This window comes from Polypterus senegalus, chromosome 10 (genome assembly GCF_016835505.1).
Source record: "Polypterus senegalus isolate Bchr_013 chromosome 10, ASM1683550v1, whole genome shotgun sequence".
Classification (NCBI taxonomy): Eukaryota; Metazoa; Chordata; class Cladistia; order Polypteriformes; family Polypteridae; genus Polypterus; species Polypterus senegalus.
Window position 1 is genome coordinate 8,563,601 of NC_053163.1, and position 67,369 is coordinate 8,630,969.

Genomic DNA, 67,369 nt, shown 5'->3' on the forward strand with positions numbered 1-67,369 from the left:
AAAATGAAGCTGGCTTGTTCAAATGTGCTTGAGCAGACCTCAAGCGGCTCTGTTTGTGCTTCCTCTGCATCACTCTCGCATACAGCATCTCCTTGTGTAAAGTGCGCCCAATGGTTGAACGATGCACAGTGACTCCATCTGCTGCAAGATGATGTTGTAGGTCTTTGGTGCTGGTCTGTGGGTTGACTCTGACTGTTCTCACCATTCGCTTCTGTCTATCCGAAATCTTTCTTGGTCTGCCACTTCGAGCCTTAACTTGAACTGAGCCTGTGGTCTTCCATTTCCTCAATATGTTCCTAACTGTGGAAACAGACAGCTTCAATCTCTGGGACAGCTTTCTGTATCCTTCCCCTAAACCATGATGGTGAACAATCTTTGTCTTCAGGTCATTTGAGAGTTGTTTTGTAACCCCCATGTTGCTACTCTTCAGAGAAAATTAAAGGAGGAGGGAAACTTACAATTGACCCCCTTAAATACTTGGATTCACCTTTTGTATGTAGGTCAGGGGTCACTGAGCTTACCAAGCCAATTGGAGTTCCAATAATTAGTTCTAAAAGTTTTGGAATCAATAAAATGACAACAGTGCCCAAATTTATGCACCTGCCTGATTTTGTTTGAACAATTATTGCACACTTTCTGTAAATCCAATAAACTTCATTTCACTTCTCAAATATCACTGTGTGTGTCTCCTATATGATATATTTAACTGACATTTTTTATCGTAACAACCAACGACTTATACAGGAAAATAATGACTATTAATAAGGTTGCCCAAACTTTTGCATCCCACTGTATATAATAATTAAGTCCATGTAGATTTACTGTGGCCAAACCCAGATTTAATATATAACATTTGATAGAGTCCAATGTTTGTTTGCTTTTTTTTCAGAATCCAAGGGTATTAAGGATTCTGCAAATGAGTATATTAGACAAAAAAAAACACTTTGAAGTTTGGAGACTCGAGTGTCTGTGTTTAATAAATCCAACTCGCTATTGGGATATTGCTGAAGGAAGCACTTTCTCAATTCTTACAGTTAAGACCTTTGCTAGAATCTCAACATCATTCTTCAGCAGTACAATTAGTCTTTATGATGCACATTATATAAAGTCCTTATTTTTTCATAGAAAAGACAAGTACTTGAGGCTTACCACAGTGTCTTGGGTTGAATTTTATTTTCTCTAGCTTCTGTAAATATAGCTAAAATTAAAGGGGCCAACTCAGTTGAAAACGTCTTGTGAAATTCCATCTGAAAGAGACCAGTTTTTCCACTCAACTATGAGTTTTTGCAATCCTGAAGCTCTGAAAGACTCTGAGGTTTATCAAGCTCTTTTGTATTGAGCTGTGCTATTTGTATTTTATCAATAAAAGCTTGATCCTTGATTTCTTTACACTGAGAGAAATTATAAGGACATCCTTGTGTTAGTAATTGCTTTCTGCTTCCTTATTTTATGTCCATTTGCATTGTTAATCTCTGTTATTGAGAACTGAGAACTTCCTCTTTATGGGTTTGTTGAGCTAAAATCTTATTGGACTCGTCTCCATGTTTATAATAATGATGACATGAGTTGAAAATAAGTTGTTCAGTTTCTTTTGTTGTCAGATGAGTTCTGATTGTAGAGCTGACCGTTCTCTATGAACTACCTGATTAGTTGATCTCGCGTATTCCCGGTCAGTTCTGAAAATACCCGTAGTGAGTTGGGGTAACTCTTTAGTCTCCACTATTAGTTTTTCTAATGAATTCTTAGCTTGGTTATTATTATATGTTCAAATTAAAACAGAGTGATCCCATAATATTATATAATTTAATTATCTTTTTACTATCATTTTTATATCATATTTTCTTCAAAAACTTCCATTGTGCCATGATTTTCCATTTTCTACCTTTTTACATTTCTTAGGTTTCCTATTGCTGTGTTTTATTTGACTTTTTTTCCCCCCCATGTAGGTGTTTGTTGTATCATGGTGTAGCCCTGATGTTCTACTCCTGGATACTTAACTTGAAGGAAACTCCTGCCTCGCTGGACCTCCATACACCTCAGAGCTCTGAGTGTAAACTGTGACGTAATTAAGAGACAGTTTGATTCTTCACCGGTCTGTGAATGTGCCACACTTTTAGTTTTCTGCTTGCCAGGTCTTTTTAAGTCTATTATCCTAAGAGGTTGTGTACAATAATGAAATAAGGATCATGTACTGTATGTTCAATGTTCTGTGACGACTACTTGGCAACTTAACATTTCATTCCTAACAAAAAAAGACATTTCTGATTATATCATCAACATTTCCTTGCTCTATTTTTAAAAAGAAAAGATTTTATTTTGTTTTCTATTTGTTAATGTTAGGGATTGAAAATACAGTAATCCCCCGCTCTATCGCGGTTCAGCTATCATGTCCCGCTATGTTGCGGATTTATTAATACTATTATTATTACTAGAGGGCTCCGCCCCCTGCTCTCTTCGCTAGCCCACCCCCTCGTTTGGTTTACCGGATAAACAATTTAAAGAGATTATTTTCATGGGAATTGTTACATATGCATTATTTTCATTCTTACTTTTAAACTTTTGTAAAAACAATATTTGTCCTTTATTTCCTGCCCCGGGCGTGGTTAAATCTCTTTCTAACGGCACTTATTACGCTGCTCGCGTTGTAAAGGGGGATCTGAACACATGCCAAAGAGATGCGATTTGTTCAGATGGTGTCTTGCTGCTGCTGTTGGCAAGCTGTGTGTTGTGCTTGTCGCGCTTTGCGTCAATCACTTAAAAGTCTGTACAGCAGCTCTTATCTTGCCTCACTGCCTTGTCTTGCGTGAAGTTAAAATGTTTTATAATAGAGAGATGTTACTCATATCCTTAGCCCGACATCCACATATCATATGTGTTTACAAATACGGCTTAGTGAATTGGGGAGGGGTAGGGGGTTGTCATAACTTCACCCACGATGACGGCTGTTAGCAGACAAGCGAAAAGGAAATGTATTCTTACCTGAAGAAAAATAGGACCACGAATCTGTGATAAAATAATCATTTCTAGCTTCCTTTTGTTACACAAGAATGCCTCATAAACACCAAAGGCATATTTTTTTTTAAATCGATATCTTCTGCTGCTTCAAAGTAGACGTATTTAGTACATTTTAAGGTTTTTTCATTCATCTGTGGACTTGTGTACCCTCCAGCTATATTGTAAGCTTCAAGAAAGGGCAACATATTTTTAAAACTTAGATATTAAAAAGAAGCCACCTCACTTTAGAACACAATTTTATGTGGAAAATGAATACGTGAATACCATGATTGTGAAATGCCTTCAATGAGAAAAATACCAAACTTATGTTTTAATTCAAATATTGCTGCCTCTTTATCTCAAAAGTCAAAAGCTCTTAAATATCTGCTCACATAACATTTGTAAATATATTTTTCTTTATCTCAGTGTACATTTAAGAGCCATTCACTCAGTATATTTTATGCCTTTGCAGTATTTTTTAAATTTTTTGATCAAATCAGCATCTCAAACACTGGTTTGCTATACTGGAAAATGTTTGTTTTTCTAAACTGAAATTTTAGATAAAACCATTCTGTCCAATATTTTTAAAACTCATTTAACAGAATTAACAGAACTTTAATTAACTGAACGTTAATGTAAAGTATAATAATCAATTGAAGGTTAATAATACTCTTAATTTGAATACTGTATATAAGTTGTGTATAGCTAATTAGACTCATTGTATGTTTGTCTTTGTGCAAAACACTTTAGCACTAACTGAGTGACCTTAACTTACACTACTTTGTAGAAGTCCATTATCTGGTCCACACAGTCCTTCGTGGAATTCTTTTTTGTTTTTTTTTTATTCATTGTATAATAGGACCACTCTTCCAAATGGATTATTGTTCAATTCTATTTGTAAAAGTCAAACCATTTCAAGTCTTGTGTAGCAGATAAAGCCACAAAGCTACATCAGTGTACTGTTACAGTATAAGAGGTGTATTTTCCCTACAATTCAGGGCATTTTTCAAAAATTCTAAGCATATTTTTTTATAAAAGTATAGCTAACAAAATTACTGGAAAAATGAATGCAATTTTAATTAGGGTACCATCTAGTTTAATGAACTTGAAAATATATTTTCTTGATTTTTCATATTAAAATCGTGTAAACTGAAGTATTTGATCACATACACATACTCCTTCAATAACACCCCCTTCTATTCATTCAAGCAGAAAAAAAAAGAAGTTAAAGATTGAAATCAATGCCAGAAACACTTCCGATCATGTACTACCTCTATTAGTCGCTGTAAATGTATTATTATTATTATAAATGTAACAAACCCTTTAACAAAGGCTTTGTTTGTTAATCATCTCTGTGTAATATGGCACTCAAAATAACTTCACTTTAGTGACTTAAGTGGTAAATACCGACTGTGAGGATTACACACTTCAGTACAAAGCTTATACACCATTAATTAATACTTAATAAGACCAAATGAAGCTCTCATATTCACAAGTCATTTATCAGCTCTTAATATGCCACACTTTTCTGAGATGAACAATCACTTGACTGATTCTTTGTAAATATTATTAAGGTTGTCAGAGTCCTTTTGTTACAGTTTTCTTACACAGAGTATCAGACTAATAGATGCACTGATAGCTCATAATAAATCTAAAGTTTTACCAAAGTGCCTTATTGTAATATTGCAGCAGGAACATATTTATGTCTAACCAAAGTACAGTTTGGCTTCAATCTTTTGGTGTAGTAAAACATACATTTCTAGAATAGTTTGTGAGATTATGCACTCTTTGTCATTTATTCTGTACTTCTATCTATATAAGTTTACCAAGTGAAGGCAATGACCGTGTGTTTGTGTGTTCAACAGCTTCACCACTGCTTGAGGTTGGGTTTATTTTAAAGACCTGAAAAAAAAAATCATGAAGCATTCTAAGTAATTGAAATTGAGACCCTGCCATTAAAAATTAACATTTCAAGTACTACTATATTACTGTGAAATCAGATTTGTTCTCTTGATGCGTATTTGTTAAATCCCTAAAGTGTGAACTGAGCTCTAATGAGTGAGAGTCACAGTTAAGGGAAAACTTTCTGGTCTTAGTCTGCCCTCTAGTGGTCATTTTTATTTGCCAGTAGCAGAACAACTAAATACAGTAAACCCTCCTCGATCGCGGGGGTTGCGTTCCAGACCCCCCCGCGATAGGTGAAAATCAGCGAAGTAGAAACCATATGTTTGTATGGTTATTTTTATATATTTTAAGCTATATAAACTCTCCCGCACCGTTTATAAATATTCCCCGCAGAGTTATACAGCATAATCCCTTTGTATTCTCTTAGATATTAGGTAAGATTCATTGAAATTATGTATATAAACACACTGTTTATATACAGTAAAACCTAAATATTATTTTAAAGATATTGAGTGTCTCCGATATCACATATGTTACAGCCATTACGATAGACAGGCCGCCAGCAATAAATATGTACAATGCAAGAAAAATAGTATACAGTAAATGTGTGTGTAAAGTGACACTAAATGTACGTACATGTACTAAGTACTGTAAGTAGAAAATTAATTATGGTTACTCACCAACAATGACACGATGACTTGTCCGATAACAATGAGTTTTATTTTACTGCACAACAAAGGAGAGCGTTACAGCCAGACTACTGCCTTATTACATCCACTTACAACTTGTTTTGCACCCTGGTTAAAAGGACACTGCGGCCATAGATCTTATATTCCTTTCCTACTTTTTAAATAAAAAGAATCGTAGCCTTCTACAAATCCAAAACGTTTACCTTTTCGGCAATCGTTAACATCTTCCGTTTGCGCTTGGGCACAGCCCCTGACGCAGTAGCAGATCGTTTTGGAGCCATAATGAAGGGCTTGACTATGCACAAAGATAAACACAAAAGAGCACAACTCTTTACACAGCGAAACACGTTGATGCTGAATGAGCGAGACGAGACTTCCTGGTTAACACTGCATTCAGCACACAGGAACTTAACTGCGTGCTCTGATTGGTTAGCTTCTCAGTCATCCGCCAATAGCGTCCCTTGTATGAAATCAACTGGGCAAACCAACTGAGGAAGCATGTACAGGAAGTAAAAAGACACATTGTCCACAGAACCCGCGAAGCAGCGAAAAATCTGCGTTATATATTTAGTTATGCTTTCATATAAAATCCGCGATAGAGTGAAACCGTGAAAGTCAAAGCGCGATATAGCTAGGGATTACTGTAATGCTGACCATCTTACTTTGAGTATTAACAAAATTCATACTCTTACTTATATTGTTCACTTTGTTATGTTTAAAAGGAACTCGTTTGTTGAGATGCTAGTAATGTAAATGGGAATGTTTTTAACATAGACTTTGTTTTTTTCTGTGTTCATTTTTTTGTCTTAGTATTATTATTAGTGTTTTTTATTTGAAAGTGTTATCATAAGAACATTTTTTACAGTTAAAACAGATCAAAATTAGGAACTTTTTCTAAAATATACATTAAGACATATCAATTTTTATTCAAAATATGTTTTAAATTGTTGAACTAAGCCAAACTATTCATTCTTTTAGGGTGTTTGCCAAGACTTTGTAACCATTAAGAGATGATGACATTCATAATAATCAGGTGATGGCCTACCCTGAAAGTTTGTTTTGTTTTATTGTATAGTCATGAAAAGGGAAATCACTCTGTTTAGCAAAGCATAGAATCAAGTTTTAATTCAGAAAATTGTAAGTGCTGGTAATTTCTTCATTGGTCTCTTTGGACTTTTACAAGATGATTCTTTTTTTTATATATTTATACAGTATATACTTTGTTTGTATACTCCGAAGGAAAAATGGTATTTTATGTGAGCTTTTGTATAAATAAACCAAAAAAGCAGAGTTATGTCTTCCTGTCCTTGCTGTCACTCTGTGTCATGCACTCCCACTGGGTGACGCTGGATTAGGCAAAGCTGACAAAGGTGAAAATCACCAGCCAGTGTTGTCTACAATATGTGGAGAGCTGGTATCAAAGCTCAGCCATGATGATGATACTTCTAATGTTGGTTAAATATATGGCGTGTGTGTGTGCGTGCAATATTTGCTTGGAAATATTTGTATATGGATAGTAATTTCTGTTGATTTTTGTTTTGCAGAGGTTTTTAAGCAAGAATTATTTGTATAAAAGAATGTGAAATAAAAGTGTTATTATGCTGACTTGTTCCTTAATTGTAACTTGAATAACCCTTTACATACTTCAAATATGCATCTGTTGCTCATCTAATCTTATATATATGTTTTTTTTAATCAGAAAGCTTTATATAAATATATGGCCAATATTTTTGTTTTGACATAATCAGATATTTTTGAATACATTTTTAAAGAACTATTTTCTTGCTCATTTTTCTTTTGTATTTAAACTCTTTAATGTCCTTGGTCACTCCTCATTGTGCTCAGTGTGTTTTGTTCATCACAGAACGTTTTAATGCTCATTAATGTTCAGAATTTGAACTTGATATCATTCTGTTAGTTCGCCATTACTGGGCTGTGCATTCAAGTCACATTTTAAGGAATACCCGAGTGAAATCCTGGGACAGTTCAGCTATTAGCTAACCAAATGAGTTTAATGGCCTGAAAGGTCTTCTTGTTTGCAAACTTTAATTTGTTTTCTTTCAATCAAAGTTTCATCACAATTTGGACAATTAAGACGGCCATTGCCTTATCACAATGATCTGTCAGTTCACTATTCATTCTTCTAATTAAAAAAAATAAAGAATAAAAATTGGTTGAAGTGGTTTGTTTCAATTGGAAAATGATGTCATATCTGAATTTCTTTCATGCCTTAAGAATGTTACCACAATCTAAATAAAATTCATGGTGCTGGGCTCAGAACAATATCTGAAGTCAGTGTTTAGAAGACAATCAGCTCATTTGGTGGAATGTTAGTGAATAGAAAAAAAGGAACACTTTGGTTATAATCTTTAAAAAAACACGAAACTAAGTCATCCTGAACCTTGTTTTGGTGTAAATTTGATATTTAAACTGGAATGTCATTGTCATCCTCAAACCTGTTTAATCCACATCAGGGTTGGTGGGGCGGAAGGTCAGATAATAGTTGAGGTAATCAGTGATCAGGATGGGACTACCTTGTCAATTATTCTGTTTACATTGAATAGAAATTAGGATTAGTGGTCAGCTCCAGCCGACCCCCGTGACCCTGTTTAGGATATAGCGGGTTGGATAATGGATGGATGGATGGTCAGCATGACCACTAAGAGGTGAACAGCAGTGCGTTTCAAGCGTGCTAGCTGGTCCATAGTGTCTCCTAGGAATGGTCGCTGCTGTTCTCAAGGTTAGCCTCAACCCAGAGGTTCTTTCTATCAGAGCAGGGGTCCAGTCAGACGTGCTTCAGTGGGGAGGCTAATAAGGCCCTCTTTTGCTTCATATAGGAAGTTACAGTAGGAACTTGGAATGGAGCAGAAGAAAAGCTCTCCTGACTGCCATGATTGGGCTTCATATTTCATTTTTCTCTCTTTTATTATATGACTTTTTCTACTAGGGATTTTGAATCCTCCTGCCACTTTGCTCCTCAACTCTATGCTACTGCACCTTCACCTTTTAGTTATGGCCAGCCCCTCCCCTTTTAGCTTTTCATTGGCCCTTCAAGTCAGGTGGTCCTGTCCAGGTAAGTCATTGGTTTCTAATCTCCATTTAGATTATTTACTGTAATGATGAAAAGGTACAAGCAGACAATGACACTAAACACACATTGTTATAACACGTGAAAACGACATTTTAGAGCAGATCCATGTTCTAGGATGATGAAGGACATGCTGCATACTGTCTCACAAAGATGATTTCACGCAGTGCAATTTCCAGTGCAATGCTTTCCAACAGCCAGCTATTGTGTTGTGGTGATCAAGTCACAAAATGGTGGCAACCATTAGAAAACAAGATGGTATTGTGGTATTTTCAAAACCTAACAATTAATAAATAATATATCCAAATTGAACAAGTTCCATTTTCATTCACAATAATGTTTTCCAGAAGTGACTTCTTTCAGATGCTCCCGTTAGGGGTGGCCACAGCGGATCACCTTCTTCCATATCTTCCTGTCCTCTTCTCTTGCTTGGTCACACTCATTATCTGCATGTCTTCTCTGACCACATCCATAAACCTCCTCTTAGTCCTTCCTCTTCTCCCCTTCCCTGTCAGCTCTATCCTTAGCATCCTTCTCCCAATATACTCAGCATCTCTCCTCTGCACATGTCCACACCAACACAATCTCACCTCTGACTTTGTCTCCCATCTGTCCAACTTGAGCTGACCCTCTAATGCCCTCATTTCTAATCCTTTCTAGAAGTGATTTATTTAACAAAATTTTAGAAAAAATACACGTGATTGGGATATTATAAGCATACAACAGGATGAAATGACGTGGATTATTTAACACAAGAGGTTTTTTCATTTGACTTTTCGATATTGTGTGCTGTTGTCCAGCATTGGTCTCCAGAGACATCCATTCTACCAGACTCTGTTTTATCTGTTCTGAATGAAAACATGAAATTAACATTTTTTCCCTGCCTTTTTTCCCTTATATGAGATAAATAATGCACAAAAAAAATAAAATTTTGGTTGAAGTGTTCCTTTAAGTGTATTCTGCGAGAAAACAAATTGCTGTGCTTGAGACTTGGCCTTCTTTTTATTTTGCTAAAAGTGGCATTTACTGCTCCCATAGTCCCCTCCTACCCATGTTAACTGTCGCCATTTTTATTTTCTTTACTTTTTTTTTACAGCAGTTTGGTCTTTATTGTCCTTATTTTTGTAAGAAAGTTGAAAAGTAAATGAGATGTTAGAAAAGGACCTTACAACAAATTGTTTTAAAAAAGAGCAAGGAACTCCTCCCTAAATATGAAGTTAGTCTTAAATACGTGAAATAATCAACACCACATTTCTCTTCAGCCCTTAAGCCCACTTCATTCTCAGACACCTGCTCACTTTTAAGTTTTTATTTTTAACCTTTTCCGCTAAAGACAACTGGCCTTCTGACTTTAGGATGCGTTCACTCAGGAAGTGGAAAGCAGGTGTCAAAAAAGTCGTCTTTGTTGTCTTTCTCAGTGTTTAATGTATTGTGTATCAATGTCAGCGCCATAAGCAGGAGGGTTTCTAGTAAGCAGTCAGCACATTTCTGACTCAAAGTTGTGTGCATTAAAAGAGTTAAAGGGGCACTGGAGCCACACAGCAAAGTGTGTTCACAGCATATAAAGATGTCTGGTAAATTCTGTGCAAATTTAACTCCGATGTTCTGCTGTTTCCGTTATCCACTGGGAAGCTCAGATGTTGCAGACTCGGAGGTCTCACTTGACAAGAGTGCACCTCAAGCTGACCATGTAGCGTTGCACTGGCTTCCTGTTCATTTCACCTACAAAGCTCTGCAAGTGTCCCATCCACAATTGTATTGCAGACTCGTGTTATCCCAATCAAACAGCTGCTTCTCATGAGGTAACATACAATTAGGGGTCACTCCTGTTTGGCTGCATTTGATCCTTGTATGTCAGAAACTCCTGGGTATCACAGCGACCTGCCACAGACATTTCACTTCTCTGTAGAATCTTCTAGAGAGACAGTTCAGCTGAGGACAAGTCCTTGTGCTGTCAACCTGCTACCACTTTGCAAAGATTGCACTGACTGCAGCCGTTAAAATATTTAAAAACTAGCTGTGTAAGCCTGTGCTGTAAAAAACTGAACTGGAGAGTCGGCCATTTTGTTTTGTGGATGTGCTCGCCTCCCTTGTCTATCAGCGGCAAAGTAAGTTTCTCTCGTTTCTCTTTCCTCAGCGGTCTCACTTTGGCAATGGAGTCGCTTTCTTTCAGCTTCATGCTGTAGCCTCGTACTTCTTTCTTCTTCCAACTCGTTAACTTGGGGCCACATTGCCAGCTCTTTGAGCTTCATGCTGTAGTTTCGCACTTCCAGGCTGGACAGACACACACACTTCCACATGTAGACATTTATATAAAAGATAACAAAGTGTTTTTATAGCCACAGTTCCCCACTACTATTATAATTATGATATTATTTTATGTGGCACACCATATCATACATGTGTTTCAGTTTATAAGAACATTTAGATAGATAGATAGATAGATAGACACTTTATTAATCCCAAGGGGAAATTCACATAATCCAGCAGCAGCATAATGATACAAAAAAAACAATATTAAATTAAAGAGTAATAAAAATGCAGGTAAAAACAAAAAATAACTTTGAATAATGTTAACGTTTACAACCCCCAAACCCCGGGTGGAATTGAAGAGTTGCATAGTGTGTGGGAGGAACGATCTCCTCAGTCTGTCGGTGGAGCAGGACATTTCCTGCTCTGCTTAATCCAAATCAGACCACCAGTTCCATCACAGGGCCCATTTACTCACATGGGAGCCATTTTAGAATCACCAGTGTACCTAACGTGCCAATTTCTGAAAATGTCTTTCTTGTCTTCTTGGACCAGGGCCTGTTAAAGCCCATTGAGGTATTCCTTGTGTGGTTTTGGGCAATACAAGAAATACAGTACATTGTTGTTGTTGTTTGTTGACTTAGCAAAAAAAACCAAAGTATCCAAAGTAAAATCAATGCAGATGCAAGACAAACATGCACGATTCCAACCCAGAACACGGCGTCTGTGAAGGAGCTCAGTCAGACTCTGCACTGAATTTGAAGGAAAGAAACTTTTTTTTTTTAAACAATCCTCACCAGTAAGCACTAATGTACGCCACTTGCTCACAGTGTATTGGCATAAATAGTAATAATTAACACAAAGCCACATTTCTAGAACTTTTATTTCTCTTATTCATTGTTAAGATTTGGCATTCTAGACATGCAGGAAAGGATATCAGGCTTCTAAAAGATCCATAAAACAGACCACAGCATAGAACACCACACTGGCTACCATGGACTGGTAGAACATTTCTAGAAGCTTATTGCACACATCTTAAGACCTGAGTCTCCTTAGGAAGTCCAGTCTGCTCTGGCCCTTCTTGTCCAGCACCACTGTGTTGTCAGACCAGTTCAGTTTGTTGTTTATGTGAACCCAGGTGTTTGTAGCTCTGCACCACTGAATGGTGACTTATCTCCATCAGTGACTTCTTGGCACTCTGAAAGTCCACCACCATTTCTTTGGTCTTGCTGATGTTGAGTTCTAGGTTGTTGTCTGTGCACCACAAAATGAAGCCACCATAATCTTCATGTACTCTGACTCATCTCCATTATTAACGCGGCCTATGATGGATGAGTCATCTGAAACTTTCTGTAGATGACAAGCGCTGGTATTGTACTGGAAGTCTGTTGTGTGGAGTGTAAACAGGAAGGGAGACAGGACAGTTAACTGAGGTGCTCCAGTATTACACACCACCACTTCTACAACACTGTCTCTCAGCCTCAGAAGCTGCTGTCTGTTGGTCAGGTAGTCCATGAGATTGTGCAGCATCAAGATCAGTCAATGATGGTGAATGAACTTAAAAGCACAGGAAAAAGTCAAAGAACATGAGCCTGACTGTGGCGCCAGCATTGTCCAAGTGGCAGTAGGCTCTGTGGAACATGTAGATCACAGCATCCTCCACACCTATCTGTGTTTGGTAGGCAAACTGCAGAGGATACAGACCTTCTGAGACCAGGGATTGTAGTTGTTTCAGGACCAGCCTCATAAAGATTTTCATTCTGTATGAAGTAGGAATAACTGGTCTGAAGTCCTTGGGATCACTGGAATATCTTTCTTTAGCACTGGGACCACACAGGATGTTTTCCACAGCTGGGGATACTTCTGCAAATTCAGGGAAAAGTAGAAGAGTTGCTGACGGACCCTGCAGGGCTGGCTGGCACATGTTTTCAGCACCATGAAGATGATTCTACCCAGCCCTGAAGCCTTTGTTCATGAAGAGTTTTCCCAGCTCTCTCCTCACTTGATCAGCAGAGACACACAGTCCAGGGAGTGGAGGGGGGCTGAAGACCACAAGTGTAATGTCATTGTAGGTTGTGTACGGTGCAGATGGCAGTTGGGATTGTTAAGGGTACAAACATTATGCAATTTGTCTTTACACAGAGAACAAGAGACACATGGAATAAGTGACCACATAGTGTGGTAGATAGTAGAACTTTAGGGACTTTCAAAACTCCATGTAATGCTAATTTGGAGGAATTAAGTGGATAGGACTGGCGAGCTCTGCTGGGCTGAATAGCCTTTTCTCGTCCAGATTGTTCTAATGTTCTAATCACAGGGGCCTGCAGAGTACGTGGGTCAATACTTTTATTTGCTGCCCTTTGGAGAAATGGGGACCTGATTGCACAGTGTGTGGATTGTTCCCGCTGCTGTCCCTGCGTCCTGAACTGAAGGCTATATCTTTGCTTTAAGGTGAAGCACAGACTCCATTTATCCTGTTCTAGGACCTGGGCCACCTATATCTTGGCTTGTGGATTACAGAAGAAGCAAGCTTTACACAGTCTAGTGTGCTGGAGTGTCCACTGAGCCCCTCTTGTTCCAGGACAAATCCCTAGGTCAAGCTAATTGACTCTTGAATGTTTCTGCTCTTCCTTTTGTAGTTTTTAATGTATCAGTTTCTAAATTTATCTGCAGACCACAAACACCTTCAGGGGCTGACTAGTAGATCAGACTGCCTATATAATCTATTTTTAGATGTTTTAAGGAAACTGTTTGTGATTGTGGTTTGAGACAGTGGGGTAGTTTAAAAAAAAAAAAACAAAAAAAAAACTGTGAAGACTTAAACCAAGATGGTGAGTAACACATGAGATAGGAAGTTCAACACAGGTGGTTTCATAGCACAGAAAGATATAATTTTTAATTTTATATAGCTCCCAACACAGCCAGTACATCCTTCAAAAACTAAGGTCTGGATATTGGATAAAATACACACAGGAAGAATGATGTACTTCACTGTGTTTAACCACCAGAAGCCCAAATTAGAAAGCAAACCATCCATTGTCTTTTATCTCCTAAACACCAGTCCTGCCAAAACGTAACTTTGACACTCTTGGACTGGTGGGGTGTTATCCACTACTCCATCTTCCTAAATACTCCCATGTATATCATTCCTTACTATTACTTAGTTAGCCTGTGGACCTCCTCAACTCTTAACTCTAAAGCAGCTGGTGAGTCACACTTGACTTGGTGTGTGTGGCCGTGTGTGCCCTGAGAAGAACTGATGTCACATTCAGAATGGATTCCAGCCTTAAGCCTGCTGCCGCGGTCAAAATGAAGGTATGGGGTGGCTGTTATTCAGTAATTAAGTTATTAAAATTAAAAGGACATTTGTGTTATTACAGCAACTTTCCCATTAACTTATTGTCTATTACATTATATGCGAAAGTAGGCATCCTAGATTTTTTCATAGGAATTTCACATCCAAAAATGAAATTTTACAGAGATATTTTTGTATTTTGTTAAAGAATACAACATATTAAAAAATACTCAACCCAAAAATTATATATTTTTAAAATCATTCACAGTAAATCTTTAAATATGGTGTATAAAGCGCTTTGATTTGTTTCATGGGACTGAGGTTTTTACGGTTTTCCATCTTCCACCATTTGAGAATCTTTTTTGATTTGAACACCTTTTGACTCCTGTTAGGGTCCGTGTAGGCCGTAAAGCTGTAACTACAGTTTAGGGCTGGGGTTCCTGAGACCCACTGGTTTGGTCCAGGCCTGTGCTTGGGTTTATGGAGACCTGCACCCTTTATGTGATATTTAAGTGGCAGGGACCACAACAGTAAGAAGTCAAAAAGCCAGGAATCAAAAGAGAAATGCACAAATCGAAAATCACAGAGAAGAGCAAAATAAAATGACACTGCTGACGGTAAAATAGAAGCTTTGTATCAAGTAGCCTTGGACCGCTAGGCTCATAATACAGAATAACGGGTAGAAAATATGAAAAACAAACGCATGCATATAGAACAGCAGACATTGTTATTATCTTCAACTTTTATACTTTATTTTTTTTTTTCATATTCCTGTTGAGCTTCTGCCAATCTATACAAGGATAATAAGGTTTTATGATCCAACTGATCTGAATCTGATTTTGGTTTTTAATTTTGTACAGAAATCATTATGAATAAGTTTAATGTTTAATAATGTTTTATTGCAACAACATTTTGTTTTCCATGTGGGTGCTGCCATTTTAAGCAGTTGTTCCAGCCATCTGCATGATGGTCAATCCCAGAATTCCCCAGGGTTTAAGACATCACTTTAGCAGCAATGTAAGAGTCACACCAAGTGTTTCTGTGGTATCCAAGCCTGATGGACAAATCCCTTGTCATGCTGTGTTTAAAAGTATGTGTATTTTGTCCTCCCTGGTTATTATTATCCATCCATCTATTATCCAACCCACTATATCCTAACTACAGGGTCACGGGGGTCTGCTGGAGCCAATCCCATCCAACACAGGTTGCAAGGCAGGAAACAAACCCTGGGCAGGGCACCAGCCCACCACAGGGTTATTATTATTATTATTATTATAATATTTTTAATTATTTTGAATTTTCAATTATATTTTGGTTTTGATGATCTGTCCCTTTGACTCCCAGTTTTGACCTTTCACTTCTGAATCTCCCAGTCCTTTTATTTTTCTTATGCATTAGTTCAAGAAATAATAAACAGAAAACACATATTCAATAAGTAACACCCAAAACAATAAAAACAAAATAATAATCATTATTATCTTCATACAAAATAGTATTTAAACCCCTTATCATTCGGGGTCATTTTTGCTAAATCGCTTGTAATTCGACCTCTCCAAATTAGAATCATTGCTGTTATTGAACTATCTGGAGTATAAACACATGTCTGGTCTCTTTGTAAAGGTCACATTCTCTAGTTTCACCCTTAGTAGTCAGAATCACTGTAGGTGTGACTGATCAAAAGTTATGCACATTAGAACTCACAAAAAAAAAATTTTTTTTGTTCTCGTCTAAGTTTTTTTGTGAAAATAAAGGAAAATAAAGCTGCAGTAGGTAGGTGGGGACAGAAACACACTATTTACCAACAGAATAACTTGTTGACTACTCAAATTTCATTATTTTGAAAAGAATACCTGTAAAAATGACATTTTTTACACCAGTTTTTATGTGGGCATGCCCAGGGGCTTTTTAGAGGGACCATTATCCACATTTTGGAACATATGGAAAAAGTGTAATAACTTTTGAATGCTTCAACCCACAGATATCAATGAGGGCTCTACTGAAAGCTTACACCTAAAGGAATCTATATTTACATACAGTGTCACTCTATTAGTTATAAAAATAATAAAAACAATAAAAAATACACATTTCTATGTAAAAATAGTCAATACAAGTTATGGGCCAAAAATACATTTATATTTTTTATTTTTACTTTTTTTATAAAATGCACACAAACTATATACATTTCTTTTACAAACTGTTACAACACAGCTCAGCGTTTTTCCATGTGCCACTTGATGGCAGCAATCACTAGCAAGCAGAAAGCACAAGGGCGTGGCACGTCGCTCTCTCCCATTATACGTCCCGGTGCCGGTTGAATACTTTTGCAACGCGTACATGCATCTATTATTTAATCAAGCGTTTATTTACGTTTAAACTTCTACTTTTATTCATATTTAAACTGCGAAAAAACTTGCCGAAATCACAATAAACAACCACGCACCAACTCTGCAGACTGGCACAAATGCCACCTTCACGCAGCTCCGATCGTTTTGTTTACAAGTTAGTATAGCAAGTTACATATCAAAATGCTCAGCTGCTCATTGGCTGTAAGTTTTGAGTGTCAGTCACAGTGTCCAATCAAACTGGTAGATTCTACCAGAGTTCAGAGCTATACGTCACCCTGCAAGCTTTCTGTGACACTGGTTGGCTATATGAGGTGCCAGTCAACCCCAGACCCGTCGTAATTGGCCAACTTAGGTGTCTTTCGAAAGCTAACACTTCCGTGTTTCATGCGGTAGCATGGTTATCGCCGACAGAAACAAAATACGTCTAATATGAGCAATATAAGTGAAAAAATTACTTAGGTGGTCTCAAGTTATGAAACGTTTTCTGGAGTTTTTGTCCCTTTGAGGATATATCGTGTGTTTTGGACCTAAATCGTTTTACTGGATTATATTCGCTGGAGCCTTACGGACACAATGGGATCAATACTGCTCGGAAATATTGATGTTTGACTTGCAGGGGGTCTTCAAAGGTAGGGAAAGTCAACTCTTAAAAGTATGTACTTCTCTGTAAAAAAGGCTTTAGTGTCAGTGCTGTGGTTGTTGTGTGTCAAAATGGTTTATATCATCGGAAAGACGAGACTTTGAAGTTTCATTTGATGGGTAGTATGTCGAAATGCATGGCAGATGGGCATGCACACATTACTGTAACGTTTTTGAACCGCTGTTATGTCCCGGGACCGGTACGTGTGCGCGTTAAGGATTAAATAAGGAAAAACACACTTGAGCTAAGGAAATATAACAGAATGTGTAATAGTTGTGTAACAGTTGAGAGCTCACACTTGTAAACCCAAATTGTACTAAATAACTCTGGAGATAATGTGGTCCACCCAGGTTGGTTTGGGACAGTGACAAACATTGTAAGGGGAATGCGTAATCATAAAAAAAAGAAATTATATATATTATTCTAATATATATATAAAAAAGTAATTGGTGAGAATAAAGCCAGGATTTCTTAGCGGAAAGATAAGTGTGTTCATCACCACAACATCTTCACAACTCCCATGGTGCACTTTTCTCAAATGATAAATCAAACTGCAGTATTTTATACTGTTTAATATCAAGCTGAGTTACCCTCCAACCACCTCCACCACAGCCCATGGAGAGATGTCTAAAAATCATTCGAATTTCAAATCTGTGGGTTGAAAATCAACGTTCTGCATAAAGAATAATAAAACAGACTTGCTATATTATAATACATCATATTATGTTATACATCAACAGGTCAGTCAGAAGCATTGCAGCTCTGATGCTGGTTGTCTTCTACACACTCAGTCACATTTCCTGGACTTCAAGGTGCCTGGTTGTCATCTTTCTTCCTCATTTGCTCTTTCAGACGTCCTGAGTGCTCACAAATGACGATCCTTCATGGCCCAAAGTGTGATGTACGCTGACATAAATCTTACTGGTGGACAAAAGACTGAAAACAGACAGCAGCGTTCAGGTGAGGGATCGGTTCAGTCTTTGCTGACTTACTTAGAAAAATATTTAAGTAGAGAAATAAAATAATAAATAATGTAAAAGGAAGGGGGATGGAAAATGAGTCAGACAAAATCGTCTCGTTAGAACGTAGTTAGGCTCGTGAAATTGAAGTCCTATTTTTATTTATATTTTCCATTTTATTGTTCCTTACTGATTTTGTACTAAATAATGTAAGATAATGTTTTATGAATCAAAAGTCCTTTACAATTACCAATTTGTTACAGATTACATATCATGCATTTTAACTTTAGTGTTTTTTTATTTTTTTCAATAATATAAAAGAAAATAAAATGTGAATTTATGATGCAGTAAATTGTCAGTGAATTTTTTTAAACACACGGTAATGGTCAACATCAGATAACAATCATGTATATAAAATACAAGAAAATATTCTTTTATATACTTTATATAAAATTTTAATAGTAACCCATAACTTCAAAAACAATTAAAATAAATAATTAAGAAAAAAGTTTATGAAGTGGTATGTGCTATTAGTTGAAGAAAAAGAGAAATACATGTCTGTTGATAGTATTGACACAAGAACAGCTACTGAAATGTGTTTATCTACATTTACAAAAACAGATGAAGTCATTTGTTCCCAAATACGTAAAAATGTATGCAGTTACAAACTGATTTATTTCAAATTTCTACCCTAAGACTGCCTTTTTACTGATGTGCAGCACATTTCATTAAGATTTTAAACCTTATGAACCCGACCCTTCATCTCTGCTCTCCTATCTTCATTAACGGCAGAACCAGACCACAGAGGGGCTCAAGCCAAAGCAGTTACAAAGCCACCCTAGGATGGGCTGACAGTCCATCTCATTGCCTACTCACACCCAGACAGCCAGTCTAACTGAAGATCTGAATGTCCAGAACTATTTGTGTGATCAGAATTAGCAGGAAACTCAACAAAATCAGTTTGTGGCTGTGGTCCAAATTATTGCTGAGGTCCAAACTTATTTGTACAAAAATGAAAGTTCTGTCTTTGTTATTTAGTGAAAGATATGGTTACTCTTTAAGTGAACCTCAGAGACACATTTGTTGTTAGAAAAACAAAAAGGACTACAGCAGCACCCTTAACGGCAACCATGCAGGTTTTAATTCAGGTCGATCTGGTCAGATTCCTTCTTCTTTCCAGTCACTTTGGCTGAAGCCAGCAGGCCTCATGTGGTCCACCAGCACTGCTCTCCACACCTTCGTCATGTATCTGTTTGGTCCTCCATTCCATTCTGTTTCCACTGCACTGTGTTCATGTGGGAAAATACATAATAGAATATTTATAAAAAAATTTTGATTATTGACGTCACAGAATTTTAGGTCAACACATTGCTTTTGTGTAGAACTCCATTTAAAATGTGTGTAGTGAAAAAAATCCAAAATAATTTTGTCCGTCTTTATTATTTTATTTTCAGGTTTAATTATTTTATTGCCATAAATGTTTTACTGATATGTAATTTGTTTATTGTACTAAAGCAAACTTCCTTAGATCTAATACTCTATTGATTATTATTATAATAATTTAGCTTGTCTGCTCTATTAAACATATGTCCAAAAAAAAAAAAAATCTGAATACAATTATAACTTTAAATAACTGCAATGGAATCGTGACCTGTCTTGTGTCAGTGCTGCTAGAAGATATATATATATATATATATATATAGTGGTACCTCGGTATACATCTGCTTTGGAATAAGTCCAACTTGGTATACGTCCTGTTTGGACACGAAAAATTTTGCTTGGTATATGACCTTTGTTTGGAATACGACTCGCGTGCTAACCTTGTTTACCTCTCTCGAGACAAAGCCACGACTGCCCATGAGCGTTAGTGCGCCAGTTGCTAGCATTCAGTGAACAACCCGCGCTATAACTCTGTGAATTTTCACATGTGTGGTATAGCGGGTCCACAGCTCCTGTTAAAGTCCAGCTGTAAAATAAATAATCACCGCCGCTCGCAGCTTGGTGAAGGGGTGTGGTGGTTATGTGGCTGAAGGTTCTTGGGGCGATTCGTGATGTGGGCGTTTCTCACCAAAGTGCACAGGTGAGAGACCATCTGCATTCGTGATTGTTCCTGGGACTGCTAATCTTGATAAATAGAAGCGCGAGTCGGCTAGAAGGGGAGGAAAAAGAAAGAATGGACGGGAGGTTGAGTGAGTGAGTGAGTGAGTGAAAGAGAGAGAGAGAGAGAGAGAGAGAGCGCATATGAGCGCTGTGAGCATATGAAGTAGCTGAAGTAGGCAGAGTTAAGGTCAGCTGCAAGTAGGGTGACTCCCATGTTGGGAAACAGGGGGGCCACCAGGTGAAAAGGCACCGAGCATCTTCTTGTTTTTTTTTTTTTTTAAAGAATGCTTCCTGCTCTCGTTGTTTTTAGGAAAACTTTTTTCTATTATTTTTAACCTCCACATTTCACTTCTGATTTTATGGATTTTTTATTGAAACTTTGGAGACTGCACTTTAATTTGAACACCTTGTTTTGTTGATTGTTTTAATAAAAGCACTTTGCACTTTTTCACCATCCCCTTGCTTTGTTGTTACCGATGCGCTTAGCAGTGAGGCACATTACCGACAGTGTAAGGTTCAAGGGCTCCTCGACAGCAGATGGGAGCATACAGCAAACCCGCATCGTCACAACGTGATTTTATGTTTTTTTTCACGTAAATTTGAATTGATTGTAGAAAAGAATGAAGTTGGCATGCGTATCCGGGACATGGCTGTTGCATACCGTTTGCCAAGAACGACGGTATCTACGATTGTGAAAAACGGACGTTATTAAAAAGTAAAGCGAGGTAAATTTTTCATTTAGTTCATCTAATTGCTTTTGTATTTATGTATTTTAGTATTAAGCAGTGTTTAAATTATTTTGTACAACCCCATCAATGTATAATATGCCAATAGCAATAGGATTTTTTTTCATGGGAACAGATTAATCATTTTCCCATTATTTCTTATGGGAAAAATTAGTTTGGTATACTTCCTGTTTGGTATAAGTCAAAGGGTCTAGAACGGATTAAGGACGTATACCGAGGTACCACTGTGTATATATGTATATATATGTGTATATATGTATATGTATATATATATATATATATATATATATATATATATATATATATATATATATATACACACACACATATACTGTAGAGAGAGAGAGAGAAAGAGTACTTTACTTGCACCAAGGGAACATCGAGTTGTTGTCACAAACACCTACAGTGCTTCTCAAATACCTATAAGATTGACAAAAAAGAAGAACCATATTTGACTTGGCCAACGATAAGATGGCAGTCCCGATGAGGCACACTGCCGTAGGTATGAAGGAGCTCACTTCTGCTGCATTGTTTGTGCCTTCACACTCAGTGCTAGTGTGTCATGGAGCGGATAGGCAGCATCATGAATAATGACTGTAAGTTTTCTCTTCATTCCCTCTTCCACTACTATCTCCAGCAGGTCTAGAGAGTGTATGTAACCAAGACTTCCTTCATAAGGAGCTGCAGGGTTTTTGTTCCAATTACTTAATTATAACCCAATTCTGACCAGTAATGACATTTGCTATTGTTAGTATTTTTATTCAACCACATCAGCTCACACTTATATTGTAGATTTTCCTTTTACAATATATCCCATCCCAGTGATTTGTAGTTGAGAACAAATCAGTAATTCTAACATTTTTATCTTAGTTTTCTTTTGACATATTTTATTATAGCAGACGCTTCATGGGGAGCACACACACAAGTGTAGCTGGAAAAAGTAGTATGGGGTGCCTTTCTCGTTCCTTTGTCATTTGAATCTGATTGTTAATTGACAGTTGCTTAAGGATAAAGGAAGAAAAATTTAAAAAGAGAATGGCTGCTCAAGACTAAAAGAAATAATTAAGGGTTTGGTTTTTGTATTGTTGTGTAAGTTTGCCTTAATATAGCTGTTCTACAGCACCCCACGTGTACAGGTGTTTCTTTGTGTGGATAGCTGCTTTAAGCAAAGAGACATAGTAGCTTAACATTTCTCCTGATCCTGTTTATTTTTTGCCATCAAAGCTGCCCTTTTGTATACGCAGATCATGCACAGAGCGGCAGGCCTGTGATTAGAGAACCAATTTTAGGCCATAGGGGGTTCACAGATCTCTGAGATTCAGGAGCTCCACTGGACAGCCAATTGGATTGCATGTTTTTGTCACATGGTTTACTTGTCTTGAGTCAGATAACTCCTCCCACAGCCCTAACCTTAACCACAGTGTAACTGGGCGAATCACGTAACATCGCTGAAGTATAAAGAACAACGACAACCTCTTGAAAGGAGTGAAGCTCTGGAGGTCCGCAGCTTGACTCTGTTGTGGTTATTGCTGTTTCATGAATTGTCAAATTAGCATTGCTGAAAGTCACCTGTTGTGATGATTTTCTATTAGTGAGCAGAGAGATACAGTAACTTCAAGTCAACACCAGTTAGGAGCAGAGAAGAGAAAAAAACGAAAGCATGAAGAAGCAACTCGTGCTGCACTTGCAGGTGTGTTTCAGAAATCTTCCAGTATGTTAGCATTACGTCAGTTACCACTACACTAAAGGTAGAGGGTTACTGGAGTAATAATGGAGTAGCATTGTATGTAAAATCGCCTTGTTAGGCCTTTCTCCACTTAATTCATAACACAGATCTTCTTCTGCTGATCCCCTGAATGTCTTCAGTTTTCTCTGCTTGTAATGTGATTTCTGTTTTCCAACAGCTAAGGAAGGAAAAGGGAGATACTGGATAACTTGTGGTGTGGCTGCTTGCTTCCTGGTGGCATCCGGGATAACAATCACAATTCTGGCCATCAAAGGTACGTATAGTTGTAATTTCTAAAAAATCATTTCTTTCTGTAATACATTGAGTCTCAGACCAAGAATAAGCAAAATAAATAAATAAATAAAGAATTAAAGTATTTATAGTGTATAAATATTTATAGTAAAATTTATTTCTTCATAATCATGTTATATTTGTCACATAATATAGTGTTCTAAATTAAAGCATTTTGTTATTATAAATTTTTAAAATACTTTGTTCTTGCAGTTTACAATGGAGCTCTTTACGTTCATACATGATAGAAAAAGCCTCCAAACTTACCAAATTCATCCATTTTTCAAGCCAACAATGTTATCAATTATTGATATGCATTTGGAGATTACACACATATTGCTTTTCCATGTTGTTTTAAGAAAAAAAAAGCAAACCTTTGTGAGATTCGGCCATTTTAAAAAGAGACTGACTGTGAGTCTCACGTCTTCAGCAATTTCCTTGTTTGCCTTTCTGGTAAAACAGACTCTGCAAGTATAATGCCAGTTACTGAAGAAAAAAAGCCTCATGTGTCCCGAACATCCTGGAAAAAGTAACTACTCACCTAAAGTTACAATTGAAAACGCTCCCTTGAGGATTCGTATATAAATTCATATTTCTTCTTTCATTAGTGCTTACCGAGTACCTGTTTGTGATGCAGTGCAGAAGTGTGTTTGCAAATTTAATGTAATTATGAACGGCTCTTCAACAACCCCAACGTTACAAACATTCTCTCATTTTTATTTTTACAGTTTCTGAAGGAGATCTCACACAGCAAACTGAATCAAGTAAGCTCTTCATATTTCTCTCCATTATGAGAACGACTCTGGCAGAAAAGAATGGCTGCAGTCATTGTCTCGCTCTGGCCTTTAGGCATACATTCTGCATGTAAAAATTAATAATTTATCCTGAATTGAATCCTGTTTTATGTATCCCCACTGAGAAGTAACTCGTCACTTAAGATCTGATGTTGTCTTGTAAAGGATTTGAAAAGCCAAGACCCTGGATTTGAAGGAAGTCTTTAATCTAATCAATCCTGTCACTGGTAAGAAATTTGCTCAGATGCCACTCCTCTCAGTTGAGTGTCCTCACATGGAGTTGCTGGATGTAAAGTTGGTCCACTGGATTCAGAGTGCAGAGTCTTATCTGTCTTAACCAGCTGACGTAAAGAAGAACTGGTCACAAAAGGGGTGCTGACCAAGCAAAATTTTTAACAATGACAAGTTGTTCGCAATAATAAAATCAAACTGACTGTAGACACCGGCAGGGTGAATTTAATGTGGCCTTCAATGTGAGAGTGCCATCCTTTTGTTAGGAGGTCTAATACACCTCTCGGTGGCACAGGCTGATCTGTCTACCACTGCTGGTGACACACAACGTTCTCCTCTCTCTTCAGTTGCAGATAAATCCTACAAATGCTGTCCTGATCTGTGGATTAAATGCAGAAAGAACTGCTACTACTTCTCTGTGAATAAAACAACGTGGGACAGAAGCAGCTGGCAGTGTGACTCTCATGGAAGTCAGCTGGCTGTGGCAGAGGATGAGGAGGAGTTGGTAAGTCATGGTGGCTGACGTGAAAGTGTGCTGCGTTTTTCAGGAATTTGCCATTACTAATGTCAAAGGGTAAGTTTAGAGTACTTTTCGTAGTCCTAGAACCTGAGAGAAAAAATCCAGTTTGCTTGCTTTATGTGTTATCTTCGTTCGTCAAACCTCAGCCATTGGTTTTAGATCTTAGATCACCAATATTTGCTCCTTATTTTGGCTTGATGTCTGCTTTTGTGTCTTCTGTTTACAGATAATAGGTTTACTTGCTGCTTTTATTTTTCCATCTCTTGGTTTTCTTTCGTTATTTCTTTCTTCTCTTTCTTTGTATCGTGATAATAACAAACCATCAAGCTTGCTTTAGTCTTCAAATGACTTTAAAACCTCAAACTGTGAAGGTCATGACACACTTACTCTGCTCTGTGCTCTGCTTATCACACCTTCACACCTGAACCAAATCTTTGTCCTGGTGTTGTGAGGCAGGGTAGGCAGAGCACTTCTCTCTCCTTCTCTCTCCTGTTGTCCATGTTCTCCAGATCACAGGCCACATCTCGCTACTGACGGCCTCTTTTCTTTTTATTTTCTCCTTGCAGGATTTTCTCATTGACTATTGCAGATCTTATTTCACTTTCTGGATTGGACTCAAGAGAAACCCTGAAGACGGCTGGACTTGGATTAATGAGCAGCTTTTCAATCTCAGCTGGTAGGCGACTTTATAACAAATCCACCAAACCTCTGAACAGAGACACTACACACTTAACTGGATCTAAAACTGAGGCTGCTGTTTTGTGCTGGATCCAGGAACAATTTATAATTAGTTAGGGATTTTTTCCCTCTAATGCTCAAAATAATATAACAACAAGACAAAATTGAAAAAGTTATAAAGCAAAAACAAAAGGAAAAAATGTATTGGTACTCAGTGTATTACCTACAATGCTTAAATTTCTGTGCATTTAACACACACACCTTGCCATGCTGTACCAATAAGAGTATTCTGAACATCCGTTCACCACCGTCACCAGCTCTCGATGGCCAGGCCTGCCTCACATCCTTCCCGTCATATTCCCAGTTGGAATTTTCACATTCCATCTCATAACCTCCTCGATGTTATCCCCTTCAGGCTCTTGCTGCTTCACCCCGATTGCTCTCCTGCTTACCCAACTTAAGGTCTGTTGAAAATTCTCAGGCTCACTTAAAAGAATCTTCTTCTCTTTCCTTCCTATTTTGCTGATCAAGGATTTTATTTCATCACCCTGATCTCAGCAGTCTCACTTCTTTTATCTCTGATTGCTCACCTACACCTTAAATCCTACTCTTTCACCATCCCATCTCTTCAACACTTGATCCCTTCACTAACTGACCTCTCACTGCACTTAAAATCATTTCCATCCTCAATACTCCTACTGACCCACCTGCAGTCTGCTACTTAACAATCACCCTAACCCTTCCACTAATGATTATTCACTTTAAAGGAGACTCGAAGGCACATTGTGCTTTGAGTGTGATGAGCAGATTTTAAACACCGATACAAACTACGATATTTATGTGGCATGTGTAGTACAAACTCTCTCATCCTCAGTGCTGGGGAGACTTCACTTGGCATTACTAAGTTGTTCTGAAGGTTAGATTGGTGTCTCTAAACTGGCCTTGTTAGAGTGAGTGTGTGTGTGTCAATGTGCTCTTCAATGAATAACATCCCTTATTGATAGTATTGATAACATGTGAAAAGAGAATGATCCTGCTACAGGACCTGTGTTTAATAATGTGACAGATAATGGGGGTGCAAGGAGGCCTTATGTATTGTGTTCTTCATAGAAACGGGACTACCAGTTAACCAACACACACACACCTTTATAGAGTAGCCTAACACAAAACATTTCAAATTAATAATTGTACAGGGCATGTTAATTTTAACTCACATGTAGGTGTAATGTTTGCCTGCTTTATTCTGGGGATACTTGATGGTTATTTCTAAGGACTGGGACAATAGACGAATGTCATTCCCAGTTAACCGTTCTGTATGTCTTGGGCCAGTCTGGTATTGTGGTGCCTGTAGCCTTACTACAGGTCACGCTGACATTCATTTTTTGTGTTTCTACCCAGGAAGACCAACGTTCAAGAAGAGAGTGGAGACTGTGCCTGTGTGCTAAAGCAGTCTGTTCAAAGTAAGACCTGCAGCACAGACCTTCACTGGGTTTGTAAGAAACCATTAGAAAATTAGAACATTACAGTCCTTCCAACACCACAGGCATCTGCAGAGTGCTTGGTTCAGATGGCAGCGGCTAAAATAACCGCCATCCCAGAAAACTGGAAAAGATAACAGGGAATAGAAGAAGTTACCATTAATTTCAAATGCAAGAAGTAAATTATATTTCTGTGCAAATATAATGTATTGCTATTCCAACTAAAAAGTCAAGTTAAAAAGTAAGATTTTCAAAAAATGTTCCATGGTATTAGGCTGGTGTATCTCTGTTGGTAAGACATTTCAAGACTTTGGTATCAGTGTTTAAAAAGAAATGGGTCTGTAAAATGTATAATTAATAGGATTTTTGTATTTGTTAAGAAAACCTGATGGATATTGAATTATTCCTTAGCCACAAGTTTTTTCGATATCAATAGCATGAAGATGGTCACACAGGTGAAGAACATGAAATCTGTCCTTTATATTTGACAGTGCTCTCACTACGTCCTAGATTCAATATAACTTTTAAAACAGTTTCACTTGTAACATGCTATTCTACTATTTGGAGACCTCAGTGATGACAGCACAGAAGATTTGGTACGTTGGCCTTTGGAGAAAGGGGCCTGGCTTCCATGGTGTTGAGATAGTTCCAGCTGGTGTTCCTGCTTCCTGAACTGAAGGCTAAGTGAATTAGTAACTCCGTTTATCCTGACCAAGGATGTGGGCCACCTATACTGAGGCATTTGGATGCAAGGAGAAGCGAGTCTTACATACTGGCTGTTGGTGTGCAGGGGTGTCATTGAGCTTCCATTGTACCGGGACAAATCGCCAGGCTACTGCAGTCTACTCCTGAATTGCACTGCACTGAAGGTATTGAGTTCATGTTATTCAGTAATTCCTTAAGTTAATAAACACAAAAGAAACAGCTGTGCTATTATATGAACTTTGCAATTATTCTATTTTTAGCTATTATATTATTTTCAAAAATCTTTTATACATATATTCATGGGTCTGAATTGCAATCTGATTATTAGGGGGTTAGCTACAAGGTAACGCTTGTGGTTGGTTAGCCAGTCGGCAAACATCCACCACATCCTCTCAGATCATAAATATGTGATACAGTATCTGCGAAATGATACAAAGAGAACACAACACGTGTTTCACCCTGAATTGGGGCTCATCAGGTGTATGCACTTTTACTTCCCCTCATGGGGATTGAACCTCAGATGTAATACTCCGATCTATACCCCGTCAACTAAGTGAACAAGGTTTTTTTCCCCAAAAAATGAAACATTACAAAGAAAGTTCTGTATTTTGTTTAAAAAAAAACAACCTTACAAAATAAAAGAATACTCAACAAAAAATTATGAATTTTATTATATTACCTACCACCTATGTAGTTTGTAATGATGGCCAAGAGAGAAAAATATAATGTCATGTTTTTTATGCAGAATGAATGTAACAAGGTGTCTGATACATTGTAAGTCTATGGATACCAACACTGAACAACTGCAAACAATAGCAAAAATGTCCATGAAGAAATGTCATTTTACTTGAGAGGTCAAGTCTTTCAGTCTGTTGTTCGTAACATCTTAAACTTATGAATTTTTACCAAAACATTGTTAAATAAACCACTACTAGAAAACACTCAATTGTCATTTTCATTCATTAGAGCCCAGTCCCAAACTAAAAAGCCAGGCACCACCCCAAAAATGATGCAAAGGCTTTTTAAGTCCATGTCTCGACAAAAAAGACTTTGATCAAAACACAATTCCTTTAATACTTGTAAATATTTAATGAAAGTCTCAGAAAATATACATGTGTGGAAAAGGCAGCAAAATGGAAAAAGGAAAGCAAAGGAATTGCCTCGAAGGCATAACCCAAAAGCAACCAAATCCATTAAAGAAACCAAATACAATACCTTCTGCCATGGCACAACTTTGTTTTTTGTTCATAAAATATTTTTGTGGTTTTTCAAATTTTTTTTGTCTGTTATTTTATTATTTCTGTTTTCTTTCTCTGTATTATTTGTTTAACATTATGTCATTTATTCATTATTTTATATGTTTATGTTGTAGTAATTACATTCACCCAGTCCTGTTTATGAAGAACCTAAGGGGGCAGAACCACCTGATTGTGCCACCTGAAGTATAAATTATGAAGCAGCTATGGCATTGCTCTGTTTTTAATTACTGTGTTTTGTTGAATTGTGTCGATTTCTGGATTCCCTTTAACCCCTGATTCTTTTTTAAAAGTACAGTTTTTGATTATTGATAATTGAATGTGTTTTCTTTTAGTTTTTGCCTTTTAGGTAACACCTAGCTTTTTGCTCCTTCTTTGTGCTTGTCATTTTTTATTTTGCAATCTTTTTTGAATGAATCATTAAATATTATATGAACTTTGTTTTTGTGGTTCAAAGATTTTACAGTTTTCCCTGTTTTTTTTGGGAATCTTTTTGATTTCAAATTCGTGGACCCATTTTTGAGCCTTAGTAGGCCGTAAGCCTGCATTCTAGAGTCTGGGGGTTAGGCTTCCTCATGGAGGGAGAAGGGGTTACTCTTTTTTTCTCTTAAAACACATTTTTCTAAGCAAAAGTATTCATGGGAATATGGAATTCTATTACTCTATAAAATTTCTATGCAGTTAATGTTTGCCGTTATGTTTGTAGAACATCACAATAATTTATTTCTCGGTTCTGTAACGTTATTTTGTTTTATATATGGGGGTTGCCACGTTATAATTCTTGATACTGGGACACTGCTCCCAGTTGTCAATGTTTTAGACATTGCTGCACCTTATGTCATCAGTGTGATGCCCTGAATACAAGGATTTGGATATATACTTTATATACTTATACTTTAATCTATCATATTATATTACTAGCAAAATACCAGCGAATCGCAGTGGAGAAGTAGTGTGTTTAAGAAGTAAAGAAAAAGAAAAGGAAACATTTTGAAAATAACGTAACATGATTGTCAATGTAATTATTTTGTAACTGTTATGAGTGTTGCTGTCATATATATATATATATACTAGCAAAATACCCGCGCTTCGCAGCGGAGAAGTAGTGTGTTAAAGAAGCAATGAAAAAGAAAAGGAAACATTTTGAAAATAACGTAACATGATTGTCAATGTAATTGTTTTGTCACTGTTGTGAGTGATGAGTGTTGTTGTCATATATATATATATATATTTACACACACATACATAAACATATATATATATATATACATATCTATACATATACACATATATATATACATATATATATATATATATCTACATATATACACATACATATACACACACATAAATACATACACACACAAATACATATATATATACATACATACACACACATATATAAACATATATATACATATACATACATATCTACATATATACACACACAGCTATTTCGTATCAGTGCAATACGCTGCTTGTTAAAACGGATAACTCACGCTCTTACGTGCAAGTCTGCGTGGATATTATGAACTATCGTATTTGTTCAAGTTCTATTTAAATTTTAAATAGAAGGAATTTTTATTTAGTCGACAGAAATATCTTTGGTAGTGTATTATCGTAGTATTTCCCTCCACTTGCCCTTTTACCTGTTTCCTCAAGGGTAAGGGTTCTCGTCAAGTTCGTTATCGGGTTGGTCTACTGTTGCACTTTAAGATGAACACACACACAGATAAACACACACACAGACCCTAACCACAACTGTGCTCCATGAATGACACACACACGCTGATTAACCCTTAGCACTTTAAACCACACAAGTGCTATAGGAATAACAGCCTGTCATTCAGCACTTCAAGAGACTTACTTATTTTCGGCACGAACAACAATACGATGTTTTAGTGATATCTCAGACCTAAATATTACTTTTGGTCTACAAGAATACATTTAAACATACAAAGACTCAGCACTCTTGACTATAAGCCATTCATCAGCCAAGAATACCTTCTTTATCGTATCTGTCCCTTCTGTTGAGTATAGCGCTCTTCACTCTCAGCCATATAAACCTTGCAGCACAGAAATAATGGCAAAAATCCGGCTGTCACCAGGTGCTCAAAGAAATCTAACTTATTACTTCAATCACTCTAGACATTAAGACAAAGCACTGAAAATTAAAAGCAGCATGGTATTTATTACAAGAAATAATAATAATACCACAAGAACAAAGAATACTAGAAAATAGGTAGTGATAGGAAAGTCTGAATATATAGTCTTTAGAAAAAGCTTACGAAAAAAGTTACAGATGACAAGGATGAATGTCCCAGGGAGGCGTTTGATTTAGCAGTCGGTGTTCATGATGCCTTTCTGACGACCAGGGCCGTCTTCGTCCGTTCCTCTTCTTCTCTCTTCTTCTCCCTTTGCTTCTCTTTCTTCTCCCTTTGCTTCTCTCCTCTTCTTTCCAAACCAAGGCATATTTATTATGAAATGTCAAGCCTTGGTTTCACAACACATGCACCTGATTGGCTGGCTGTCCAAATGATTGATGAATTAATTCACTGTCTGTTTTCCCACACAACAAAACCTTTGATGTACTTTGAGGTAGCACTCCCAGGCTATAAACTAAACTTTGTTGTTCCAGATGTCCATCCATAATAGCCTGAGGTACCACCTCAGCATCCTTTCCCGGGCTATAAAACCAAATTAGCACGAAGCTATGAACAAGTGTTATAAAAGTAAGGTGTAAGGGAAGAAAACCTTCTTTAATTTGTTAATTTCATCTGTTGTCTTGTCTTGAACAAAATATAATGGAAACCGAAATGTACAGATTTTATACACCATAACAGGTAGGAATGGTAAAAACAGACAGGAATATTATTCGTGAATAAATCAACTCAAACCTTAAACAACTTATAATATTTTGCTCTCCATAAAAATTTATCCTGTCTAAATTATACAAGTTAGAAATAAAGTAAACATTAAAAGAACAAACATTCACATTTCTTTACTCTTATGTAATTTTATATAAAAAATAAACTTAGATTTTAAATATCCCAAAAGATTTTGCTCTCCATAAAAATATATCCTGTCAAAATGATACAAATTCAAATATGAACATGCTGCATAACAAAACCTAGAAATATAAATGAAATGTGTTATTTTCAGCAATAACAAATCAAATCATTCAGTTGTCTTTGCTCATATGTCATTTTAGAGCTGGACGCCTGGCATCTTTTTTTGGCCACAGGTTCGTTTCTGTTTGGTGTGAGGTTCTGTGTTGTGGAGATTCTCAGGATGGATTGCAGGTGCTCATCAGTGAGGCGACTCCTGTGTGCTGTTTTGTTAGTCTTTATCACTGAGAAGAGCTTCTCACACAGATATGTGCTACCAAACATGCACAAGGTTCGAGCCGCATGTAGACGGACTTTTTTTGTTCTTCAAAGTCACCAAAGCGCCGTGCAAACTCAGTGCGCAATAACTCTAGTAAGCGGTAAGTGTTCGGCAAGGCAGCTGAAGCGCTGCATTATGGGATCTGTAGTTTATTGTGTTACCAGCGCTTCATATACCCGGGCTTTAATAACAATAATACAGTATATAAAATGATCTCGGGGCGGATATAATTACACGCCGGGCGGATGTGGCCCGCGCCCTTGAGTTTGACACATATGGACTGAATAGAACTTGAAAAGATATATTTTTCAAATGTGATCGCGCAATTCAGATAGAGTTGGCGCGCACTACAGCCTGCATGCCTCAATAAGTCATCCTTCCCTCGCTCTTACTTTTTTACCGTTCATCTAATGAATACACTGAGTATGGCTTTACCAAAACAATCATTGATGGCGAATAAAGTATCCATTATTCGAGTATGTAGATCGGGTTATATATATATACATATATATATATATATATATATACCCGCGTATACTGGAGAAGTAGTGTGTTAAAAAAGCTATGAAAAAGAAAAGGGAACATTTTAAAAATAACGTAACATGACTGTCAATATACAGTATTTGTTTTGTGAGTCTTACTGAGTGTTGCTGTCATCAAGGATTTGATTCTCATTATTTCTTTCAATCAGGTTCGTATTTGTAGGATGTGTTGTGTTCAAGTTACATTCCGTGTATGTCAATCATTGTAAAGATGACAGGTTTCATTCATCGATTAGTTTCTTACTGCATCAATAAACAGCTCGTCTTCTTCTTTATCTGAGACCTGACACACTGCATGCACGGTTTTTTTTTACACTGTCTTCCTTTAGCGGGACATTGACTTTTTCCAACGTGTGCTTTGTTTTGGATTTAAGAATATGCTTGTATGTATCAAACGCTTCATATTTTTTGCTGCCTTTTCAATTGTGTAATTCGGTTTTTGTTCAGCGCTCTTTGGAACTGTTGCTTTTATCTGTGCACTGCGTCAGTTCACGTGAGCCACTCGGTGTACATGCATCGAAGGTTCCCAGCTGTGCTTGTGCCATCTCGTGCTATGTCCATGGCTGTATTTAATGTTACCTTAGTCCTGGCACTTAAAACTTTCTCTCGCAGTTTCGCTGAGTTTGTACCAAACACCACCCTGACCATCTCATCTTCCTCTCCATAAGCACAGTCCTTCAGCCGTGAATATTTACCCGTGGCAGTTTGCTATTGGATTGCCGCGGACGGACGGCCTTATATGGGCAGGCACTAAATTACAAACGCCAGCGGCAGCCTGTCTATGAACTTAATTTAAAGTGTAGGTTTACATCGTGCGTTGTTTCCGAAGTAGCAGAACTCATGAATATGGTTGTATATGTCACTCGCTCGCTTCTTATTGTTTCGCTGCCTTCTCAATTATATAATGCATGTTTTCTTCAGCGCTTTTTTTTAGGTCTTCCTGGTTTTCTATGTACTGCGTGATTACGTGGGAGGCGTGATGATGTCACACGAAACTCCGCCCCCACGGCGTTGAAGCCCATCTCCATTACAGTAAATGGAAAAACTGCTTCCAGTTATGACCATTACGCGTAGAATTTCGATATAAAACCTGCCCAACTTTTGTAAGGAAGCTGTAAGGAATGAACCTGCCAAATTTCAGCCTTCCACCCACATGGGAAGTTGGAGAATTAGTGATGAGTCAGTGAGTGAGTGAGTGAGTGAGTGAGTGAGGGCTATATATATATACACACACATATCTACATATATACAGACACACATTTACATACACCTATATCTATCTATCTATATATGTATATCTATATCTATATCTATCTATCTATATCTGTATATCTATATCTATATACACATATCTCCTTTGGGGTGCGAGGAGCTGTTGCTGGGGGTGCCAGAATCCACTGAGGAAGAAAAATTTAAAACATTATTTGTACAAAATCTTAATTTATCTATCCATTCCTAAATAATTAAATGGGCAGGCTATTTCGTATCAGTGCAATATGCTGCTTGTTAAAACGGATGACTCGTAATCTTACGTGCACATAGTGCTGCATGGGTATTATGAACTATCGTATTTGTTCAAGTTCTATTTAAATTTTAAATATAAGTAATTTTTATTTGGTCGACAGAAATATGTTTAGTAGGAATGAAAGTTAAATTTAATCATCATTGCATAAATTTTTCTTCACCATAGAAATTTAAAGACTAAATCCAACTTCCATTCCTACCAAAGATATTTCTGGCGACTAAATAGAACCTACTGTAGTATATCCAAATTCGAGCTATTGAGCTGTCGCCTGCCTGCCTGCGTCACCCTCGCTTCGCTCTTACTTTTTTTCCGTTCATTTAATCTTGGCTAGTCGCGGAAATATTATAACATGGAAGGAGGATTACACCGAGTATGGCTTTACCAAAACAATTATTCGAATAAAGTATCTATGATTCCTAAAGCTTAAATTGGTGATCTGGTTTTCTGCGTTAACCTCATATTTTTTCATACTTCCTTCCAAACAGGGTTGCGAGAGTAAAATGAATCATTAAGCTGATATATATATATTGAATATATTGAAATAGTTTTACTATCAAATAATGCAAACAGTACGCGGCACGTGCTTCGCCCTAATTCTGGGCTCATCAGGCAGTACACACGCACTGCACCCACTCTCGCGAATCGAACCTAAGACGTCAGCGCTAAAGGTGAAGACTCTAATGTTGCGCTATGGTGTGTGGGTCGTTTATTTGACAGTATTGTAGATCGGGGTGTATATATATGGCATCAATGGCATCGTTTTGTAGGGTCTGTCCTTGAGACTTATTACTTGTCATCGCGCAGCTGAGCCTTACAGGAAATTGGAGGTATCTGAATTGAAATGGGAAATTAGAGGGTATAAAGGGGACGCGAGGAATACATTGAGTGTGGAGAAACTCTAGAGACAGCGTGTGTATTAACTTGTGGATTTTTCTGTGAGTATTTGGTGGGAGTGTGATGAAGTTGCTTCGGAAGACGCCGTTAGCTGCGGAGCTCAGCTCAGAGCGAAATGAGGTAAATGGGAGGGGATATGATGACGTGACTCCCCCAACCGCGTTAACTGTCAATCCCCCACAAACACAGTCTCTCAGAATTTGCATAAGCACACCCCTTCACCTGCAATTTTAACTTAGTTACAAAGTGATCAAAACTCTCGTTTATATCCTGCGTCCTCTCATTAAACTTGTATCCCGCATTACCTGTGGGCATGTGAAACGCCAGCGGCAGCCTGTCTATGAACTTAATTTAAAGTTTAGGTTTACACCTTGCTTTCTTTCCGAGGTAGCAGCACTCATGAATATGGTAGTATATGTCACTCGCTCGCTTCTTATTGTTTCGCTGCCTTCTCAATTATATAATGCATGTTTTCTTCAGCGAGTTTTGGAGCTCTTCCTGGTTTTCTATGTAGTGCGTTGACAGTCAGTTCACGTGATTACGTGGGAGGTGTGATGATGTCACACGAAACTCCGCCCCCCACGGAACTGGCTGAACTCCATTACAGTAAATGGAGAAAAATACCTTCCAGTTATGACCATTACGCGTAGAATTTCGAAATGAAACCTGCCCAACTTTTGTAAGGAAGCTGTAAGGAATGAGCCTGCCAAATTTCAGCCTTCTACCTACACGGAAGTTGGAGAATTAGTGATGAGTCAGTCAGTCAGTCAGTCAGTGAGTGAGTCAGTGAGGGCTTTGCCTTTTATTAGTATAGATATATATATATATATATATATATAGCAAAATACCCGTGCTTCGCAGCGAAGTCGTGTGTTAAAGAAGTTATGAAAAAGAAAAGGAAACATTTTGAAAATAACGTAACATGATTGTCAATGTAATTATTTTGTAACTGTTATGAGTGTTGCTGTCATATATATATATATATATATATATATATATATATATATATATATATATATATTTATATATATATAGTGGTACCTCGGTATACGTCTGCTTTGGAATAAGTCCAACTTCGTATACGTCCCGTTTGGACACAAAAAATTTTGCTTGGTAGACGACCTTTGTTTGGAATACGACTCGCGTGCTAACCTTGTTTACCTCTCTCTCGAGACAAAGCCACGACTGCCCACGAGCGTTAGTGCGCCAGTTGCTAGCATTCAGTGAACAACCCGCGCTATAACTCTCTGTGAACTTTCACGTGTGTGATACAGCGGGTCCACAGCTCCTGTTAAAGTCCAGCTTTAAAATAAATAATCACCGCGCTCGCAGCTTGGTGAGGGGGTGTGGTGGTTATGTGGCTGAAGGTTGTCAGGGCGATTAGCGATGTGGGCGTTTCTCACCAAAGTGCACTTGTGAGGGACCGTCCGCATTCATGATTGTTCCTGGGGCTGCTTATCTTGATAAACAGAAGTGCGAGTCAGCTAGAAAGGGAATAAAAAGAAAAAAAGGACGAGAGAGAGCGAGCGAGAGCGCACATGGATGAACTGGCTGAAGCAGGCAGAGCGAAGGTCAGCTGCAAGTAAGTTCTTGTTTTTTTTAAAGAATGCTTCCTGCTCTTTTTTCTATTGTTTTTAACCTCCACGTTTCACTTCTGATTTTATGGATTATTTATTGGAACTTTGGAGACTGCACTTTAATTTGAACACCTTGTTTTGTTAATTGTTTTAATAAAAGCACTTTGCACTTTTTCACCAAACCCCTTGCTTTGTTGTTACTGATGAAGTTAGCAGCGAGGCACATTACCAACGGTGTCAGTTTGCATACAGCAAACCTGCATCGTCACAGCGTGATTTTGTGTTTTTTTCATGTAAATTTGAATTGATTGTTGAAAAGTATGAAGGTGGCATTTGTATCCGGGACATGGCTGTTGCATATCGTTTGCCGAGAACGACGGTATCTACGATTGTGAAAAACAAAGATGTTATTAAAGAGTAAAGTGAGGTGAAATTTTCATTTATTTCATCTAATAGCTTTTGTATTTTATGTATTTTAGTATTAAGCAGTGTTTAAGTTATTTTATACAACCCCATCAATGTATAATATGCCAATAGCAATAGGATTTTTTTTTTTTCATGGGAATGGATTAATCATTTTCCCATTATTTCTTATGGGAAAAATTAGTTTGGTATACGTCCTGTTTGGTATAAGTCAAAGGGTCTGGAACGGATTAAGGACATATACCAAGGTTCCACTGTATATATATATATATATATAGCAAAATACCCGTGCTTCGCAGCGAAGTCGTGTGTTAAAGAAGTTATGAAAAAGAAAAGGAAACATTTTAAAAGTAATGTAACATGATTGTCAAAGTAATTGTTTTGTGTATTTGGCGGCAGCGTCACGGTTGATTTCGGTAGCTGCATCAGAAAATGTACCACGACGTCTCCTTTTTACTGTTTTCTCACAGCTTGGATTGCTGCTGTCATAATCGGTTTGAGTCTACATATATATATATATATATATATATATATATATATATATATATACATATATACTGTATATACACACATACATATCTTCATATATATATAGATGCCTATATACATATCTATATATACACATATATATACTGTATATATATATATATATATATATATATATATATATATATATATATATATATACACACACACACCTATATCTACATCATATATACACACACATACATACACACACACACATTATATATATATGTGTGTGTATGTATGTGTGTGTATATATGATGTAGATAGGTGCGTGTGTGTGTGTGTATATATATATATATATATATATATATATATATATATATATATACATACATACATACATACACACAGGTATATATATATGTATGTGTCTATATGTGTGTGTATAGCTTTGGTCACTGAGTGCAAGGGAAAAATAATAAAATGTAGTCTATAAGTTATTAAACAGTAAAACATTAACGTTTTAAGAAGTAAAGCTACATTGAGCACCAGTGGAGTGGCTTGGGGTAAACTACATTTTAAAGACGGTGTCTATAGCTCACGGGGAGGAGGAAAAAAATGAAAAGTGCTCACTTTAACTTAAGGCAGAAGCGCAGTCAGCGTCTCAAAGGCCGGCACAGCTACGCGCCGCATCAACTGCCCGACTTTTGTAGTATTTTTGCAGTGCAGGAAACGCCACTTTTTGCAGACACGTTCACGTGAGCAAAACTCTCCGCGCTCTTTAGAGGTCTTGCTTTCTCTGCACACTGCGCTCATAGTCAGTTCACGTGAGCCGCTCGGAGTACATGCATTGAAGCTTCTGAGCTGTGCCTGTGGTATCTTGTGCGATCTTGCGATGTCCATGGTGTTATTTAATGTTAGCTAAGACCCAGCACTTAAAAGTTTCTCGCTACAGCAAGTTTAATTCCGTTACAAAGTGATCCAAAGTCTCATTTATACCTCGTGTCTTCTCATTAAACTTGTATCTCACGAATAAAGTATTTGGCGTTTTTCTTCAGCGCTCTTTGGGAACTCTTCCTTCTTTTCTACGTACTGCGGTCACAGTCAGTTCACGTGATTACGTGGGAGGCGTGATGATGTCACACACAGCTCCACCCCCCACGGCCATCGGGCTAACGTCCACTACAGTATATGGAGAAAAATAGGTTCCAGTTATGACCATTACGGGTAGAATTTCGAAATGAAACCTACCCAACTTTTGTAAGAAAGCTGTAAGGAATGAGCCTGCCAAATTTCAGCCTTCTACCCACACAGGAAGATGGAGAATTAGTGATGAGTCAGTGAGTGAGTGAGTGAGGGCTTTGCCTTTTATTAGTATAGATAAATCCACTGGTCAGTCAGAAGCATTGCAGCTCTGATGTCGGTTGTCTTCTACACACCCAGACACATTTCCTGGACTTCAAGGGGCCTGGTTCTTGTCTTTCTTCCTCATTTGCTCTTTCAGACGTCCTGAGTGCTCACAACTGACGATCCTTCATGGAGCAAAATGTGGTGTACGCTGAAATAAATCATCCAGGTGGACAAAAGACTACGAACAGACAGCAGCGTTCAGGTGAGGGCTCATATTAGTCTTCTTTTTTGTTAATTACTTAGCATAATTATTGAGTAGAGAATTAGAAATAGTCAACTATGAAAAAGGAAGGGGGGATGGAAAATATGTGAGACAAGAATGGCTGTGACAAGCGGGAACTTAATGTTCATAAAATTAAAGTTCCATGCTTACTATTTTAATTTCCATTTTATTGTTTTGTATTGATTTCATACTGAATAATGCAACATAATCTTTTACACTTTAAAGGTTAATTTCAATTAACAATTTGTAAAGGACTACGTAGTGTTAATTTTATCATTACTGTTTATTATTTCTTAAGAGTAAGATAATGATAGTTATGGTGCTGTAAATTGTGACTGAAATATTTAAACACACAGTAAGCGTTCAACACAAGATAAGAAACTGTGACTGTATACAAAAATTAAAATAAGAAAATATTATTTTATATATGTTTAATAATTTTTTTACTAGTAGCCCAAAACCTCAAAAAAATAAAATGGTTACTGAGAAGAAAGACATAAATGTCTTAAAAAGGAGGAATGTGCCAGGTGATGAAGTACAAGAGAAATGAATTCTGTTTTTCAAGGTAGAAGTGCTATGTAGAATATTAAGTTTTAAACAGAAATGTCTTCATAGGATTTTTTTTTGTCCAGCCTTATGTATTACTGACTCGCTGCATTTAAAATTTCCACCCCAAGACAGTTTTTCCAGTGATGTCCATTCCAATAAGTTTATTAAAGTGACTCTTTTTCACTGTTTTCCTATCCTTCCATTATTTGAACACATCAATCCAGTGCAGGATTACAGGGGTCTTAAAGCCAAAATTGCCACCAGCCCACCCTGAAATGGGCCTTTTACTCCATCACAGTGCCCACTTACTCCCAGACCGCCGGTCTACCTGAAGATCTGAATGGTTGGACCCGTTTGTGTGACTGAAATTCACAGGAAGCTCAAATGAAAATCTATTTGTGGCTGCAGTCTGAATTTCTGCTTAGCTCTGTTTAACTTGTAAAAAGGAGAAGTGGTTGCTGTTTTAGTCAACTTCAGAGACACATCTGTTAGAAACATTAAAAGTTACAGTACAGTACAGTACAGTGCTAAAGTACAGTAGCAGCTGTAATGACCGTCATGCAGGTTTTCATTCAGGCTGCTCAGATCTCCTTCTCCTTTCAAGACTCTTTAGCTGAGGCTCGCTGTCCTCCTGTGGTCCACCAGCACTGCGCTCCACACCTTCTTCATGTCCCCTGTCTTGTACTTCAAGGGTAGTGCACCACTTCACCACGTTAATATGGAAAGATAAATAAAGAATATTCATGAAACATCGACGTCAAGTACAAATACAGATTCATTTTTAAAATATATTTAATGATAATTTTTCCCACTGATTATTATATTAACTTCAATATTTCATTACAATGCATTAACACCTCAGTAAAGGATGCTTATTTAGACTTAGTACTCCATTTAATATTATTTTAATTTAGCAATTCTGCTTTATTCAACATCCATCCATCCATTTTGCAAACCACTAGCACTTAATACTCAGTTCAAGGTTGCAGTTTCTGAAAATTTAGTAGCGGAGAAAATTCTGCCAGCACAGCATAGCGATATTTAGAAACTAAGTTTGTCAAAATATTAGAAGTGAAATCTTTCAAACCAGGTGCATTTTAATTTTAATGTCAGAAAACTTCTCCGGTTTCTACTGTTTTAACTTGATCAAATTGATAAAGCCCTCTTGTATCTTATACGAGGTGTATTTCATATTCTCAAAACTGATATGTCTTTCTAAAATTAATAAACTCACTTGCTGAGAGGGGGCTAGGGAACTGTGAAAATGCAGAGCAGAAAAGAAAGTGACCATTCAAAAAGTGAGTCTTTTCCTTAAATAAAATAATGCAATGTTAAAAAAAACCTCTTCATATAATTACATTTTTAAATTACTGTGATGGACTGGAAGCCCGTCCTGGGTCATTTCCTGACTTTTACTGACATTGCAAAGATAGATAGATATATAGATAGAATTTAGTATAGTGGCGGCACGGTGGCGGAGTGGTAGCGCTGCTGCCTCGCAGTTAGGAGACCCGGGTTCGCTTCCCGGGTCCTCCCTGCGTGGAGTTTGCATGTTCTCCCCGTGTCTGCGTGGGTTTCCTCCCACAGTCCAAAGACATGCAGGTTAGGTGGATTGGCGATTCTAAATTGGCCCTGGTGTGATGGGTGTTTGTGTGTGTCCTGCGGTGGGTTGGCACCCTGCCCAGGATTGGTTCCTGCCTTGTGCCCTGTGTTGGCTGGGATTGGCTCCGGCAGACCCCCGTGACCCTGTGTTCGGATTCAGCAGGTTAGACGATGGATGGAATTTAGTATAGTAGGCAGGATGTGAGTGAGTGACTGACTGGACTGGACTGGACTATCTGTAATGTAAACCAAGGGGAAATATGGCTTATATTGAAGCTCAAGAAACACAGAGTCGTTATCATTGTTTCTCAAACACACACAAGATTGACAAAAAAGCAGAACCATATTTGACTTGACTAACGATAAGATGGCAGTCCCGATGAGGCACTATTAAGGCACACTGCCGTAGATATGAAGGAGCCCACTTCTGCTGCATTGTTTGTGCAGTCACACTCAGTGCTAGTGTGTCATGGAGTGGAAATGCAGCATTGTGAATAATTAAACCGAATCTGCCTTCATATGGAGCTGCAGGGTTTTTGTTCCAATTACTTAATTATAACCCAATTCTTACCAGTAATGACATTTGCTATTGTTAGTATTTTCATTCTGCCACAGATTTTCCTTTTACAAGAATATCATCCCAGTGATTTGTAGTCGAGAACAGATTAGTAATTCTAACATTTTTCTCTTAGTTTTCTTTTGAAATATTTTATTAGAGCAGACACTTCATGGGGAGCAAACACACAGGAATAGCTGGAACAAGTAGTTTGGGGTTCTTTTCTCATTCCTTTATCATTCGCATCCTATTGTTAATTGGCAGCTGGTTAAGGAAGCAAAGAGAAATTTAACAGAGAATGGCTGTTTAAGACTAAAAGAACCAGTTAAGGGTTAGGATTTGTATTGTTGTGTAAGTTTGCCTTAATATAGCTGCTCTAAGGCGCCCGACGTATACAGGCGTAGCTTAGCTCTTCTCCTGATTCGATTTATTTTTTGTCATCAAAGCCGCCCTTTTGTATACGCAGATCATGCACAGAGCGTGAGGCCTGTGATTAGAGAACCAATATTAGCCCATAGGTGGTTCACAGATCTCTGAGATTCAGGAGCTCCACTGGACAGCCAATTGGATTGCTCGCTTTTGTCAGATGGTTTACTGGACTTGCGTCAGATAACTCCTCCCACAACCCTAACCTTAACTACAGTGTAACTGGGCGTATCACATAAAATCACTGAAGTATAAAGTGCAACAACAACCTCTTCAAAGGAGTGAAGCTCTGGAGGTCCGCAGCTTGACTCTGTTGGGGTTATTGCTGTTTCATGAATTGTCAGATTAGCATTGCTGAAAGTCACCTGTTGTGATGAATTTCTATTAATGAGCAGAGAGATACAGTAACTTCAAGTCAACACCAGTTAGGAGCAGAGAAGAGAAATAAACGAAAGCATGAAGGAGCAACTCGTGCTGCACTTGCAGGTTTGTTTCAGAAATCTAAATCTTCCAGTATGTTAGCGTTACGTCAATCGGCACCACAGTAGTGCTAGAGGGTTACTGGAGTAACAATGGAGTAGCATTGTGTGTAAAATTGCATTGTTAGGCCTTTCTCCACTTAATTCATAACACAAATCTTCTTCTGCTGGTCCCCTGAATGTCTGCAGTTGTCTCTGCTTGTAATGTGATTTCTGTTTTCAAACAGCTAAGGAAGGAAAAAGGAGATACTGGATAACTTGTGGTGTGGCTGCTTGCTTCCTAGTGGCATCTGGAATAACAATCACAATTCTGGCCATGAAAGGTACGTGTAGTTATAACTTTTAAAAAATCATTTCTTCCTGTAATACGTTGTGGCTCAGACCAAGAATAAGTAAAAAAAAAAAAATAATGTAATTATTTTTCAAGTCAAAGTTATTTCTTCATAATCATATTATTTTAGATAGATAGATAGATAGATAGATAGATAGATAGATAGATAGATAGATAGATAGATAGATAGATAGATAGATAGATAGATACTTTATTAATCCCAAGGGGAAATTCACATAATCCAGCAGCAGTATATTAATACAAAAAAAAAACAATATTAAAGAGTAACAAAAATGCATGTAAATAACAGACAATAACTTTGAATAATGTTAGTGTTTACCCCTAACCCGGGTGGAATTGAAGAGTCGCATAGTGTGGGGTCTCCTCAGTTTGTCAGTGAGCAGGACGGTGACAGCAGTCTGTCACTGAAGCTGCTCCTCTGTCTGGAGATGATCCTGTTCAGTGGATGCAGTGGATTCTTCATGATTGACAGAAGTTTGCTTAGCGCCCGTCGCTCTGCCACAGATGTCAAACTGTCCAGCTTCATTCCTACAATAGAGCCTGCCTTCCTCACCAGTTTGTCCAGGTGTGAGGTGTCCCTCTTCTTTATGCTGCCTCCCCAGCACACCACCGCGTAGAAGAGGGCGCTCGCCACAAGTGTCTGATAGAACATCTGCAGCATCTTATTGCAGATGTTGAAGGACACCAACCTTCTAAGGAAGTATAGTCGGCTCTGACCTTTCTTACACAGAAAATCAGTATTAGCAGTCCGGTCCGATTTATCATCCAGCTGCACTCCCAGATATTTATAGGTCTGTACCCTCTGCACAGTCACCTCTGATGATCACAGGGTCCATGAGAGGCCTGGGCCTCCTAAAATCCACCACCAGTTCCTTGGTCTTGCTGGTGTTCAGGTGTAGGTGGTTTGAGTCGCACCATTTAACAAAGTCTTTGATTAGCTTCCTATACTCCTCCTCCTGCCCACTCCTGATGCAGCTCACAATAGCAGTGTCATCAGCTATTATTTTGTCACATAATATAGTGTTCTAAAGTGAAGCATTTTTTTTACATAAATTTTTTAAATTCCTTCTTCTTGCTGCTTACAATGGAGCTCTCTCTGCATCTGCACATAATAGAAAAGCCTCCAAGCTAATTAAATTCGTCCAAAAATGTTATTGATCTGCATTTGGAGATTATACCCGTATTGCATTTGCATTTTTTGTTTTAAGAAGAAGGAAAAAAAAAAAGCAAACCCTTGTTGTGAGATTCGGCCATTTTAAAAAGAGACTGGCTTTGAGCCTCTTATCATTGGCAATGTCCTTGTTTGCCTTACTTGGCGGTACCCTTGCTCTGTCTGCTCTTTAGACAGTTTGCTAATAACAACTGGGGTGGCGGGGTGGAGAATCACACTTCCTTTAAATTTTTTCACTATAGGGAGGACTCTCGCTACTCCGGGCCAGGTTGATAAGCATGCATGTGCTTCAGTGAGGAGATATTGAGCTTGCATAGCAGGCAAAGAAGTGGCAAAAACTGATCAGACATTACAGGCGTACATCCAGTGCTTGAACAGGAGAAAGCCGTTGTCGCGCCATTGACGTATCTGTGTGTACTGCCCCAACAGAAGGTCCTGCATACATCAGCCTCCCTAACCTGCTTATCCAGGGCAACATCACGGCCCAGCTGGAGCCAATGCCAGCAAGCACCGGGCACAAGGCAGAAACAATCTCAGGAAAGGGCAGCAGTCCATCACAGGGCCAACATACACATGCACAAGGGTCAATTTAGCAACATTAATTTATGTTAAGTTTAATCAGGGTGAGGTTTAGTAAGTTCACTCCAGATGTTTTAACATTGGCAGAATCGGATGTCATTTGTGACTCACAGTGTCAGTTTCTGCATTTATTTACAGATTGATTTGCCTCAGGGTCCATGAATTAACTCACTCAAAAACATTGTGCTCAGTTCTTTTATTACTACATATATTAAAAAGAAAAAAAGAAAAAACTAGTTTGTGGCGCTTCAATCTGCTCTGTCACATACTCGGCCTTTTTTGGATTGTGCGTGTACAAGATACGAAATGGCAAAAGTGGCCTGTCTCTTTTAAAAAATCTAAGGATTTATTAAAAATACAATGCTGTGTGTAACCAGTTCAGTTCAGATCTATTGTTATATGTAGAAAGTACAATGAAACTCAAATGTACTCTTTGTGTTTCACGTTGTGGCCTACGAGAAATAAGCACACAGATTGTAACGGGGGGCATTTCGCTGTTGAGTTGTCGTAACTTCATGGCTGCTGATAGCACACAAATGAGCAAGTAAAGTATCCTTACCATAAGAAAACAGGATCAATAATCTGCAGTAAAATTATTATTCCTAGTTTCTTTCCATTATTACAAGAATGCACAATAAACACGGAAGGCGTGCTTTATTAAATTGAAAACTTCACTTCCAAGTGAGTTTTAAGTTTTGTTTTTGTATTTTTTTAATTTGGTATGGATACAGGCTTCCATAGAGCTCCATTGTATAATGCTAGAACAGACAGAGTATTTTTCAAAATTTGTAAAAAAAAAAAATACTTCATGTTAGAAGACAATTATATATGGCAAATTAATATATGCAATGATTGTGAAGAAATAACTTTGACTTGAAAATACCAAACATCAGGCAGACGACTCCAGTTTGTCAGAAAGACCTTTCCAGTGTTTCGTCCGCTCATGGAATGCAGACTGGAGTGGAAAACAGTGGACGCCTATCTGGTGAAACAGACTCTGCAAAAGTAATGGCGGTTATTAAAGAGAAAAGCCTCATGAGTCCCGAACATCCTGGCAGAAGTAACTACTCACCTAAAGTTACAATTGATGATACATGTAGACATTTATATGTCTTTGTCAAATTAGTGCTTACCAAGTACTTGTTCATGATGCAGTGTAGAAGTGTGTTTGCATATTTAATGTAATTATGAACGGCTCGTCAACAACCCCAACTTTACAAACATTCTCTCATTTTTATTTAACAGTTTCTGAAGGAGATCACACACAGCAAACTGAATCAAGTAAGCACATGTTTTTATACATTTTTAAAATACTTTGTTCTTGCAGCTTACAATGGAGCTCTTTACATTCATACGTGATAGAAAAAGCCTCCAAACTTACCAAATTCATCCATTTTTCAAGCCAAAAATGTTATCAAATATTGATCTGCATTTGGAGATTACACACGTATTGCCTTTCCATGTTGTTTTAAGAAAGAAAAAAAAAACAAAAAGTAAACCTTTGTAAGATTCGGCCATTTTAAAAAGAGACTGGCTGTGAGTCTCACGTCTTCGGCAATTTCCTTGTTCACCTTTCTGGTAAAACAAACTCTGCAAGTATAATGGTGGTTGTTAAAGAGAAAAAGCCTCATGTGTCCCGAACATCCTGGAAGAAGTAACTACTCACCTAAAGTTACAATTGAAAACGCACCCTTCGGGATTCATATAGAAATTCATATTTCTTCTTTCATTAGTGCTTACCAAGTACTTGTTCATGATACAGTGCAGAAGTGTGTTTGCAAATTTAATGTAATTATGAACGGCTCTTCAACAACCCCAACATTACAAACATTCTCTCATTTTTATTTTACAGTTTCTGAAGGAGATCACACACAGCAAACTGAATCAAGTAAGCCCTTCATATTTCTCTGTCAGAAAAGAATGGCCGCAGTCATTGTCTCGAGCTGGCCTTCATGCATACATTCTGCATGTAAACAATTAATAATTTATCTTGGATTGAATCCTGTTTTATGTATTGCCACTGAGAAGTAACTTGTCATTTAAGATCTGATGAGTCTTTTAAAGGATTTAGAAGGCCGAGGCCCAGGATTTGAAGGAAGTCTTTTATCTAATCAATCCTGTCACTGGCAAGAAATTTGCTCAGACGCCACCTCGCTCAGTTGAGTGTCCTCACATGGAGTTGCTGGATGTAAACTTGGACCACTGGATTCAGAGTGCAGAGTCTTATCTGTCTTAACCAGTTGACGTAAAGGAGAACTGGTCACAAAAGGGGTGCTGCCCAAGCAAATTTCTCAACAATGACAAGTCATGTGCAGTAATAAAATCAAATTGACTGCACACACCGGCAGGGTGAATTTAGCATGGCCTTCGATGTGAGAGCGCCATCCTTTTGTTAGGAGGTCTAATACGCTTCTTGGTGGGACAGGCTGATCTACCACTGCTCTTGACACACAGCATTCTCCTCTCTCTTCATTTGCAGATAAATCCTATAAATGCTGTCCTGATCTGTGGATTAAATGCAGAATGAACTGCTACTACTTCTCTATGAATAAAACAACATGGGAGAGAAGCAGCTCAAAGTGTGAGTCTAATGGAAGTCAGCTGGCTGTGGCAGAGGATGAGGAGGAGTTGGTAAGTCATGGTGGCTGACGTGAAAGTGTGCTGCATTTTTCAGGAATTTGCCCTTACTAATGTCAAAGGGTAAGTTTAGAATATTTTCCCCTAAATCCAAAGAGGACTGTTTCATTTATGTGAGGTAGAATGCCCAGAGGGGACTGGGCAGTCTAATGGTCTGGAATCCCTACAGATTTTATTTTTTCTCCAGCCGTCTGGAGTTTTTTGTTTTTGTTTTTTCTGTCCACCCTGGCCATCAGACCTTACTCTTATTCTATGTTAATTAATGTTGACTTATTTTATTTTCTTACTGTGTCTTTTATTTTTCTATTGTTTGTTATGTAAAGCACTTTGAGCTACTTTTTGTATGAAAATGTGCTATATAAATAAATGTTGTTGTTTTTCCTATTTCCAGTACTTGGGAGAAAAAATCAAGTTAGCATGCTTTATGTGTGATCTTCATTTGTCAAATGTTGGCCATTGGTTTTAGATCTTACTGTTAGACTAGCAAAATACCCGCGCTTCGCAGCGGAGAAGTAGTGTGTTCAAGAAGCAATGAAAAAGAAAAGGAAACATTTTGAAAATAACGTAACATGATTGTCAATGTAATTGTTTTGTCACTGTTGTGAGTGAGGAGTGTTGCTGTCATATATATATATATAATATATAAACATATATATACATATACATACATATCAACATATATACACACACAGCTATTTCGTATCAGTGCAATACGCTGCTTGTTAAAACGGATAACTCCCGCTCTTACGTGCAAGTCTGCGTGGATATTATGAACTATCGTATTTGTTCAAGTTCTATTTAAATTTTAAATAGAAGGAATTTTTATTTAGTCGACAGAAATATCTTTGGTAGGAATGGTAAAACAGACAGGAATATTATTCGTGAATAAATCAACTCAAACCTTAAATAACTTAAAAGAACAAACATTCAAATTTCTTTACTCTTATGTAAATTTATATAAAAAATAAACTTAGATTTTAAATATCCCAAAAGATTTTGCTCTCCATAAAAATATATCCTTTCAAAATTATACAAATTCAAATATGAACATGCTGCATAACAAAACCTGGAAATATAAATAAAATGTGTTCCTTTCAGCAATAACAAATCAAATCATTCAGTTGTCTTTGCTCATATGTCATTTTAGAGCTGGACGCCTGGCATCTATTTTTGGCAACAGGTTCGTTTCTGTTTGGTGTGAGGTTCTGTGTTGTGGAGATTCTCAGGATGGATTGCAGGTGCTCATCAGTGAGGCGACTCCTGTGTGCTGTTTTGTTAGTCTTTATCACTGAGAAGAGCTTCTCACACAGATATGTGCTACCAAACATGCACAAGGTTCGAGCCGCATGTAGACGGACTTTTTTTGTTCTTCAAAGTCACCAAAGCGCCGTGCAAACTCAGTGCGCTCAGTTTATCAGCAAAGTGCGTATTTGGGAACACCGTAGTGACGACTTGGTTTAACATTACTTGGCAACAGGGAAAGTTGCACTGGTGCATTTGTGTCTCCCATAAAAGCAACTTCACTTGAAATCACTTTGTGATTGTGCACGGGTAAAACGTCCGCTGAAGTGTCAGATTCTTATTTAATTCTTCTGCTTTCTGTATCTTCTGCATTGCATTCAGGTCTTTCAGCCTCACTGATGAGCACCTGCAATCCATCCTGAGAATCTCCACAACACAGAACTCCCTGATGTTTTGTCTCATAGTGCCGTCTTAGATTAAATTCTGTAATTACAGCCACATTAGCTCCACAAATGAGACACACGGGTTCAGTAAACATATACTCAGCCTCCCATCGGTTTTTAAAGGCTCTATTTTCAGAATCAACTTTTCTCTTCAGCATCGTGTGAGCTAGCTTCGCAATAACTTGCAGCATCATAAGCTAGACTTGATTAACGCGTAAGTGTTCGGCAAGGCAGCTGAAGCGCTGCATTATGGGATCTGTAGTTTATTGTGTTACCAGCTTCATATACCGGGCCATTAATAACAATAATACAGTATATAAAATGATCTCGGGCTGGATATAATTACACGCCGGGCGGATGTGGCCCGCCCTTGAGTTTGACACATATGGACTAAATAGAACTTGAAAAGATATATTTTTCAAATGTGATCGCGCAATTCAGATAGAGTTGGCGCACTACAGCCTGCATGCCTCAATAAGTCATCCTCCTCGCTCTTACTTTTTACCGTTCATCTAATGAATACACTGAGTATGGCTTTACCAAAACAATCATTGATGGTAATAAAGTATCCATTATTCGAGTATGTAGATCGGGATATATATATACATATATATATACCCGCGTATCGCAGCGAGAAGTAGTGTGTTAAAAAGCTAGAAAAGAAAAGGGAACATTTTAAAAATAACGTAACATGACTGTCAATATACAGTATTTGTTTTGTGAGTGTTACTGAGTGTTGCTGTCATCAAGGATTTGATTATCATTATTTCTTTCAATCAGGTTCGTATTTGTAGGATGTGTTGTGTTCAAGTTACATTCCGTGTTTGTCAATCGTTGTAAAGATGACAGGTTTCATTCATCGATTCGTTTCTTACTGCATCAATAAACAGCTCGTCTTCTTCTTTATCTGAGACCTGACACACTGCATGCACGGGTTTTTTACACTGTCTTCCTTTAGCGGGACATTGACTTTTTCCACGTGTGCTTTGTTTCCGCAGTAGCTGGATTTATGAATATGCTTGTATGTATCAGGCGCTTCATATTTTTGCTGCCTTTTCAATTGTGTAATTCGGTTTTGTTCAGCTTTTGGAACTGTTGCTTTTATCTGTGCACTCGTCAGTTCACGTGAGCCGCTCGGTGTACATGCATCGAAGTTTCCCAGCTGTGCTGGTGCCATCTCGTGCTATGTCCATGGCTGTATTTAATGTTACCTTAGTCCTGGCACTTAAAACTTTCTCTCGCAGTTTCGCTGAGTTTGTGCCAAACACCACCCTGACCATCTCATCTTCCTCTGCATAAGCACAGTCCTTCACCCGTGAATATTTAGTGGGAGTTTGCTATTGGATTGCCGCTGACGGACGGCCTTATATGGGCAGGCACTAAATTACAAACGCCAGCGCAGCCTGTCTATGAACTTAATTTAAAGTGTAGGTTTACATCGTGCTTTGTTTCCAGTAGCAGGACTCATGAATATGGTTGTATATGTCACTCGCTCGCTTCTTATTGTTTCGCTGCCTTCTCAATTATATAATGCATGTTTTCTTCAGCGCTTTTTTGAGGTCTTCCTGGTTTTCTATGTACTGCGTGATTACGTGGGAGGCGTGATGATGTCATACGAAACTCCGCCCCCACGGCGTTGAAGCTCATCTCCATTACAGTAAATGGAGAAAAACAGCTTCCAGTTATGACCATTACGCGTAGAATTTCGAAATGAAACCTGCCCAACTTTTGTAAGGAAGCTGTAAGGAATGAACCTGCCAAATTTCAGCCTTCTACCCACACGGGAAGTTGGAGAATTAGTGATGAGTCAGTGAGTGAGTGAGTGAGTGAGTGAGTGAGGGCTTTGCCTTTTATTAGTATAGATCACTAATATTTGCTCCTTATTATGGCTTGGTGTCTGCTTTATTGTCTTCTGTTTCCATACCCTGCGTGTTCCCAGACAATAGGCTTACTTGCTGCTTTTATTTTTCCTTCTCGGTCTTTCTTTATTTTTTTCTTCTCTTTCTTTGTATCGTGCTCATAACAAAACATCAAGTTTGCTTTAGTCTTCAAATGACCTCATAACCTCAAACTGTGAAGGTCACAACACACTTACTCTGCTGTGTGCTCTGCTCATCACACCTTCACACCCGAACCAAAACTTTGTCCTGAGTCACAGGACCCTCCTCAGAATGCCTGCAAGTTGAGAGGCTGGGTAGGTGAAGCACTTCTCTCTTGTTCTCTCTCCTGTTGTCCATGTTCTCCAGATCACAGGCCACATCTCGCTACTGACAACCTCCTTTCTTTTTCTTTTCTCCTTGCAGGATTTTCTCATTGACTATTGCAGATCTTATTTGACTTTCTGGATTGGACTCAAGAGAAACCCTGAAGAGGCCTGGACTTGGATTAATGAGCAGCTTTTCAATCTCACCTGGTAGGCGACTTTCTAACAAATCCACCAAACCCCTGAACAGAGACACTACACACTTAGCTGGATCTAAAACTGAGGCTGCTGTTCTGTGCTGGATGCAGGAACCATTTATAATTAGTCAGGTTTTTCCCATCTAATGCTGTAAATAATATAACAAGAAGACAAAATGAAAAAAGTTATAAAGCACAATAACAAAAGGAAAAAAGTGCATTGATTCTCTGTTATATACATAAATAACACTCCCTCACCAAATTACACTCACAAATTTACATAAATATATATATAGCGGGTTGGATAATGGATGGATATGTTACAGTTCTATACAACATTATCTTCCAGTGTATTACCTACAATGCTTAAATTCACGTGCCTTTAACACACACACACCTTGCCATGCTGTACCAATAAGAGTATTCTGAACATCCGTTCACCACCGTCACCAGCTCTCAACGGCCAGGCCTGCCGCACATCCTTCCCGTTGTATTCTCACTTGGACTTTTCACATCCCATCCCATAACTTCCTCGACGTTATCCCCCTCAGGCTTTTGCTGCCTCACCCCAATTGCTCTCCTGCTCACCCAACTTAAGGTCTGTTGAAAACACTCAGGCTCACTTAAAAGAATCTTCTTCTCTTTCTTTCTTATTTTGCTGGTCAAGGATTTTATTACATCACCCTGATCTCCGCAATCTCACTTCTTTTATCTCAGATTGCTTGCCTACACCTTAGATCCTACTCTTTCACCACTTGATCCCTTCACTAACTGACCTCTCACTGCACTTAAAATCATTTCCATCCTCGATACTCCTACCGACCCACCTGCAGTCTGCTACTTAACAATCACCCTAACCCTTCCACTAATGATGATTCACTTTAAATGAGACTGGAAGGTGCATTGTGCTTTGAGTGAGATGAGCAGGTCTTACACACCAATACAAACTACGATATCTATGTGGCAGTAGCACAACCTCTCTCATCCTCAGTGCTGGAGGCCTTCATTCGGCATTACTAAGTTGTTCTGCAGGTTAGATTGGTGACTCTAAACTGGTCTTGTAAAAATGAGTGCTTGTGTGTCAATGTGCTCTACAAAGATCTAGTATCTTCTATTGATAGTGTTATGTTGTGGATATCATAACTTGCTGAAAGAGAATGATCTTGCTACAGGACCAGTGTTTAATAATGCGACAGATAATGCGGATGCAAGGAGGCCTTATTTATTGTGTTCTTCATAGAAAAAGGACTACCAGTTAACCAACACACACACACCTTTATAGAGCAGCCTAACAGAACAAAAGTCAAACACAGAACATTTCAAACTGTTCAGACTGTGAATGGATGACATTTTAAAGTCAATTGATCATTTCTAACTTTGAACCAACTCTCAGTTCACGACTCCCATCAAGGCAGAATGTCTTTTTAACTCACATGTAGGTGTAATGTTTGCCTGTTTTATTCTGGGGACACTTGATGGTTATTTCTAAGGACTGAGACAACAGATGATGTCATTCCCAGTTTGCCATTCTGTATGTCTTGGGCCAGTTTGGTATTGTGGTGCCTGTAGCCTTACTTGAGGTCACGCTGACTTTCTTTTTTTGTGTTTCTACCCAGGAAGACCCAAGTTAAAGAAAATGACGGAGACTGTGCCTACGTGGGCAAGCAGTCTGTTCAAAGTAAGAGCTGCAGCACAGACCTTCATTGGGTTTGTAAGAAGCCATTAGAACACTGAGAGTGAATCTTTACTCACCTTTGCCTTTTAACAAGTTCCAGAATTAGTGGGAGTATGGAAGTCATCTACAGTTTTTTTTTTAACTTTGTAAAATTTTTTGTAAAGGAGTCTGACTTGTATTAACAATCAAGATGAAACATCAGGCACTTCAAACTTAATAAGCTCTAACAAGTTAGGTTACCAGCAGTACAGCAAAAGAACAGCCGAGAAATCAAAGAATTACAAGGAGGCAGCTGGCATGACACACATTAATACCCATCTGTGGCTATCAGTGATGAAAGAGAAAAGATTTCTGGCCTTCGTTTGTACATAAATAAGAAGAGTTAGCTGAACTGACTGGACATTACTGGGCTGTGCTGGGAGGTGACCACCTTCTTTTTAATGGTCTACTTTTCTTTGCTTTTCTTCCACTGAGCCCTTTAAGGGTCTTGTTTTTAACTTTTCACCCTGCATACATTTTTGCATTTGAATAATAATAATGTTAGTAATAAAATTTGGATTATTGTGTGACTCATGCTCATTGTTGTTTATTGTACTGACCCGTCTGCTTAGTCAAGCACAAGTCATTTCAATACTGCTAATAATAATAATAATAATAATTAATAATTACATTTATATAGCACTTTTGTCACTACTCAAAGTGCTTAGACAGAGGGGACCCACTTCAAGCACCACTAATGTTTAACACCCACTAGGATGATGTGAGAGTAACCATTTTAGCGCCAGTATGCTCACCAGCAAATTAGCTATCAGGTGGTGAAGTAGTGAGAGAGAGAGCCAATTAGTGACAGAGGATAATTAGCGGACCAGAATGATCAGGCCACGATGGACAATTTAGCCAGGTCATTGGGATACCCTCTACTCTTTATAAAAGATGCCCAGGGATCTTTAATGACCACAGAGAGTCAGGACTTTAAATTTATATGCCACTTGGAGGACAGTGACACATTTACAGTACAGTGTTCCCGACATTGCACTGGGGCATTGGGTTCCACAGAGCCCACAGGGTAACCGAACCCTGCTGTCCACACCAACACCTCTTTCAACCAAAGCTAAAAGGTTCTGATCAGAGGCAAAGAAGAAAGAGCATAAATCAAACAGAGCATAAGTCTCTTATTTGTTATCCAAAGAATGTCACTGAGCTACTGTTTGCCATAATTGATGTGTTGTATGTTGATCTTCACATGAATGTCACTGTACTCTGTACATGTCATAATAGTGACTCTCAAATTATGGACAGTCTTGGCATGCACCCATGAGTATTAGAAGTACAGAATTATATCTCCAGTGATTCAGGTGATCTACAACTATTCATGACAAACATCAGATCATATAAGGGGTCTTCCTACTTGTGTGGGAGATAATTAAAATGAAAAGATTTGCAGAATTCACGTCTTATTTACTAATGGTACACTATGGCAATGAACTTTTGTTACCTGTCCTACTACACTTGCCGAACAAACCAATTACTCAATTATGTTTGCCTCCTTTGTAAGTTGCTTTGGATAAAAGTATCCACCAAGCAAATAAATGTAGATGTAAAAAAGAGGTGATTTCATAGGCAATAAGGGGATGGAAATTCAAATAGACTTGTTTAGTCTTTATAGATCTTGCATAATCTCAAGGAAAAGTGCTCAAAATGAAGAGTCACACCCATACTACATTAAACAGATTTAAGAATAGCCCATAGATGTCTGCGGAACTGCAAAATCTGGCAACTATGCCAACGAGTTGTCACCGGGCAAGCTTCCAAACATAAATGTTGCATTATTAATGCTTTGTCCTAGAAGATTAAATGCTCCGGGTCCCATTGACAGGTGGGTATCTACAATCCTTCCAACACCACAGGCGTCTGCAGAGTGCTTGGTTCAGATGGCAGTGGCTAAAAAAAAAACACCACCACAGAAAACCGGAAAAGAAAAAAGGGAATAATAGGAGCTAACAATGATTTAAAATCCAAGAAATAAATGATATTTCTATGCAAATATAATCTATTAGAATTGCAACTAAAATGCTGCTGTGAAAAAGACAAATTAAAGTGAATTTTTAAAAAAATGTTCCATGGTATCAGCCTGTTGTATTTCTGTTGGTAAAACATTTCAAGACCTTAGTATCAGTGTTTGAAAAGAAATGGGTCCATAAAATGTATAGTTAATGGGATTTTTGTATTTGTTAAGAAAAATTGATAAAGAACCCTGGCCTTCTTTTTTGGGGTATTGAATTATTCTTTAACTACAAGTTTTTAGTCACCAATAACATAAAGATGGTCACACAAGTGAAGAAAATTAAATCTGTCCTTTACATTTGACAGTGCTCTCACTATGTCCTAGATTCAATATAACTTTTAAAATAGTTTCATTTGTAATCTGCTATTCTACTATTTGGAGACCTCAGTGATGACGGCACAGAAGACTTGATACGTTTCCCTTTGAAGAAAGAGGGCACAGCTTCCATGGTGTTGAGATGGTGCCTGCTGGATGTCCCTGCTTCCTAAACTAAAGGCTATTGCTGTGTCTAAAAGTGAATTAGTGACTCCATTTATCCTGACCAAGTATGTGGGCCACCTATACCGAGGCATTTGGATGCGAGGAGAAGCAAGTCTTACATACTGGCTGTTGGTGTGCAGGGGTGCCAATGAGCTTCCACTGTACCAGGATAAATCGACAGGCAACTGCAGTCTACTCCTGAATTGCACTGCACTGAAGGTATTGAGTTGATGTTGTTCATTAATTCTTTAAGTTGTTAAACCCAAAAGGAACAGCTGTGTTATTGTAAGAACTTTGAAATTATTCTATTTTTAGCTACTATATCATTTTCAAAAATCTTTGCCACTCTAAATGCTTTGTATACATATATTCATGGGTCTGAATCGCAATCTGATTATTAGGGGGTTACCTAAAGTACCAGGTAATGCTTGTGGTTGGTTGGCCAGTCTGAAACACATCCGCCAGGTCCTCACACGTGCAAGAAGTGTGGACGAAGACTTCAGACACGACAGCAGGTGTGGTTATATAGCAGCTTTATTTTGCAGTGTCACAGTGAGAAGAGTTTCAGAAAAGCAGACAATCAGTATACATTACAGCGTCAGGGCTCTTCTGAATTTCGTCTGTTGGGTGGGGCAAAGTTTTTATACCTGTAGAATGCATGATTTAATATCATTATGAAATATAACAGTCGACACGTTTATTATACACAATCCTTGAGCCCCTTCAAAGCCCCTTGTGCAACTTGATTTCTTGGTCCCTTTGTTATGGCGTTCAGATGTAAACTAAGGGAAAACGTGATAAGGCAGACTCATGTGTGGAATGCTTAGACCTTGAGTCCTTTGGACAAATATTTTTCTGTTTTGCTCAGCAAAGCATGCTTTTACATAATGTATGGTTTCGTAAAGCTTACTTCTCAGACATGAAGTAGTACAAGGGAACGAAGAGAACATTCATCTTCCACAGAAGCGGATCATAGAATTGTGATATGCGGTATCTGACAAATGATACAAAAAGAACTCGACACGCGTTTCACCCTGAATTGGTGCTCAACAGGTATACGCACTTTTGCTACCTCTTACGGGATTTGAACCTCGGATGTAATACTCCAATCCACAACCAGTCAAATAAGCGAACAAGAAATGAAACATTACGAAGAAAGGTTTGTATTTTGTTTAAAAAAAACAAAACAAAAAAAAAAACCTTATACTACCTAATACTCCACCCAAAAATGATAAATTTGGATATATTACATGGCCAGGAGAAAGAAATGTAATGTCATATTTTTTATACAGAGTGGATGTAACAAGGTGTCTGATACAATAAGTTTACGGATACCAACACTGAACAACTGCAAATAACAGCTGTCTGTGAAGACATGTCACTGTACTCGAAAGGTCAAGTCTTTCAGTCTTTTGTTCGTAACATCTTAAACATATGAATTTTTACCAAAATATTGTTAAATAAACCACTACTAGAAAACACTCAATTGTCATTTTCATTCATTAGAGCCCAGTCCCAAATAAAAAGCCAGGAACCACCCTAAAAATGATGCAAAGGCTTTTTAAGTCCATATCTTGACAAAAAAAAAGCACAAAACACAATTCTTTTAATACTTGTAATGACTGATTTAAAGTCTCAGAAAATATACATATATAGTATGGAAAAGGCAGCAAAATTTAAAAAGGAAAGCAAAAGAATTGCCTAAAAGGCAAAACCCAGAAGCAAACAAATCCATTACAGAAACCAAAAACAGTACAGCAAAGGTTACGTTTCTGTCATGGCACAACTTTGTTTTTTGGTTATGAAATATTTTTGTGGTTTTTCATATATTTTTTGGGTGTAATTTTATTGATTCTATTTTTGTTTTTGTTCTTTCTATGTATTATTTGTTTAGCATTATGTTATTTATTCATTATTATACATGTTATGGTAATTATATATACCCAGTCCTGTTTCTGTAGAACCTAAGTGGGCAGAACCACCTGAAGTATAAATTGAGGAGCAGCTATGGCATTGCTCTGCTTTTAATTCACGTGTTTTGTTGATTTGTGTCGATTTCTGGATTCCCTTTAACCCAATTTTTTTTTATTATTGATTATTGCATGTGTTTGCTTTTAGTTTTTGCCCTTTAGGTAACACCTAGTTTTTTGCTCCTTCCTTGTGCCTTTCTTTTTTTTTTGCAATCTTTTTTGAATGAATCTTTAAATTTTATATGCACTTTGTTTCTGCAGTTCTAAGATTTTACAGTTTTCCCTCTTTTTTTGGGAATCCTTTTGATTTTAAATTCGTGGACCCATTTATGAGCCTTCGAAGGCCGTAAGCCTGCAACTAGAGCTTGGGAGTTAGGCTACCCGAGGAAATGGTGGTTACTCTTTTTTTCTCTTAAAACACATTTTTCTAAGCAAAAGTATTCATGGGAATATGGAATTCTATTACTCTGTAACATTTCTATGCAGTTATGTTTATAGAACATTGCAATATTTTATTTTTCGGTGCTGTAACGATAATTTGTTTTACATATGGGGGTTGCCATGTTATAATTCTTGATACTTGGACACTACTCCCAGTTGCCAAGGGACAGTTTTAGACATTACCGCATCTTATGTCATCAGTGTGATGCACTAAATACAAGGATTTGGATATAAACACAATCAAGCGTAGTGGAAATTTCTCTCTTGAGTTTCTGATTTTACGGTTTTCGCTTTAACTTTGGTGGAAAGTTTTGTCTTCTAGGTTTCAACTTCAGCTTCTGGTATTGATTGTGTTTTCATGTCCTGGTCCTCTTAGGTGCAACCTGCAGGAGACAAGGCTGAACACCTGATAAACAAATACATGCATACAATGCGGTAGAAATAGCAAACAACTCAATATTCAGTGAAGAAAACCCTTAAAGAAGAAAAGCAAAAACATAGAAAAGAGTTTAACAAAAGATTGAATGAACAAAAACATCCCTGAGCATCCTGGAGACCCTGATGAAAATATAACGTAATCAGGTATAATGATAAGAGATTACACTTGTCACCCCAGATTTTATTAAATAACTCTGAAGATAACATGGCTCTCATAAATGTAGCAGGTGGGAATTAAGCCAGGATGTCTTAGTGGACGGACAAGTGTGTTGACCATCACGCCATCTTCACACCCTGACGGTGCCATTTCCTCTGCAGTATTTTATACAGCTTACTTTAACACTTAACCCTCCATGAAACTCAAGTATGGCTGAAAATGAAATACCAAACACCTGACTGATGACCCATGTACCAAATTGAAAAACTAAACTGTGCAACAAGAACAAAAAAAAAAAAAAAGATTGTTATATTAGAGTACATCATAACTATACTAATAAACGGCAAAGCCCTCACTGACTCACTCACTGACTGACTGATTGACTCATCACTAATTCTCCAACTTCCCATGTAGGTAGAAGGCTGAAATTTGGTAGGGTTATTCCTTACAGCTTCCTTACAAAAGTTGGGCAGGTTTCATTTCGAAATTCTACGCGTAATGGTCATAACTGGAAGCTGTTTTTCTCCATTTACTGTAATGGAGATGAGCTTGAACGCCGTGGGGGCGGAGTTTCGTGTGACATCATCACGCCTCCCACGTAATCACGCAGTACATAGAAAACCAGGAAGACCTCAAAAAAGCGCTGAAGAAAACATGCATTATATAATTGAGAAGGCAGCGACACAATAAGAAGCGAGCGAGTGACATATACAACCATATTTATGAGTTCTGCTACTTCGGAAACAAAGCACGATGTAAACCTACACTTTAAATTAAGTTCATAGACAGGCTGCCGCTGGCGTTTGTAATTTAGTGCCTGCCCATATAAGGCCGTCCGTCAGCGGCAATCCAATAGCAAACTGCCACGAGTAAATATTCACGGGTGAAGGACTGTGCTTATGGAGAGGAAGATGAGATGGTCAGGGTGGTGTTTGGCACAAACTCAGCGAAACTGCGAGAGAAAGTTTTAAGTGCCAGGACTAAGGTAACATTAAATACAGCCATGGACATTACACGAGATGGCACCAGCACAGCTGGGAAACTTCGATGCATGTACACCGAGCGGCTCACGTGAACTGACGCAGTGCACAGACAAAAAGCAACAGTTCCAAAGAGGCTGAACAAAAACTGAATTACACAATTGAAAAGGCAGCAAAAAATATGAAGCGTCTAATACATACAAGCATATTCATAAATCCAGCTACTGCGGAAACAAAGCACACGTTGGAAAAAGTCAATGTCCCGCTAAAGGAAGACAGTGTAAAAAAAACCCATGCATGCAGTGTGTCAGGTCTCAGATAAAGAAGAAGACGAGCTGTTTATTGATGCAGTAAGAAACGAATCGATGAATGAAACCTGTCATCTTTACAATGATTGACAAACACGGAATGTAACTTGAACACAACACATCCTATAAATACGAACCTGATTGAAAGAAATAATGATAATCAAATCCTTGATGACAGCAACACTCAGTAACACTCACAAAACAAATACTGTATATTGACAGTCATGTTACGTTATTTTTAAAATGTTCCCTTTTCTTTTTCATAGCTTCTTTAACACACTACGTCTCCGCTGTGATACGCGGGTATATATATATGTATATATATACCCCGATCTACATACTCGAATAATGGATACTTTATTCGCCATCAATGATTGTTTTGGTAAAGCCATACTCAGTGTATTCATTAGATGAACGGTAAAAAAGTAAGAGCGAGGGGAGGATGATTTATTGAGGCATGCAAGCAAAACCACAATAGCACGCGGGCTCGATGTACGAAAAAATATATCTTTTCAAGTTCTATTTACTCCATATGTGTCAAGTCAAGGCCCGCAGGCAACATCCGGCCCGCGAGATCATTTTATACACTGTATTATTGTTATTAATGGCCCGGGGATATGAAGCACTGGTAACACAATAAACTACAGATCCCATAATGCAGCGCTTCAGCTGCCTTGCCGAACACTTACCGCGTCCCCGCCGTCTCTAAAGTCGTTTCCTTACTTTGCGAAGGAAGCAGGTTTCTTAGAGCTTCTGCAATGTTTTATAAACGAACGATATATAAGAAAGTCCTTTTTCCTTGCTTCGCCAACGAAGCAGCCTTTTTATTTAATCCACGGGTTCTCCGCTGTGTCATTGTTCATTTATTACGATTTTTTTAGTTATTGTGTAGGTTTTATTTAATCCACGGGTTCTCTTCTGTGTTCAGGCTTTTTTCGTTTACGACCTTCGCCAAAGAAGCAGAAACTTTCAACCACCGAAACTTTGTAACGGCACAAGACTTCAGGTCACATCTCTACAAAACAACCTAATTGAAGCAACTATATTTACTGGTAGTGCCTCAGGTGACACAGTTTTTATTCCTCGCATCCCCGTTATACCATCTAATCTCCCATTTCAATTCAAACGCGTTCAATTTCCAGTAAGGCTCTGCTTCGCAATGACAATTAATAAGTCTCAGGGACAAACACTACAAAAGGTTGGCATTGATTTGAGGCAGGATTGCTTTTCACATGGCCAACTGTATGTTGCATGCTCAAGAGTGAGCTCAGCACACAGCTTAGTCATATTACTACCAGAGGGCCGAACTGACAACGTGGTATACAGAGAGATCCTTAACAATTAATTTTTTACATATTTTCGTTCAATCTAAAAATGTTTACTTTTTTATTAATAAAAATATTCAGCGCGGGTATTTTGCTAGTTATATTATAAATCCACTGGTAAGTCAGAAGCATTGCAGCTCTGATGTCGGTTGTCTTCTACACACTCAGTCACATTTCCTGGACTTCGAGGGGCCTGGTTCTTGTCTTTCTTCCTCATTTGCTCTTTCAGACGTCCTGAGTGCTCACAACTGACCATCCTTCATGGCGAAAGTGTGGTGTACGCTGACATAAATCTTTCAGGCGGACAAAAGACTATGAACAGACAGCAATGTTCGGGTAGGGGCTTAAATTAGTCTTCTTTTGTCAATTACTTAGCAAAATTATTGAGTAGAGAATTAGAAATAGTCAACTATGAAAAAGGAAGGGGGGATGGAAAATATGTGAGACAAGAATGGCTGTGACAAGCGTGAACTTAATGTTCATAAAATTAAAGTTCCATGCTTACTATTTTAATTTATTTTCCATTTTATTATTTTGCATTGCTTTCATACTGAATAATGCAACATAATCTTTTACACTTTAAAGGTTCTTTTTACTTAACAATTTGTAAATGGCTACTTATCATTCCTTTTAACATTACTGTTTATTATTTATTATGATAGTTACGGTGCTGTAAATTGTGACTGAAATATTTAAACACACCGTAAGGATTCAACATAGGATAAAAAATTGTGACTGTATATAAAAATTAAAATACGAAAATATTCTTTTATATACGTGTAATAATTTTCTTTACTGGTTACCCAAAACCTCAGAAAAATAAAATGGTTACTAAGGAGAAAGACATAAATGGCTTAAAAGGAGGAATGTGCCAGGTGATGAAGAACAAGAGAACTGAATTCTGTTTTTCAGGGTAGGAGTGCTATGTAGAATATTAAGTTTTAAACAGAAATGTCTTCATAGGATTACAAAGTTTTTTTTTTTTTTGTTCAGCCTGATGTATTACTGGCCTGCTGTATTTAAAAGTTCCACCCAAAGACAGCCTTTCCAGTGATGTCCATTGCATTGAGATATCAAAGTTTATTAAACTGAACCTTTGTCACTGTTTTCCTATCCTTCCATTATTTGAACACATCAATCCAGTGCAGGATTACAGGGGTCTTAAGCCAAAATTGCCACCAGCCCACCCTGAAATGGGCTTCCACTCCATCACAGTGCCCACTCACTCCCAGACCGCCGGTCTACCTGAAGATCTGAATGTTTGGACCCGTTTGTGTGACTGAAATTAACAGGAAGCTCAAATGAAAATCTATTTGTGGCTGCAGTCTGAATTTCTGCTTAGCTCTGTTTAACTTGTAAAACTTGAGACGTGGTTGCTGTTTTAGTCAACTTCACAGACACATTTGATGTTAGAAAAATAAAAAGGGCTCCAGTAGCAGCTGTAATGACCGTCATGCAGGTTTTCATTCAGGCTGCTCAGATCTCCTTCTCCTTTCCAGTCTCTTTAGCTGAGGCTCGCTGTCCTCCTGTGGTCCACCAGCACTGCGCTCCACACCTTCTTCATGCCCCCTGTCTTGTACTTCAAGGGTAGTGCACCACTTCACCACGTTAATATGGAAAGATAAATAAAGGAATATTCATGAAACATCGACGTCAAGTACAAATACAGATTCATTTTTTTAATATATTTAACGATCGTTTTTCCCACTGATTATTGTATTAACTTCAATATTTCATTGCAATGCATTTACACCTCAGTAAAGGATGCTTATTTAGACTTAGTGCTCCATTTAATATTATTTTAATTTAGCAATTCTGCTTTATTCAACATCCATCCATCCATTTTGCAAACCACTAGCACTTAATACTCAGTTCAAGGTTGCAGTTTCTGAAAAATGAGTAGCGGAGAAAATTCTGCCAGCACAGCATAGCGATATTTAGAAACTAAGTTTGTCAAAATCTTAGAAGTGAAATCTCTCAATCCAGGTGAACTTTAATTTTAATGTCAGAAAACTACTCCGGTTTCTACTGTTTTAACTTAATCAAATTGATAAAGCCCTCTTGTATCTTATACATTGTGTATTTATATATTCTCAAAACTGATAAAAATTAAACTCACTTACTGAGGGTGGGCTTTGAAAATAATTTAATGTTTAAAAAAAACTCGTTAATATAATTAAAATCTTAAATTACTGTGAAAGATTGGAAGCCTGTCCTTGGTCATTTCCTGACTTGCAACTGGCACTGCAAAGATAGATAGATAGATAGATAGATAGATAGATAGATAGATAGATAGATAGATAGATAGATAGATAGATAGATAGATAGATAGATAGAGTGTACTTTATTTGCACCAAAGGAAAATATGGCTTTTATTGAAGCTCAAGAAATACTGTATCATTATCACAAACACCTACAGTGCTTCTCAAACACACACAAGACTGACAAAAAAGAAGAACCATATTTGAGTTGGCTAATGATAACATGGCAGTCGCGATGAGGCACTTTAAAGGCACACTGCTGTAGATATGAAGGAGCCCACTTCTGCTGCATTGTTTGTGCATTCACACTCAGTGCTAGTGTGTCATGGAGCGGATATGCAGCATCGTGAATAATGGCTATAGGTTTTCTCTTCATTTTATATTCCATCTATTACTACCAGAGAGTGTCCTGTAACTGAGTCTCCCTTCATAAGTAGCTGTAGGATTTTTGTTCCAATTACTTAATTATAACTTAATTCTGACCAGTAATGACATCAGCTTACACTTATATTGTAGATTTTCCTTTTACAAGAATATCATCCCAGTGATTTGTAGTTGAGAACAGATTAGTAATTCTAACATTTTTCTCTTAGTTTTCTTTTGAAATACTTTATTAGAGCAGACGCTTCATAGGGAGCACACGCACAGGCGTAGCTGGAACAAATAATACAGAGTGGGTACATTGATGGTTCCTTTATCATTCGCATCTTATTGTTAATTGGCAGCTGGTTAAGGAAGCAAAGAGAAATGTTAAACAGATGATGGATGCTTAAGAATAAAAGAACCAATTAAGGGTTAGGATTTTGTATTGTTGTGTAAGTTTGCCTTAATATAGCTGCTCTACAGCGCCCCACGTATACAGGCGTAGCTTAGCTCTTCTCCTGATTCGATTTATTTTTTGTCATCAAAGCCGCCCTTTTGTATACGCAGATCATGCACAGAGCGTGAGGCCTGTGATTAGAGAACCAATATTAGCCCATGGGGGGGGTTCACATATCTCTGAGATTCAGGAGCTCCACTGGACAGCCAATTGGATTGCTCGCTTTTGTCAGATGGTTTACTGGACTTGCGTCTGATAACTCCTCCCACAACCTTAACCTTAACTACAGTGTAACTGGGCGTATCACATAAAATCGCTGAAGTATAAAGTGCAACAACAACCTCTTCAAAGGAGTGAAGCTCTGGAGGTCCACAGCTTGACTCTGTTGGGGTTATTGCTGTTTCGTGAATTGTCAGATTAGCATTGCTGAAAGTCACCTGTTGTGATGACTTTCTATTAGTGAGCAGAGAGATACAATAACTTTAAGTCAACACCAGTTAGGAGCATAGGAGAGAAAAAAACAAAAGTATGAAGGAGCAGCTGGTGCTGCACTTGCAGGTGTGTTTCAGAAATCTAAATCTGTCGGAATTACAGTGTGTTAGCGTTACGTCACTCGCCACCATAGTAATGCTAGAGGGTTACTGGAGTAACAATGGAGTAGCATTATGTGTAAAATCACCTTGTTAGGCCTTTCTCCACTTCATTCATAATACAAATCTTCTTCTGCTGGTCCCCTGAATGTCTGCAGTTTTCTCTGCTTGTAATGTGATTTCTGTTTTCAAACAGCTAAGGAAGGAAAAGGGAGATGCTGGATAACTTGTGGTGTGGCTGCTTGCTTCCTAGTGGCATCTGGAATAACAATCACAATTCTGGCCATGAAAGGTACGTATAGTTGTAACTTTTAAAAAAATCATTTCTTTCTGTAATACATTGAGACTCAGACCAAGAATAAGCAAAAAAAAAAATTAAAGAATTAAATTATTTTTCAAGTCAAAGTTATTTCTTCATATTCATGGTATATATTATTTTGTCACATAATATAGACTTTTCCAGGGAGGCTGAGGAGTGCGATCCCTCTGTAGTTGAAACACACCCTCCGGTCCCCCTTCTTAAAGAGGGGGATCTCCATCCCGGTCTGCCAATCCAGAGGCACTGTCCTCGATGTCCATGCGATGTTGTAGAGACGTGTCAACCAAGACAGTCCTACAACATCCAGAGCCTTGAGGAACTCCGGGCATATCTCATCCACCCCCGGGGCCCTGCCACCAAGGAGTTTTTTGACCACCTCGGTGACCTCAGTCTCAGAGATGGGGGAGCCCACCTTTGAGTCCCCAAGCTCTGCTTCCTCATTGGAAGGAATGTTAGTGGGATTGAGGAGGTCTTCGAAGTACTCCCCCCACTGACCCACAACGTCACGAGTCGAGGTCAGCAGTGCACCATCCCCACCATATACAGTGTTGACACTGCACTGCTTCTCTCACCTGAGACACCGGATGGTGGACCAGAATCTCCTCGAAGCCTTCCGAAAGTTGTTCTCCATGGCCTCCCCAAACTCCTCCCACGCCCGAGTTTTTGCCTCAGCAACCACCGAAGCCGCGTTCCGCTTGGCCTACCGGTACCTATTAGCTGCCTCCAGAGTCCCACGGGACAAAATGGTCCGGTAGGACTCCTTCTTCAGCTTGACGGCATCCCTCACCGCCGGTGTCCACCAACAGGTTCGGGGATTGCTGCCACAGCTCTGGTCAGCCACTTCAACAATAGAGGCACGGAGCATGGCCCTTTCAGACTCAATGTCCCCCACCTCCCTCAGGACGTGGTCGAAGTTCTGCCGGAGGTGTGAGTTGAAGCTACTTCTGACAGGGGACTCTGCCAGACGTTTCCAGCAGACCCTCACAACACGTTTGGGCCTACCAGGCCTGACCAGCATCCTCCCCCACCATCGAAGCCTACTCACCACCAGGTGGTGATCAGTTGACAGCTCCGCCCCTCTCTTCACCTGAGTGTCCAAGACATGTGGCCGCAAGTGACGAGCACAGAAGTCCAATAACAAAACACCGCTTGGGTTCAGATCGGGGGTGTCATTCCTCCCAATCACGCCCTTCCATGTCTCACTGTCATTGCCCACATGAGTATTGAAGTCTCCCAGCAGTACGAGGGAGTGCCCAGAAGGTATGCACTCTAGCACCCCGTCCAGAGACTCCAAAAAGGGTTGGTACCCCAAACAGCTGTTCGGTAAATATGCACAAACAACAGTTAGGACCCATTACCCCACCTGAAGGTGGAGGGAGGCTACCCTCTTGTCCAGTGGGGTAAACCCCAATGTACAGGCTGCAAGTCGGGGGGAAATAAGTATGCCCATACACGCTTGGCGCCTCTCACCAGGGTCAACTCCAGAGTGGTAGAGAGTCCAGCCCCTTTCAAGGAGATTGGTTCTAGAGTCCAAGCTCTGCATCAAGGTGAGCCCAACTACATCTAGCCAGAACCTCTCGACCTCTTCGGCCACCACCTAACTCACACTGCACCCGACCTCCTTGGCTCCTCCTATAGGTGATGAGCCCATGGGAAGGGGGACCCACGTTGCCTCTTTGGGCTGTGCCCAGCCAAGCCCCATGGGTGCAGACCTGGCTCCAGAGGGGGGCCCAGGTGAAACCTCCTATGAAAAAAGCAACTCTTGACTACAGAATTAATCTGTTTCTCAAAAGAGAGGTTACTGTCAAAGATAACACCCTAAGTTTACAGACTTGAGGTTTGCAAAAGACAGAGAAAGAGCTGAGAAGTCCAAGACCAGTTTGTGCTTTAGCTGGTGGACCCACTATAAGCACCTTTGTTTTATTTAGATTCAGATCAAGGAAATTATTAGCCATCCGGGATCTT

At 38.3% G+C, this 67,369-nt stretch overlaps 2 protein-coding genes across 4 annotated transcripts; both read left to right on the top strand.

Annotated features, from left to right (window-relative positions):
* The first annotated feature begins 17,156 nt into the window (after positions 1-17,156).
* On the top strand, positions 17,157-26,779 carry LOC120536667 (killer cell lectin-like receptor subfamily G member 1). The gene is made up of 7 exons (XM_039765103.1): positions 17,157-17,195; positions 18,059-18,166; positions 22,916-23,011; positions 23,757-23,792; positions 24,401-24,558; positions 25,140-25,249; positions 26,650-26,779. Exons 2-7 carry the CDS (start codon positions 18,091-18,093, stop codon positions 26,765-26,767), a joined length of 594 nt encoding a protein of 197 aa, XP_039621037.1. The 5' UTR covers positions 17,157-17,195; positions 18,059-18,090; the 3' UTR covers positions 26,768-26,779.
* Positions 26,780-27,549: 770 nt separating this feature from the next.
* On the top strand, positions 27,550-53,774 carry LOC120536666 (killer cell lectin-like receptor subfamily B member 1B allele A). Of its 3 annotated transcripts, XM_039765099.1 has the most exons (8): positions 27,550-27,598; positions 39,011-39,118; positions 42,979-43,074; positions 46,099-46,134; positions 46,706-46,741; positions 47,333-47,484; positions 51,479-51,588; positions 53,192-53,774. In XM_039765099.1, the coding sequence occupies exons 2-8, from the start codon at positions 39,043-39,045 to the stop codon at positions 53,307-53,309; spliced, it is 624 nt and encodes a 207-aa protein (XP_039621033.1). In that variant the 5' UTR covers positions 27,550-27,598; positions 39,011-39,042; the 3' UTR covers positions 53,310-53,774. The 3 variants fall into 3 exon arrangements, with proteins under 3 accessions (XP_039621033.1, XP_039621035.1, XP_039621036.1); XM_039765101.1 differs by lacking the exon at positions 46,706-46,741; XM_039765102.1 differs by lacking the exons at positions 27,550-27,598; positions 39,011-39,118 and adding an exon at positions 42,574-42,758.
* Positions 53,775-67,369: the final 13,595 nt, after the last annotated feature.

Bases quoted from the DNA above. Each gene is read 5' to 3' on its own strand.
- LOC120536667 (XM_039765103.1), top strand. From the start codon at position 18,091: ATGGCCCAAAGTGTGATGTACGCTGACATAAATCTTACTGGTGGACAA. The intron at 23,012-23,756 runs GTACGTATAGTT...TTATTTTTACAG, and splicing joins CACAATTCTGGCCATCAAAG to TTTCTGAAGGAGATCTCACA. The intron at 23,793-24,400 runs GTAAGCTCTTCA...CTCTCTCTTCAG, and splicing joins CACACAGCAAACTGAATCAA to TTGCAGATAAATCCTACAAA.
- LOC120536666 (XM_039765099.1), top strand. From the start codon at position 39,043: ATGGAGCAAAATGTGGTGTACGCTGAAATAAATCATCCAGGTGGACAA. The intron at 46,742-47,332 runs GTAAGCCCTTCA...CTTCATTTGCAG, and splicing joins CACACAGCAAACTGAATCAA to ATAAATCCTATAAATGCTGT. The intron at 51,589-53,191 runs GTAGGCGACTTT...GTTTCTACCCAG, and splicing joins CAGCTTTTCAATCTCACCTG to GAAGACCCAAGTTAAAGAAA.